The sequence below is a fragment of the Rhinolophus hipposideros genome, assembly GCF_964194185.1.
Source record: "Rhinolophus hipposideros genome assembly, chromosome: 21".
NCBI classification, from domain to species: Eukaryota; Metazoa; Chordata; class Mammalia; order Chiroptera; family Rhinolophidae; genus Rhinolophus; species Rhinolophus hipposideros.
Window position 1 is genome coordinate 41,239,777 of NC_138067.1, and position 64,458 is coordinate 41,304,234.

The 64,458-nt window shown below is 51.7% G+C and overlaps 3 protein-coding genes across 4 annotated transcripts in view; 1 reads left to right on the forward strand and 2 right to left on the reverse strand.

Moving 5' to 3' along the window:
- The window catches only part of EXOC3L2 (exocyst complex component 3 like 2), a gene marked incomplete at its 5' end in the record, with an annotated part of 16,795 nt that extends 6,002 nt beyond the window's left edge, over positions 1–10,793 (reverse strand). The window contains 7 exons of the mRNA XM_081031269.1: positions 1,302–1,437; positions 2,922–3,032; positions 3,244–3,344; positions 3,446–3,547; positions 4,491–4,602; positions 6,371–7,004; positions 10,271–10,793. Of these exons, the coding sequence (XP_080887395.1) occupies positions 1,302–1,437; positions 2,922–3,032; positions 3,244–3,344; positions 3,446–3,547; positions 4,491–4,602; positions 6,371–7,004; positions 10,271–10,793 (1,719 nt within the window). The remainder of the gene's footprint in view (positions 1–1,301; positions 1,438–2,921; positions 3,033–3,243; positions 3,345–3,445; positions 3,548–4,490; positions 4,603–6,370; positions 7,005–10,270) is intronic.
- An 8,022-nt stretch (positions 10,794–18,815) lies between these two features.
- On the forward strand, positions 18,816–48,186 carry MARK4 (microtubule affinity regulating kinase 4). 2 transcript variants are annotated; one of them, XM_081032577.1, is made up of 18 exons: positions 18,816–19,001; positions 23,279–23,479; positions 25,471–25,524; positions 25,618–25,666; positions 26,343–26,408; positions 26,489–26,559; positions 27,664–27,720; positions 30,201–30,437; positions 33,419–33,538; positions 33,982–34,081; positions 35,434–35,543; positions 35,649–35,808; positions 38,648–38,865; positions 41,575–41,678; positions 43,561–43,839; positions 44,001–44,080; positions 45,044–45,088; positions 46,902–48,186. In XM_081032577.1, exons 1-18 carry the CDS (start codon positions 18,951–18,953, stop codon positions 46,964–46,966), a joined length of 2,067 nt encoding a protein of 688 aa, XP_080888703.1. In that variant the 5' UTR covers positions 18,816–18,950; the 3' UTR covers positions 46,967–48,186. The 2 variants fall into 2 exon arrangements, with proteins under 2 accessions (XP_080888703.1, XP_080888702.1); XM_081032576.1 differs by lacking the exon at positions 44,001–44,080.
- CKM (creatine kinase, M-type) lies at positions 48,160–60,383 on the reverse strand. Its single transcript, XM_081032578.1, has 8 exons — positions 60,128–60,383; positions 57,903–58,113; positions 56,840–56,994; positions 56,113–56,245; positions 53,601–53,772; positions 52,441–52,564; positions 51,857–52,046; positions 48,160–51,336 (listed from the first exon to the last, which is right to left on the reverse strand). The coding sequence occupies exons 2-8, from the start codon at positions 58,093–58,095 to the stop codon at positions 51,158–51,160; spliced, it is 1,146 nt and encodes a 381-aa protein (XP_080888704.1). The 5' UTR covers positions 58,096–58,113; positions 60,128–60,383; the 3' UTR covers positions 48,160–51,157.
- Positions 60,384–64,458: the final 4,075 nt, after the last annotated feature.

Sequence of the window (64,458 nt, forward strand, 5' to 3'; positions counted from 1 at the left end):
GGACTCTGAATGCCAAGGTGATATTTGATGACATTAGGGAATTTTTGTTCCGTGCGTCAGGTATGAAAATGGCATTGTCGTCATGTTTGTTTAAAAAGGATTCCTGAGCTTTTTAGAGATACGGGCTGACGGTGTTAGGATGTGAAGGACCTGCTTTAAAAGAATCCAGTGCGCAGGAGAAATGGAGGGAGAGATGAGACAAGATCAGCGCGGAGCTGATAGTTGCTGGACATGGATGATGGGTCCCCACGTGGTCGTTCTGTCATTCTGTCTACTTTTGTATATGTTTGAAATTTTCCATAGAAGCCACTATTTTAGAAACTTTCCAACAAATCCTTGCCCTTTGGGAGCTAACATTCCAGTGGAAGAAGACAAACAAAGCAAAGGATATATATATAACATGGCAGGTGACAGTAAGTGCTTTGGTGACAAATAGAGCAGGGAGTGAGGAAGGGAGTCTCGGGACGTCTATTCTATTTATTTATTTTCTCTGTTTTTCTTTTGTGTGCTTCAGGGTGTCTATTTTAAATAGAGCAATCAGGAGAGGTCCCACTGAGAAGGTGACATCTGACTCAAGACTTCAGGGGTGAGAGAGGGAGTTATGTGGCTCCTGGAGGGAAGAGTGGTCCAGGTGGAGGCAAGAGCAGGTGTAAAGGTCCTGAGGCTGGAATGTGTCTGTCATGTTTAGGAGCAGAAGGGGGGGCGCTGTGGCTGGAGTGGAGTGAAGTGAGGGGGAAAGTGGAAGATGAGGTCAGAGAGGGAAGAGAAGGACTGTGCAGGACCTTGGAGGCCATGGCAAGGACTTTGGCTTTCGCCCGGACTGAGCTGGGAGCCATGGAGGGTTCTGAGCAGAAGCGAGACACGAGCCGATGTACATGCATTAAACCCACTCAACTGCACAGCTCTCATCTCTTTCTCCATTCCCCCCGACCCTGCCCACACTCTCATCCACGTCTGAACCCAGCCCCGTCCAGGCATGCACAAGAGCCCAAAGAAGGACGAATGGGGCCCTAGGGTCTCAGAGGGGCTGGGCAGGGATTTGGGGGACCTCAGTGGGGAGGGACTCTACCCAATCCCTACGGCCCCTCCTGCTGATGGCTCTCTGTCCTCCCCTGGACCATATCCTCCCACCTCTTCCTTCCTGTATCCCTCTCTGCCGCCCCAAATGGCCCAGACATGGCCATCACCCCCTACCCCCGCCTGCTTCCCAAACACTGAGTCATGGGCTGAAAGGAACTGAAGGATGCGGGGGTACACTCCTCTGTCCGGCACAGGCCCCACCAGCCCCCTGCCTCACTTACCTGCAGCTCCTGGAACAGGAGGTCGGCCAGGACACGGTGGCAGAGCCGGGTCACACGGTCCAGAGCACCGGCTGCTGCTTCCCGAGCCGGCTCACTTTCAGGGGGCCCCACTCGGGCCAGGCGCTCTGCCAGAGCCCTGTGGGGATTAGTGGAGTCAAAAGTCAAGGAGCCCCAACATTCAGCCCAACTGCCTGGACCTGCCTTGGATGGACGCTGTTTTATGGGACACAGAGATGACAGGTCAGATGGGGTGCTGGGAAAAGTCAGGGGCTCTGGGGAGGTTCTGGAGGCTGAGAAATATCAGGAGATATCTGGGAGACTGCAGAATTGGGGGTCTCTGGGGAATGTCTGGGAGCCTACAGGGTGTTGTGGGATGAAAGGGTTCTCTCTGGGTCTGTTCCTCTGGGTGAGAGTGGGGAGATCTCCATTCTCAAAGTCTGTGATTCTAAATGTCTATACAGTGGTACCTCGGTTTTCGAAAGTAATCCGTTCCGGAAGACCGTTCGAGTTCTGAAATGTTCGAAAACAGCCGACAGCTAGGCCTCAGGATCTTACACTCAGCGGAAGCCACGTGACATATTCGACTTCCGAGGAGCGTTCAAAACCGAAGCATTTACTTCCAGGTTTACGGTGTCGTAAACCGAAATGTTCATCAACGAAGACGTTCGAAAACCAAGGTACTACTAGAATTCTAAAATTCTACCCTTCTTGTTTTCTGTCATTGTAACAGTCGATGACCCTCCATCACTGAAAGGAGGGCCAAGGGCAATTTGGCATTTTCTGTCCAAATCCCAGCAGGCCCCCCTTCTGGGAATGTATCCCTGAGTCCCTGTGTTTATAGGAGTTGACAGATGTGCCAGGTTTTTCTCTGCAAAAGAGTGGAGCCAACTATCCATCCCATGGGGACAAAAGAAATAAACGATGGTACATCCAACCAGTGGAACACAGTTCAGATATGAAAAAGGAATGTGGGAATTCTTCGTGGGTTAAAAGAAAGATCTCCAAGCTGTTAAAGGGGCAAAGTGTGTGCCGTATTCTACCATTTGTATTTTTTTAAACAAGGAAAAGGAGCAATACGTATACATATATTTAAATGTATTTACTTATATATGCATTAAATATATGTATTATGTGTATAAGATATGCGTATATCTGCATATGCATGAAGTGGGCACAGTATATATGCATATATACACTTATTATGTATACATATTTACTGGTGAGTGTTTCAAATATCCCTGCAAAGGAATGGGAGACACTAACAATAACCGGCTGCCTCTAAGTGGGGGTAGGGGGAGGAATGTGGTGGAAGTGAGACTTTTCACTGTTTTAAGTGAATGAAAAAGAAAAGTAAGATTAAAAGGTAAATGAAAAAGTGTAATTCTTAGAGCATGTGTCTGGCTTCCAGGTTGCTGAAATTCTAACACCCTAGTGTTCTGATGAGTCCATCCTTCCATGCTGTGGCTCTTTCTAAAAGTCCCAGGGTTTAGGCTTCTAAGGTCCCCTGTACCTACCTGCCTTTGGGGGCAGCTCTGTGATCCCCACCCAGGATCCAGGCACCTCAGTTCAGCCCGTCCCCTGGGACTGGCCCTCTCCCCCATGCACTGTGGGTGCTCTCACCTCAGGGGGGGGCCGCAATTGACCAGGGTGATGGTCCTGCTGACATAGGTGTCGGATAGCAGCTCCCGGACTCCTGTGTTCTCATGGAATCGCTCCACACGCTGCTGGAAGCTAGTGGGAGGAGGAGGGGGAGGGCGGCACAAAGGTCCCTTGCTGGGCACTTAGCCCTGCAAAGCCTGCGAAACCCCTGAGGCACCCCTGCCCACCCTGCCTTGATTTCTCCTTTCACCTCTCCTCTGTAGGATCCTGGGTCCTGACGCTCACCTCCCCACCGCAGCGCTCCCCTCCCCCCCAATGCCAGACCTGCCCCCAGCCACCATACCTCTGCAGGAACTCCGCCAGCGCCCCCAGGCAGCAGTAAGCCATCCGCTCCCCAAACTCCCGGCTGATGCGCGGTGCTCGCTCGGTGTGCTCTTCCAGCAGCTGCATGGTCCAAGGGGATGAGAAGGGATGAAGAGGGGGTGAGGCCCCACTTTCCCACCTGGCACTGTCCAGCCGATCCTCCTCCACCTTCCCGCTCCTACCTCACACACATCCTGTGCCAGGCTGCTGGGCCAGTCCTCTGTGCTCCCCCAGTGCTCCTCATCCTCCTGCAGCACCCGGAGCAGGGCTGCCCGAGTCTGAGCCTGGAGTGGGTAGGTGCAGGGAGAAGCAGGAGCTGGGGTCACCTGGGAGCCTCTGCCTCTCTTTCTCTCCATGATCCCCACACCTTAGCCCCAAGCAGGTCTGGAGTCTACCAGTGAGCTCGTCAAGTTTACACTGGGGAGGAAGGCTAGACCAGAAAACGTCCCGAGCCTTTTCCATTGCTAAGTCTGTGATTTGGAGCTTGATATTAAGTGTCTGTGGTCTGAAGCTTCCTCATTCTACTACCCAGAAGGTTTAAGGGTCAATGCTCATTATTTAATGGCCCTAAGACTCGGCTCTCAGGTTCTACAAAACAACTCATTCAAGATTGTCAGATTCCAGGATTCAAAAATTCCCAGGGTCTGGGATTCTAAGGTTAACACATCTCTGATTTTCTGGCCCGAGGTTGTCTTCAACTCAGTGAGTCTGAGAATCTAGATATGTTGAAGTCTAAGATTCTAGGCTCTCAAGTTGCAAAGATGCTGATTTCTATGGCTGGAGCTGGACCTACATTCAGGCAGGAAACCCCGGTGACCAGGCTAGGTGCTTAGGGTTGGGCCATTCTGCTGAGTGGTGCCAGTCATTAAATATGTTAATGATCAGCCCTGCTTATATGCAAGGCTGCTTCCATGCCTCCTTCTCTGAGTGTTTGGGTCTGTGAGCTGAGCTTCTGTGACAACTTTCTCTTGCTCTGAGTTTTGAATGTTCAAATGGACTGAACCTTTACTGAGTGTCTCTATGCCCAGCTGGGTGCTTTACAGCACTGAATGACTAAATGTAAGAGAAGTGATCAGTATGGGTTTACACATCTATGTCTTTTGGACAGAACTCAGAAGTCCACAACGGGAAAGGGAGATGGAAATAGCGAAAGGTGGAGGGGAGGGGCCCCCATGCCCAGTGTCTGCAGAGTGCCTTCCCAAATCCCCAAGGCCAAGTCTCAGGTACCTTGACGTCTGTGACACATTCATCCTCCAAGCCCCGCACAGTGCCAGGTGACAGAAGGGACCCCAGCTCCCCGTTCTCCAGGGCGACCACATTCACCAACCCTAGGACCTCTCTGGGGGTGGAAGGTAAGACAGGGAGGTCTGTAAGAGGTGGGGTTGGACAACTAAACTCGTGCCCATGTCCAGCCCTTCGCACCAGTGTGTGACCCTGGGCTACTCCCTTCCTCTCTTGGGGCCAGCTTTGCTCATCCCTCAAAGGAAGTCTCTGAAATTGTGGCTCCCCTGGCCCCAGCTCTCTGAGTCAGCTCCCTGATGGATGGTGTCCGGGCAGGACTTGTAAGGGCTCAAGTCCAGGCTTGATGATCTGTGCACAGGCAAGGTCTCACCCACGATTGATTTCACCAGACAGAAACTCCCTTCCACCTCCTCTCCTAGTCGCTACTGCCTCACCTGGCCCTGCAGGCTTCTCCAGTCCAGCCCTCACTCCCCGCTTTGATACACCTGCATGCCCCGGCCTGCGCAAGTCTCTCGGTCTCTCTCTGTGTCTTTCTTTCTCTTTCTCTCTGTTTTTTTTTCTCTCTCTCTCTCTGTCTCTCTCTCTTTCTCTCTCTCTCTGTATTTCTGTCTCTCTGTGTCTGTCTCTGTCTCTGTCTGTCTCTCTGTGTCTCTCTGTCTCTGTCTCTGTCACACACACACACACACACACACACACACACACACACCAGACTTTTGCTCATGACATCTTCTCAGCCATAAGAACACCCTCTCTATGAATTGGACTTAACTCACGTCCCACCATTCCAGGAAGCTTTCCAGATTCCCTTTCCTGCTGCCATCTCCCAGGGATGATGGTGTGAAAGTGTCCTTAACATATATTTCCAAGTAGGACCTCAGGGGTCACTGTTGGTAGCTGTAGCTTTCCCATTCTTCTAGGGACAGCGTCCTGATTTTGTTTGAGGAACCACCCAGCCCCTTCACTCTCCAATGTGCAGTTTGGGTGCGGCCAACTCCCTTTTCCCTGGAGTGCGTAGGTCACAGTCATGGCTAATCACCGTATTCCATCCCCCAGCCACAAGAAGAGGTATGTTTTAGGATTCAAAAGCTTGATGATTATCAGATTCCAGGACTGGGAACGGCAATGGGGCTGAGGTTCTGGATGCTAAGATTACAGAATCCAAGGGGCCGACAACCCTGGATGGATGAGTGCTGTCAAGGTTGTACGACCCAAAGAGGGGAGGGGCTGAGGTTCAGGGTCTGAAGGCTCCCTGTGCTAAGATTCTGGTTTTGGAAGCATCATCCATCCTGAAGTTCTAAGATTGGAAGAGTCAACAATGCTAATGCCCTAGGATGTAAAGAAAGAGCAGTGTCAGGGTTCTAGAATTCTAGGGGTGGACAGTGCCAAGATTTTAAGACGAGAAGGGTGAGCAGTGAGCGCTAAGATTGTAGGATTGGAAGGGTCAGTGGTGGATGTTGCTAAACTTCTAGGTGTGTCGCTGTCCACCACGTGAAGACCCTAGGATTGGAAGGGTGGACAGTGTGAACGTTGTGGGACTAGAAGGACGGATGATGCTAAGCTTCAAGGAGTGTCGGTGGCCGTGAGGCAAAGGTTCTAGGGTTGGAAAATTCAGCGGAGCTAAGATTCTAAGACTGGCAGGTGCTAAGGTTTCAGCACTGGAAGGACGGATGTGCACGAAGGGTGGACAGCGCTATGATTCTCGTATTGTAAATGGCACCGGGGGCCGTCTGTGTTCAAGTTCTGGAATTCCAGGTCGGCTGTTCCAAGGTCCTTGGGATGTGGAGGCCCTGGCTGGGGGAGGGGGCCGGGGAAGGGCTCCACGCGACCTTGGGCATCCGCGTGCGCTGAGCGGCGGCCCCTCTCACCTGGGGTACACCTGGTTGTGCCAGTACAGCAGCGCGTAGCGGTCGGCCAGCGGCAGCCTCCGGCGGGCGGCGGCCCCCAGCCACTCGGCCAGCGCGCCGTGGTAGCCGCGCAGGTAGACGCCGAAGGCGCCCAGGCCGGCCGGGTAGGCGGGTGCCAGGCGGCCCCGCACCACGCCCATATCCTCCAGCAGCCGCGCCCGCAGCGCCTCCAGCTGCCCCGCCAGGCCGCCGGGCGCTCCGGGGGCCGCGGCCTCCAGACGCTCCCGCGCAGCGCGCGCCACCGCCTCCGCCCAGTGCGCGCGCAGCCTGCGGGCGGCCCCGGGGCCCCGGCGCCCGTCGGCAGCCTCCTCCTGCAGCAGCACCTGGCCCAGCTGCGCCACGGCGCCCGCCCCAGCGCCGGCGCCCGGCCCGGGGCCCGCCAGCGTCTCGCGCACCAGCGCCCACAGCTCGCGCTGCAGGGCCTCGTACAGCAGCGCCACGTCCCGCGCCCGGCGGCCCCCGCCTGCGCCCTCAACCTGGGGCGGCCCAGGCGCGCCGCCCCCCGACGACGCCAGCTCCTCGGCCTCCAGCTCCAAGATGTGTTCGTCTGCTCGCGCGAGCTCACGCTGCTGGATCAAACTCAGGATTTCCAGCACTGTGGGTGCAAAGCGGGAGTCAGGGGGGGGGCAACACAGGCGGGGGGGGGGGCGGGGGCAGGGAAGTAGGGGGACGGGAGAGAGGAGGGGAGGGGGAAAGGTGTGCTGCAGACGAGGAGTCGGGGGCGGTTCCGGAGAAGCGGAAAAAGAGAAGGGTGTCGGAGGTGTGGGGGCCAGGGGGAGGGAGGAGATGGGGAGAGGAAGTTTAGGGCTGGTGGGGGGGCAGAAGTAGAGCAGGAGGTCAAGGGAGGGGGGAAGGGGAGAAGTGAAAGGGGGGCAAGGGGTCAGGGTTTGGGGAGGAGAGGATGGGGGCGAGGGGCTGGAGGAGAGGGCAAGGGAAAGGGCCAGCACCACGGGGCGGAGACGTTAGGGAAGGGAAGAGAGGGCTTGGCCATGGCAGCCAGCGTCTGGATGTGGGAAGTAGGTTAAAGGACTAGATAGAGGGTGTCACATTAGTAAGAGGATTGGAGGGGGGAAGTCAGAGGAAGTGCGGGACAAGGGGTGAGGAAGACCGGAGAAGGTTAGGGAATGGGGTAAGGGGTCAGGGCAAGAGAGAAGGCATCAAGGAGTGGATTAAGGGTTGGGGACATCAGAGGAGTTAGGATAGAAAAAAGTGTATCTGGGCCAGAGAAAGGGGTCAGAGAAGGGGGGACGGACTGTAGAAATGGAGAGGATAGAGAAGTGGGAGGGCTGAGGGAGAACAGTCCCAGGCAGGTAAGGAGAGAGAGGGATGGAGAGAGCCAGTGGATCAGTGGGCAGGGCGGAAGCTTGGACAAGGGGAGAGGATAGCAAGACAGAGATGGGTCTTTGGTGGGTGGGGACAGCTATTGGGAGTGATGAGTTCAGACTCCCCAGAGAGAGGGGAGCCTTGGGCTGAGAGGCCTCTGAGTGAAGGAGGGGGGGTGCCAGTGGCCCAGGGTTACCCCCGACATCTCCACCCCGCTCCACTTCCTCCCTGGCAGAGAAACTATTTCCTGGCCAGGGCTATTTCTGCCCATCCGTTTCCAGAAGGCGGGGGCTCCAGTCACCCCCTTCTCACCTCCCTGCAGTGCCCTCCCAGTCCCCAGGGAGCAGGGGCTGAAATAGCCTCTGGTCAGGATGTGGAGGGCATCAGAGGACGCACAAACGGCTCTCCTGAGGTCCCCAGCACGGGGACAGCATGGGCTGTCCATGGGGGGAGGGCTAGGAGCTGGGATGGGGACTCGGGATGGGATTGAATGAAGGTGGGGACTGGGACAGGATTGGGGATTCAGATGGAGATGAGGATGAGGTGCAGGTAGGAGTTGGGATGAGGGAGGTTCCGGTTAGGGTGAGGTTGGGGTTGAAATCTGTAGGGGGGTGGGAAAGGAATTGAGAATGACATCGGGGTTTGGGGTAGGAATGGGGTTAGAGATATAGATGGAGGTGAGTTTAGGTGAGAGTTGAGGATAGGTAGAGAGAGAGGGTTATGAGTTTGAAGACGAAGTTTGGATGTGAGCTGGGGTTATGACTGTGGATGGAGTTGAAGATGGAGGTTTAAAATGGGGGTTAGGATTGGGACTCGGGATGGGAGTGGAGATGGGATTCAGAATGAAGGAGGGGCGGCCGGATGTCTCAGTGGTGAGAGCTCGAGCTCTGAACAACAGGGTTGTCGGTTCAATTCCCACATGGGATGGTGGGCTGTGCCCCCTGCAACTAAGATTGAAAACAGCAACTGGACTTGGAGCTGAGCGGCGCCCTCCACAACTAGACTGAAGGACAACGACTTGGGGCTGATGGGCCCGGGAGAAACACACTGTTCCCTAACATTCCCCAATTAAAAAAAATTTAAAGATTTGTACCTGATTTATAAAAAAAAAAGAATGGAGGAGGAGGTTGAGTTCAAGGTTGGGTTTGAAATTGGGGGCTGGAGAGGAGCATGTAAAGACTAGCATTAAATGAGGAAGCGGGGAGGGGGTTTGAAGAGTAGAAAAATGGGCCATGCAAGAGGGCTGGATCGATTGGGGTTGTCATGGTGTTGGGCAGAGTGAAGAGGTTAAAAATGGGCTTTGGAGAAAGGAATAGGTTGAGGACAAGAATATGATGGGTCTCAAGGTGGAGGTTGCTGCTGGGGTTGGAATAAGTATGGGGTAGAAACCAAAAAGTAATTGAGGAAGGCACTGGGGTTTGGGGTAGGATTGGGGTTGAGGATACAGATGGCGGTGTTATGAGTTAAATTGTCCCCCCCATCCAAGATAATAGACAAGTGAAGTCCTAATTCCAGGACCTCAGAATATGGGACCTTATTTGGAAACAGAGGTAATCAAGTTAAAAGGAGGCGGTAAGGTGAGCCCTACTCCACTATGACTGCTGTCCTTATAACGAGGGGAAATTTGGACACCAAGACAGACATGCACAGAGGAAGGTGGTATGAAGAGTCACAGAGGGAAGGCCATCTGAAGACAGAGGACCAGAGTGACGCAGCCACAAGCCCAGGGACACCAGATGGCCAGCAAAGCAGCAGAAGCTGGAAGAGGCCAGGAAGGATTCCCCTACAGGTCTCCGAGGGGGCACCTTGATTTCGGACTTTTAGCCTCCAGACTGAGAGAATACATTTCTGTAGTTTTAAGCCCCCTAGTTTGTGGTACTTTATTACTACGGCCCCAGGAAACTAACACAGAGGGTGGTAGATTTGGGGTGAGAGAGCCAAGAGATGAAGGTAGATGTTGGGCACGGAGCTGAGTTTGAAGATGCAGCTTGGACATGGGCTGAGTGGGGAATGAAGTTAAAGGTGGAAACTGAGGCTGAGGGTTTAGGAGTGGGATGGAAGTGGAGAGGGGACTGAGGGTGAAGGAGGAGGTTGACGTGGGGCCGGGGTTGGGGCTGGGGATGGGATCCAGTGGAGCATGGAGGTTAGGGAGAGGCATAAGGTCAAGGTCAAATGTGAATACTTTGAAAGGAGACAAGATTGCGGTTGAATTTGAGAATAGGGAGGGAAAGAGGGTTGAATTGGGGGATAGGGCGGGGATTGGAGGAGGTGGGACCAAAGTTGGTGGTTCACTTGTCACTGGACATGGGGTAAGGTTAAAGATGGAAGGTGGAGAGAAACAGACTGGGGGTGGGCATGGGGAGCAGGACAGACTGCAAGGGGACCGACCAGCTGGCGTTGTCCCTGAAGACAGGCAGATACAAGTTGGAGATGGGGTCACAGGGGAGGCTGGGGAGGGTTTAGTGTGAAGCTTGGGGACGGGCAGGGACAGGGGTGGAATGGGCACTGTGATTCTCCCAGGCCTGGGCCTGGACTCACCTGACAATGGTTCCTTCATCTTTGGGGGCTCTGGGACCCTGGGTGGGGGCTCAGGAGCCGCCTCGCCTGCAGGTACCACTCTCTCGGCCAGTGACACTCGCCGGGGCTTGGGCCCGCGCCCCAGTCTCAGGAAGGCCAGTCTCCGGGCAGCCTCCCCAGTTCCGTCCTCATCGCCCTGGCCTCGGGTCCCCTGAAGCCTGCCCAGGAGGCCAAAATCTGCTGAGCTCCTGCGTATCCCTGGTGTCAGCACACGGCCCAGGAAAGAGCGGGGCTGCCCATCACTGGGGCTGCCTGCTCGCCGGCCAGGGGTCCAGCCCAGCCGGAAGGAGGCCAGGCCTGCCAGCTTCTCCAGAGTGGCACGTCGGCGATAAGATGTTCCATTGGGCAGGGTCCCTAGCTCCCCGGCCTCTTCTTCTTCCAGCCCTGGAATTTCCTCAAAGGGGTTCCTAGAGGACATCCGGGGCAGGGTCCCTGCCCGGGACACCTTAGAGTCTGCCACGCCTAGACTCTTTAGGATGGGCATTCTGACAGGCAGGGGACCTGGGGAAAAAATAATGGACCATCAATGGTGTGAAGAGAATGGTAGTGTCGATGACAATGCCTGTGTGTTCCCAGCACTTCAGGGCATGTGTGCCAGGCACAGGGCTGGGCACTCACAATCCCAGGAGGTGATTATGCCCATTTTGCAGATGGGGAAACAGCCTCAGAAGGCCAACGTGGCTTGCCTAACATCCCAATGATTTGGGGACAAAGGCAGGCTTCTCACCCAGACCTGTCTGATTTCAAAGCCTGGGCTCTCCCCTGAGCATCACAATTCAGACCCTCCTCTACCGTACTCCTGCCCTGGAGTATGTTATCTTAGTTGACCCTCCTCCATGAAGAAGCAGGCTCAGAGAGGGGAAGCGTCTCTGTCAAGGTGGCATAGCTGGCAAAGGGCAGAGACTACTTGGGACCCAAGTCCCACCGTCACCCAGACATTCGGATCACACAGCTGGCACCTGTCATCTCCCCTGTCCAGTCAGTACTCCTGCCATCTCTGCCCATTCATTCCTTCAGCCAAACCTCACTGGGAAATACCCACAATAGGCAAATCTACAGAGAGAGAGAGATCAGTGGTTGCCAGCGACCATTTAATGGACACAATTTCCTTGTAGGGTGATGACAATGTTCTGGAACTAGGTAGACGTGACGATTGACAACATTCTGAATATACTAGATGCTGCTGAATTGTATACTTTAAACTAGTTAATATGGTGAATTTTGTTATGTGCATTTTACCACAATAAGAAAAAAAACTTCTAGGGCAGCTGGTTGGTTCCGTGGTTAGAGCACTGTGCTCATAACACCAAGGTCGCCGGTTCAATTCCCACATAGGCCAGTGAGCTGCACCCTCCACAACTAGATTGAGAAAAAAAATGACTTGACTTGGAGCTGATGGGTCCTGGAAAAACACACTGTTCCCCAGTATTCCCTGATTTAAAAAAAGAAAAAAAGAGAAAAGAAAAAAAACCTTCCAAGGTATTTATTTACCCTGGGCCTGACCCTGTGCAGGCACTGGGGACACAGTGGAGGCCAAGGCAGATCTAGTCCCTGCCCTCAAGGGGCTTGAAGCTTCCTGCCCATTCCATCTCCTAAGTCCTTCGTCTCCCTCCCTCTCCATGGCCCCTGCCCCAGACCAAGTCCCTTCCCACTTGCCTGCCGTAGCCTCCTCCCTGGTCTCCGGTCTTGGTCCCTCCAGTTAACCTTTGAGGATCTGCTAAAGCACAAACCTGCCCTTCCCTTTCTCCTAACTTTCCATGGCTCTCCAGTGCCCTCAGGACAAAATTCAGGCCCCTCACTTGCCAGCTGTGTACCTTGCCAGCGCTGTCCCACATTCTCTTCCTTACCCCAGATTCCTCTACATGTCAGCATCTGTCGATCCTTCTACATGGAAACCTGTTCTTCACGTTCCATTCATTCTTTAGGACCCAACTCCAATGCCCCCTCCTCCAGGAAGCCCTCCCTGATGCCCAGGCTGGGTCAGGTGCCCCACTCAGAACTTCCCCTACTGTAGCCCTGCCCACTCTGAGTTATCACTGTCTGGGAATGAGTCTCTGTCCCCCACTGAACTTCGAGCCCCCAGAGGGCAGGGTCAGGGCTGTCTCTGTCACCACTGTGTCTCCAGCTTCCAGGCCGGGCATTTAAGGAACAAATGGGTGATAAACAGGAAATGAAGGAAGGAGGTAAGGACTTCATTCCTTGTGGGGAAGAGGAATGATGAGTCAAGCTGGGAAGGTCAATAAGGAGCAGGCCACACAGGGCCTGAAGGCCGTGATGAGGGATTCCGGCTTTCTTCTGAAGGCGCTGGGGAGCCATGGGAGCGTGCTTTTCAAAATCACGAAATCATCCAAACATTCAGAAAAGTATAGAGAACAAACTCAATGAACAGTCCTGTGCCTACAATCCTAGCTGCATCTAACGCAAACTTTGGCTCTATTCAGGTTTTCTTAACAATCAAGCATTACAAAGGCACTGAAGCCCCCAACGCCCCTCCCTGTCCCCGCTCGCCCCAGCACTCTCCCAAGAAAAGCAGCATCCAGAATGTCCAAGCCGATCTACCCTATGCCCACGCAGACTTGTATTCAAAAACAGTATCTTGTTTTGCATGGTTTCAAACTTTCTATAAATGCTATCATTCTATGTGAGTCCAGAAACTTCCTTGTTTTGGCTCTCTTATCCATGCCTCGCTCTGTGGCTCTAGTTGATTTATTTTAAGTGCTGCATACTATTCCATCGTGTAACTATGACAAAACCGTGTCGTGTCAGATGTTCACATATTCTACTATTGCTGGAAGCATACAGGGTCAGGTTTTGAACTGGGACGGATTCTGAGCAGGCGAAGGACAGGGTTAGGACTGTGCATGTGGGGCTGCAGGGGAAGTCTGGGGGCAGGTTGATGCTGAAGGTGCCCTGAGTTCGTGGAGATACGGCCTTTTCCTGGTGGGGAGCTCCCTTCTTTCCTTCCCAACTTCAGCCTCTTGAAGTTGTTTTCAGCCTCTCAGCTGTTGTTTTCAAGTCTCCGGTTCCTAGAAACACCCTCCCAGACTCTCTCCAGTCCTTAAAGTCCCCTACCCCCCAGAGAGGCTGTCACCATGGCAACCTCTTGCCTGGAGCCCGTATGGCTGAACACAATCGATACCACCCCTTGGACACACACACTCTTCATACACTGATTTTTCCATCTTTCATTTTCCAAGTGGGTTTCAATGTACCCCATCCCCAAAATGGCTCCACCATCTCCCCAGAACTGGCTCCAACATCCCTCCTCCAACTGTACCTCCCCCTCAAAATGGAAGGCTCCAATTTCCCTCCAATTGAAGTGAACACTGCCCAAGATAGACTTGACATTCCCCCACTGGCTCCCACATCCACGCGCAAACTGGATCCAATACCCCTAAACCAACATCCTCAGACCTGGCTGCAACATTTCCCCAAAACTAGCTCCAACGTCTTTCCCCTTCCTGGCTCCAACAACCCCCTCTGCAAACTGGCTCCAACATCCTGCCCCCTCCAGTTCCCTCTCTGCCGCCCCAGTGCCAGGCCCCTGACTCACTTCCGAGGCATCCCCAAGCCCCCAGCCCCCCAGCTCCCACAGGATGTCTTGGCCACCAGAGCGTCCCTCTTTGGGCTCCTCCTCTTCCTCATTGCCAGCTTTTCCCCAAAGGCCCAAACCCTCCGCTGGCTGCCTGACCTGTTGGCAGAAGTCTTCCCCTCCAGTCCCCGGCGCCTGTATGGGAGAACTTCTTACAAACTGGGCATCCAAGGCCGACCCCAGCCAATCCAGCCCAACCCAGCCTTGCCCCCAAACAACACGTCACCAGTACAGCCTGTTTCAAGTTCATCCACATCTTCACTCCCAACCCGGTTCCCATCCCCGTCCCCTGCTCCATCTCCATCCCAGCACTTGTCCCCTCTCCCATCTCCAAGACTCCATCTCTTGGGGATGGAGCAAAGCACTCAGCCCTCCCTGGCCTCAGTCTTCCTACCTGAAGTTGGAAGACGTCAGCCCCAACCAAACACATCTCATCTCTCTTCTCCCTTGGGGTTCCAAGCTCTCCACTCCTTGCAGCTTCTCTGGGTCTCCAGAGTGCCCCCTGCACCCTCCTCCATCTCTCCTTGCTCTCTTGCGGGCACCCTCCCAAGGTAAGGCCTCAGATTGTCTCTTTGCCCCCAGCCTCTCCTGGCTTCAGGGCACATGTTCTCTCCCAACTCTGAGCAGTGCTGCTTTCCCCGCCCCAGTACACTCACCTCTGTTGCCAGTGTCTTCTCCCTCTGTCCCTGCTGCTGTCCTGTCCTGAGGCTACTTTGGCCAGGACTGCTGAGAGCTTGGATCTGAGGAGGGGGGGTTAGAGGAGGTCAATTTCCTGTCAGGAAACCCCTCCCTCTCTGGGGCCAGCAGCGGGAAGGACTCGTTATCTGTCTGCCCTTTTAGGCCAGGCTGTGGTTGGGCTGGGAGGACGAGTCCGGCCCCCACCCTGACCCCCCACCCAGCCGGAATCAGACCCCCCCTGCCTGCTTTTCACGCCTCCCAAGGTGACAACACCATCCTGGGCGCCTGGGGAGACACCCCCTGCTGGACACAGGCCCAAAGCTCTCTCTTGGTTCCCTGATATAGGTGAAGACATCAAGGAAGGTTCTGCTGGGTTCAGAGGCCAGGATTGGAGGCCTAAGGGGGTGGCACTGGGCATGGCTTTAGCATTGTTGTTCTCTTTGCCTAGAAGCCCCTGTCCCAGGTCTCTGCGTGGCCCCCTAATTTGTTGTCATCTTGATCTCAGCTCCAGCATCCCTTCCTCAAAGGAGACATTATCCCAACCAGCAAAAGCGCTTCTGCTCCTCTGCAGTCTCTCTCCCCTAGGTCAGGGACATTGCTCTGATTTGTCAATTCCTTCATAGCACCTTCCACAGTCTGAAATGATCAGACTCCTCTGTCTCCCGTGTAGATTTTCTACTGCTCCCATTCAATGGTAAATTTGAAGCAGATGGTGCTTATCTTGTTCATCTTTATATCCCTAGATCAGTGCCTAGCACAGAGTAGGTGCTCAGTAAAGGTTTATTAACCGAATGCACAAATGGGGATAGGTCAGGGAGGAAGTTGAGGCTGGAGGTGGCAGGTGCAGTTGGGGTTGGGAATGAGTGGGGTGTTGGGTGGGGTGAGATGCAGGATTCAGGTAACTTTTAAGGTTGGGGTTTAGGTATAGGCGCCTTTCAGGGGCTTGGGTTGGGACGAGTGATCATTTGCCTAGGCAAAGTTGGGGTTGGGGTTAGCATTAGGGTCAGGGGCTTGGCTCGGGGGTCACTGCTCCTACCTCAGCCCCAGCAGTAAGGGCTCTTTAGACAAGTAGATTTGGAGAAGTGGTTCAGGGGTTAAAGGGGAGGAGGGACAGGCTTTGTCTTTCCCAGATCAGTGTGGTAATCAGCGGGTGGCCCATGGGTGGCAGCTTAGCTCAGTTGGTTAGAGCGCCTTGCTACTAACACCAAAGTTGCTGGTTTGAGGGCCGGCCAGGTGGCTCAGGCAGTTGGAGCTCCGTGCTCCTAATTCCGAAGGCTGCCGGTTCGATTTCCATATTGGCCAGTGGGCTCTCAACCACAATGTTGCCGTTTGGATTCCTCAACTCCTGGAAGGGATGGTGGGCTGCGCCCCCTGCAACTAACAATGGCAACTGGACCTGGAGCTGAGCTGCGCCCTCCACAGCCAAGATTAAAAGGACAACAATTTGACTTGGAAAAAGTCCTGGAAGTACACACTGTTCCCGAATAAAGTCCTATTTCCATTCCCCCCCCAAAAAGTTGCTGGTTTGATCCAATCCCCGCATGGGCCACTTTGAGCTGCGCCCTCTTTTAAAAAAAGGAAAAAAGAAGGTTGGGACAAGTGGTTTGTTAGGGGCCATGATTGCTGTTGGATCTCTTTTTTTTTAATTAATTTTTGTTTTATTGAGATACAATTCACATGCCATAAAATTCACTTTTAAAGTATACAATTCACTGTTTTTCAGTATATTCACAGCAATCACCACGATCTAATTCCAGAACATTTTCATCACCCCAAAGAGAAACCCCTGTAGCCCGTAACAGTCACTCCCCATTCCCCTCTCCTCCCAGCACCATGGATTTAATTGCTCTGGCATATAAATGGAATCATACAGTTGAGCTTCCTTCGCTAGGCATACTGTTTTTATTCATATTGTAGCCTCCCCTTCTTTAAGCCTCAGTCCCCTCATCTGGGAAACGGACTGGGAGCAGTACTGGGAACGGAGAACCAGGGTGCTTGTGTACCTTACGTGTGTAGGAAGGAGATCTTCTGCCCTCGTGTGGTGCTTTGGAGAACTGCAGCTCTCTGTGCCAAGGCTGGGAAGGAATTGGGGATGACTCAGCCACCCCAACGCACCCCCAAGACCCCGCTTCTCACCCCTCAGAGCACTGGGGATCTCAAAGCTTCTCTAACACCATTTTGAACTCTTCCGTCTCCGCTTCCCACCATGTCTAAGACTTCTTGAGCCCCATTTGCTGAATAGTAATAGTAATGTCACCACTTATGAAGTTCTAATCTGTTCCCACGTGAAGCACTTATAAAGTCTCATTAATTTATTGCAGACTGAGGTTGCTACTATTATTATTCAGGGACAGGAAACCATAGCGAACAGGAACCCAAGTTCTGACGTTCAGAGGCACTTGGGTTCAAATCCCAGCCCTGCCTCTGACCACCTATGTGATGAACATGTGATTTTTCTCCTTTGGGCCTCTGTTTCCTCATCTGTAAATGGGGTTCATAATGATGCTTCAACCTCACGGGGTGACAGAAAGGATAAAGAGTTCAGAATCTGGCAAGGAGGAAGCCTTTCTGAGTGTAGTAGCCGATGTATCCACCAGGAATATGCTGGTAAATGTTTAACAACCAGCACTCTGGCGGGTAGGGATGTGGAGACTCAAGCACTTGCCAGTTTCCATCATGTGAATGTTCCCACCATGGCTGATTTCAAGCTGACAGCACTGAAAGCGTGTTCTTTGGACGGGGGTAAGAAACGCTCAGTACCCCATTAAACAGCAGTTTCACTATGCAGATACAACAGATGTAAAAAGCCTCAGGATCATAGATAACAGTAAAATAATTAGGATAGGATGAGTATTTATTAGTTTTGTTTTAAATATAATTGAATTGTATGTTTGCATAATTTAATTTTTAATAATGGCTGTTTAACAACCAGTTCCAAAATTCCTGAGACTTTAACAATCAGCTGGCTTGAGCCACATCCAACACACTGCTGTTATCATAACTCCCATTCTTTAGAAAGGGAAACTGGGGATCAAGAAGATGGTCAGACAAGGGCAGGTCATGGACCCATCCAAGGGCTGTGTGATTCTGGGGCGAGGACCACGCAATGACCCTATTTCCTTCATCCCGTTCTTGTCTAGAGGTCATGGGTGGCCCTCACAGCACAGGGTGACCTCAGCGAAGCCCTTGCTCTCTCTAGTCTGTTCGCGCAACCGGTAGCAGCAGAGCCCCGTCAGGGAGGCAACGTAGGAACCCTCCCCCTCACTTTATAGTCTGGAAACTGAGGCCTGGAAAGGGCAAATGTCAGCCCTGAGTGACAGAGCTGGACAGAGAGTCCTCAGGCCCTGGCTGGGGTACAGAAGAGAAGAGACTGCAGCCCACAAGCCTGCGGCCTGGAGTTTTCTGGGAGGTGGGAGGCAGCATTGCTAGAGAGATTGGTCACTCCTCTGCAGTGGCTCCGCCCAGAATACCATCCCCCACCGCCATTAGCACAATGTCCCCAAGAGCGTCCTGGGCTCCCTGAATGGGTACAGGGTGGGCTGGGAAGGAGAAAGTGGACAGCGCCATCTGCCTGATTCTTGCCTCTGGGGTTCCTCTGCCTCTTCTCTTTTTCTCCATTCTCTTCACGGGTCTTTGCGTCTCTGTGTATATCTATGTGTCTCTTTCTGTCTCTTCCTCTTGTCTCCGTTTGTGGATCTCTCAGTCTTTGTCACTCTTTGTGTCTCTATTCTCTGTATCTCTTGTCTTTTTGTGTGTGTGTCTCTTCCTCTCTGTTTCTCCCTCTTTCTGTCTCTCTCTTTTGGTGTCTCCCTGTCTCTGCGTTTCTCAATGTCCTTCTCTGCGTCTCTGGCGCTCGGCCTTAGCGTTTCTCTCCCCATCTCTTCCGGTGAGTCTCTACTCTCCTGTGAGAACATGCTACGGATCGACGCGCTCAGACCTGCCTCCGCCTCCAGAGCCGCCCGCCAGCCCGCCCAGGCCTGCGCCTTTAAGGGCCGGAGGCAGGGGGCGGGGTCTCTGCGGCCCCGCCCTGCCCGCCCCTCCCCCTGACGTCCCTTCCTTCCCGACCCCTCCACCACCTCCCTCCGCCGCCGCCCCGACCGGCTCCGCGCCCCCTCCCCGGCCCCCGCCCGCCAGCCCGTCTGCCCGTCGCCCCTATGGCGCCCGGGGCCCCCACTGCGCGGGGCCACTAGGACCGTCGGCGTCCCTTTCCTTCCCCCTTCTTGCCCCCCTCTCCCGCGGCCGAACCCGGGTGTCCACGGCGCCCAGCTTTTGAGCTCGCGTCCTCAGGCCGGCGGGGGGGGAGGGGAAAAGGGGACCCCGGCACCCCTGCCCCCCCCACCCGGCCGCCCAGTCCCCCGGGACCCGGAGAAAATGTCTTCGCGGACTGCGCTGGCCCCGGGCAACGATCGGAACGCGGACACGGTGAGTGGGGCCCGGCCCCTGGGGGAGCCCCGGCCGGATCTAGCCACCGAACCCCTCGCCCTGCAGTGCCACTCGCTGCGCAAGCCCCTACCCTCATTTCCTGGGTCCTGCCCGGCTCACCACCTCCCGACGCCCGCCCGGACTTCCAGGCCTTTCGACCCTCCCCCACTCCTCAGCCCAGCCCGACCCCTGAGGGCGCCCCTCTCTCGGGACCCCGCTCTGGTCCTTCTGCGGACCGCTTCCGCCTGGGTCTCTTCCCTCCAGGAAGCCCCCTCCCCTGCCTTCCAGGAGCCCCTCCCTTCTCCGGTGTGTTCTTCAGCCCCTTCCCCTTCAGGCTGCCGGCATCCGACCACTCGCCCTCTGCCGGATTTGCAGGGCTCCTGACCCCAAGGCCCAGCCCTGGTCCTCTTATAGGAAGGCCTGCACCACTCCTACCTCTAGCTCCGGCCTTCCCCGCTGGATCTGAGCCCCCCAGGAGTCCCCCTCCTCTCATTCCCAGCGCTCTGCCCCTCCTGGCTCCTGTGAGCACCCCCTCACAGGAAGCCGGTTTCCACCTTTTCTGGGCCCAGGGCCCTTTCTAGCTTGTTCAAGGTCTCTCCACTCCCAGGCCTGGGCTCCCTCTTCCAAGCAGCCTTGTCCCTGGATTCCCAGCACCCTGGGTCCCCCCAGACGCTTCCGGACCCTCTCTGGTCTCTTCCTCTCCCTGGAAGCCTTGGCCTCCAAATTCCAGGCCCCTAGCCCAGTCCCGCATTTCTAGGCCCTAGACCAGTGTGACTGCAGGCCTCAACTTCCCTGTGTCAACTGCTCAGCTTCAGGCAAGCCCCCTCCCCAAGCCCCCAACCCCTGGATCCTCTCCTTGTCCAGGCCCTTCCTGCAGGACACCATCTCTTCCCCTAGATCTCCAAGCTTTCATCCGTTCACCTGCCCCAGGGCCTCCCTCTTCCTGGTTGGGGTCTGGCCTCCCAGGAAAGCCCCCTCCTCAGAAGTCTTCCCCAGAGAACAGATACAGAGAACCACCTGACCTCAGATCCTCCTTCCAGAAGACTCCTAGTCTTGCCCTGCCTCTCAGCCCTCTTCTCTTGAGGTCTGTCTTCTGGAAGCATTCTTTACAAGTTTCTAGGCCCCTTGACCCCAAGGTTCAGTCTTTATTCCTCTGGACTGCCCCTTTCCCAGGGACAGGCCCTGGATCTTTCTCTGGTTCCAAGGGCTGCTCCTATAAAACCCCTTCTTTGACTTCTAGGCGTTTCCTCAGGTCCCTGGTCCAGGAATCTTTGGCCCCTGACTTCCACTGCCCCATGGCTTGGATCCTTTTTACTATCCCCAGGCCCCCTGTCCCTACACCACAGGCCAGAACAATCCTGATTGCTCTCAGCACTTTTAAAGACCCTCCCACCAACCAATGCCAGACTCGTCCACAGCTAGGGTCTGTGTCCCTTTCCACAGGCCTTCTACCGGGTCCCTGCTCCCCCAAGCACCCCTCACCCCAAATCTCCACCAGAGAGGTATATCTCTGCCCCTTCATCTTGTAGGATCCTCCCTCCCAGATACCACCACCTCCACCTATCATACAATAGGCCAGACTCTGATTTGGAGTCTCCAGTGAGAATATGCACCCCTAGTCACTACAGGAAGTGCCAAGGAGCCCACAGGCCTGGGTTTAAATGCTGGCTCTGCCAGCTGGTTTGCACTGTGTCCTCGAACTAAGCCTTCTCCCTTTCAGAGACTCAGTTTCTTGCTTTGAAAAGTGGGGACAACCACTCAAGTCCCATGGAGGATTATTTGGGATGATACCGGTGAAGCCTGGCACACAGGATGCGCTCCGCACATGTTCATGCTATTGTGACTGGATATGAGTCAGACGGCTGTGGATTCTCAGCCCAGGACTGTCACAGTTGTTGAATGAGCTTACAGATCCACTCCCTGCTCAGAGACTCAGTTTCTTTATCTCTGTATGGGGTTGATCATGGTACCTCCCTGTTAGGGATGTTTTAAGGACCCAGGGAGATTATGTGAGTAAAATGCACAGGGCCAGGCTCACTGTAGCTGCTATTATTCATTATTATTGTTACTATTACTACTGCTGCTACTACTTTGATTATTCAGATAAGCATGGGTTCAAATCTAGTTTCTGTCCCTCGCTAGCTGTATGACCTCAAGCAAGTGACCTCCCCTCTCAGAACCTTGGTTTCCTCATCTGTAAAATGGGGCTCATATGAGCACTTTGTCCTTTCGTTTTTCAGATTTGTGCATATGGGGTGGGGGGAATGGGGAGGTCTAATCCCCTTCTCTTCTCCCAACTCTAGTGTGTAAGACCTGCTTGTCAGTCCTGGTAGGGGTCACCTCTCTCCCTCTGGAATCTGAAGTTGCACCCCCCCCCCTTTCTAGCTCATTACCAGTCATGATGACAGCCATGTAGGGTCATGCTCCCCCACCCCAAGTTCCAGACCCCCCCACCCTCCAACCTCTCTGGAGGTTCCCTAGCAACAGGCCCAGTGTTGGGGCACCAGCCGGGCTGGGAGGGAGCGGGGCCAGCTGGTGGTGCCAATTTTAGCTCCCGCCCCCTCCCCCTGGGGGCTTTGTCACCCACTGCCCCAGCTGCCCCTTGCAGGGGTCCCTCACCCACGCTGCCTTCAGTGGGGTGCCAACCCACCCCCACTTGGCTCCCCTGGTGCCACCTGATGGGGATTCTTCTCCAAGCCGGTATCTCAGTGGGGATCTTATCGACTGGATCTCCACTTCCCTTCCCACCCTCCCCTGGAGGAGGCCCAGTGGGATGTGGGAAAGAGCTCAGCACTCAGGAGTCAGCAGGCCCGGGTCTGAACCCCTGCTGCTCTGTTCCACCTGCCCTGTGACCTTGGACAAGGTATTTACCCTGCCTCATTCTTGGGGTCTCTGTCTGGAGAGTGCAGATCATAATTGGACCCACATCGGAGGCCACGTGAGGGCATGGTGGGCGAAGGGCAGTGGTTAGGGCTTCAGCAGGGGTGGTTTTTTCTGCCCCATGCGGGGAACATTGTGTTTCTGCCCTTTGTGAATGAACTGTGTGACCTTGACAAGGCAGCTCCTCTCTCCAAGCCTCAGTTTCTCCCCTGGAATGTGAGGATGCAGATGCTGCCCTCACGGGCTCTGGGAATTAAATGTAGATGACATACTTATTAGTCCAGGACTTGGCCCTAGTAAAGGCTGCTTAATAAAAATGATGTGGGCGTGTGAGGCATATGATAGGGTGATGGTGAAGACCCTCAACTCTGGGGGAAGCTCTGTGGGTTACGATCCCAGCTCTGGGCCTCAGTTTCCCTACCTATAAAATGGGGATGGTGACGTATTGATGGCCAGTGCTCTTTAAATATTGGTCATCATGACTGTTAAGTGGCCTGGCAGTTTTTTTCCAAGAGGCAGCCCTGGGCCCTCATCTCGTTGCCTACCTGGCTTTCTCTCTTCCTCAGTTCCCTTTGCAGGGCTGAGCAGAGCTTTCCGGCTGGGGCCTGTGGCTCTCTCTGTCGCCAGCACCCTGGGCCTCAGGCCTGAAAGGGAGGCATAGTCTCTGGGGCTCACAATCAGGACAGGGCAGCCTGAAGCAAGCAGGTGACCTGCGGGGGTGAGAGAGACAGGACAGCAGGAACAGAACATCGGGGACAGATAGGAGTAATAGCGGGGGAGACAGCGGTCAGGGCGCTGATGGAGCAGCAGTGTTTGGCGGGGGGCGGGGCGAGCGAGGAGCAAGGTAACAGTGGGGCTAGAATGACATCAGGGCAAAATGAAAGACTGTTGGTCACTGTGTTTGGTGTTGAATTTGGGATCGGAAGAAAATGTTAAGGGCACTAAACTGGGAACAAAATACGGTATTAACATTTGGGTTTGGAGTAGAATTTGTGGGCCGGAGTGGGGGTCGTGGTGGAGAAAACAGGATGTTGGGGACTGTGAGGGGCGGGGTGGAGCGTTGGGACCAGTCAATGTTGACTGGGGTTGAGGGTTGCAGCATTTAGAATAAAATATTACGGAGCTGATGGAGGTTCCAGTTGTTAGAAAACAAAGTTGGGGGTAGATGAAATGCAGGGAGGGCTGAAGAAGAGGCCTAATGTTTGGGGCACTGGAGTTGGGGGGCCCCAGTGTTTTTTTTCTTAGAGGCGTCTTTTTGTAGAAAAAGGCAGGGTACTCAAAGGCATCTTGCTTTTTTCCTGGCCTGGGCTAGAGTTAACCTCCCCAGCGCTGGGTTCCACTGAAGGCAGCATCGGACGGGCACTGCCCACCACTCACAGTCCATCTCCCCCACCCAGCATGGCACCTTGGGCAGTGGCCGCTCCTCGGACAAGGGACCATCCTGGTCCAGCCGCTCCCTGGGTGCCCGCTGCCGGAACTCCATTGCCTCCTGTCCCGAGGAGCAGCCCCACGTGGGCAACTATCGCCTCCTGAGGACCATTGGGAAGGGCAACTTTGCCAAAGTCAAGCTGGCCCGGCACATCCTCACCGGCCGGGAGGTGAGTGAGGGCACGGGGTGGGGCTCGGGGGTTGAATCCTGCGGCACCAGTGCTTTGTGGGAGGTGGGGTGCGGTCGGGCTTGGCCCTCACTGTGCTTTGTGACCTCAGGTAAGTCCCTGCCTCTCTCTCAGACAGATTGGAACATCTCAGATTTTTCCAGAACAATCTAAGGTAGCAGAAAAGAGCTAATTTAGGGCATCCCTGAAATTGTCAGGAAATCTCAAATCACAGTCAGAGCCATGTATTGTATTTTTAAGAATTCATGTGGCTTTTGTGTCTGAACCTGGACTGCCTCCGTTTTATGATGATGAGAACACAAGAAGTTCATTTGTGTTCTCTGTTACACGCTCTCCCCACCTTCCCTTCCAGAGCGGGCATAAGTCCCAAGCATGGCAACATTGTAGAAAGGGCCCATCCACGCAGACCTTGGGACCTAAATATGATGCCTCTAACTCACACTTGATGAGGAAAAACAGATGGTGGGTGGGTTCATGACTCCTCTGCACCCCATTCAATTTTAGAGCAAGTGACTGGAGTGGTTTCTTCTACCTTGGGTGAACCCTCTTCTGCCCTCACACTGTCTACGCCATACACACAAAAGACACCAGGCCCCAGTGGTTTTATGGGCAAATTCTACCAAACATTCCAATTTTATGACAGTACTTCCAGAGACTAAAGAGGCTGCACTGCCCAACTGATTTTAAGTGCTACTTCGATGATAACCACAAAAGCAGATAAATGAAATTATGGGCTAGGCTCACATATGAACGTAGATATCAAAATCAAAGAAAGTCGTGTGATGACAAAGCTGGGTTTATCCCAGGAATGCACAATTCTTTTCAGATTCACAATTTATTCATGTATTTTGCCACATTTACAGATTCAAGGAGAGAAACCATAGGATTGTCTCAATACTGGCATACAAAGTGCTTGACAAAAATTAAAAACCCATTTGTGAGAATACGAGCAAAGCCAAAGGACCCTCTCCTCCACAAAGAACACATCGTTCCCCTTATGTTGGTCTTGAACATGATTCCAAGGGTTTCTGAGAGGACCGGCTTCTAAGGGCCTCCCAGGGGAAGAATTCTGTAATCCAGTGGAGCTGAGGTGGTTGGGGGTGGCCCCAAAAGCCTTTGGGAAAACTACAGACCTAGAGCTGTATTAAGACTTTTAAAGGCCCCTCACTATGGAAAAGCTTAGGTGCTCTAGCCCAAATGTAATTCAAAATTAAAACTAAAGTGTAAAATAAGTATGAAGAAAAAAAAAAATAAGTATGAAGAGAATTCAGTAACATTCTGATGTTCCCTCCATGATGATTACCTCAAAGCTCTTTTAAAATTATATATATATTTATATATTTATATATATATTTATATATATATATTTTTTAAGTGTTTAAGAAGTAGACTTATCAGGCTGAATAAGGTCAGATTCCAGCCCACAATACTAGCCACATAACCTTGGCTGAGTTTCCCCATTTGTAAAACGGGGATAATTCTAGCACTCATAAGATTGTAATGAGGATTAAAAGAGTTCTCATTTGTAAAGCACATAGACCAGCCCCTGGCACATGTGACTGTTCGGTAAATGTAAGCTACGGTTATTACTCATTGTTCCACAGTTCGTACATTCAAAACAAAGATGTGATGGATGAATGATCTAAGATGCCCTCACAAAGGGCTCCCTCAAGGTCTTGGTCACCCTCACACAGGCCCCTGGAGCAGCCCCATCCAGGCTTCACTGTGAAATAGGGGATATTTCCTTATAGAAATAAGGGTAGCACTGAACATGGTGGGAACAGCATGTGCAAAGGTCCTGAGGCCCAGATCCCCCATCCAACTAGGAATGGCCCAGGTTGAGGGCTTTCTGTGAGGGGGCAAAGGAAGGGCATCCCACGGTGATCTGAGTTAGGGGACCTTCCCCAGCCAAGGGCCTGTGGTACTTTGACCTCCTCCCTTCCCCCGCCCTGCCTTCCTTCTTCCACTTCCAGGTTGCCATCAAGATCATCGACAAAACCCAGCTGAACCCCAGCAGCCTGCAGAAGGTGAGGCCCAGGGAGAGGAAGCAGGGTGGGGGCAAAGTTGGGGAGAGGGTCCTTGGAACCACCCACTCTTATGTTTCTCTTTCTTCCTTCTAGCTGTTCCGAGAAGTCCGCATCATGAAGGGCCTAAACCACCCCAACATTGGTGAGAAGGGGAAGGGAGTGGGCTCAGAGGCTACCCACCAGGGCACTTGGGAAAGGAGTCGGGGACAGACCTGTTTTCTCATAGCAATATTGCTGCTCACTGGCTCTGTGACCTTGGCCAAGTCACTTAACCTCTCTGAGCATCAGTTTCTTCCTCTGGAGTGGGATTGATAAAAGGGCTCACATCAAGGTCATTGTGAGGATTGGATAAGATAATGCGTGCAAAGCACTTAGTTCAGAACTAAGCTGTGGGAGCTATTGTCATCAATAGCAATCGTCGTCATTGTCATTATCACTAGGCAGAGGGGAGAGAGAGGACTTTTTAGAGAGAGTAGTGGGATTTCGCCTCGCCTGGATTTGGCTGCAGCATTTATCCATCCATTTATTCGTTTACTCGGTAAATGTTTGTTGAGTGGCTGCTGCATGCCAGATGCTAGGGACCGAGTGGTGGAGAAAATAGACACACATTCCTGGCCTCATGGAGCTGACATTATTGAGAGAAAGTAGAAAACGTTGTGACGTGGGGCTGAGGAGTTGGGAGAATCTTGCCATCAGTAGGGAGCCATAGAGTGTTCTTGAGTAAGGGGTGTTAAGGTCAGCGTATCCACACAATTAGCGTGCGGGTCAGGTGTGGGCGATCGCTTCCTGCATAACCCCCCTACCATCTGCTGTTGCAGTGAAGCTCTTTGAGGTGATTGAGACTGAGAAGACGCTGTACTTGGTGATGGAATATGCAAGTGCTGGTGAGGCCCCTCCCTCCCTCCCCTGCCGCCTGCGGTGACCGGAGAGGGTCCCCCTGACCCCCTTGGCTTCTACCCTGCAGGAGAAGTGTTCGACTACCTCGTGTCACACGGCCGCATGAAGGAGAAGGAAGCTCGAGCCAAGTTCCGACAGGTTGTGGTCATGGCTGGGGCTGGGGCTGGGAGGGGTGCCTGGGTCCCTGGGGATGAGTCTGGGGGCGTGGCTTAGGGCTTCATACGGGTAACGGTGGAGAGTTGGGTATTCATGCGTGTGCAGATGCCCAGGTGTGAGGATATCCAGATGTAGGTGTGCAGGTGTCTGGTGTGTGGGTGTGTGTAGTGTGTAGGAGTGTGGCTAAGAGAACCTGGAGGTGCCGGGGTGCCGAGGCACGTGAGTGTAGGAGTGTGGATGAGAAGACGTGTGGGAAGTAGCTATGTTGGTGCCCAGGTGCTATGGACGAGTGTAGATGTGTGGCTGAAAGTGTGCATGGCAGCCTGAGTGTAGGAGTGAGGGGAGCCCAGTTTGGGTGTGTAAGTTTGTGGGTAAGAGGACATGCAGGTCGTGGGTGTCCAGGTGGCTGGGTTAAAGGGCACGTGGTTTCAGTTGTGTGGCAATGTGGATACCCAGGTGTGTGAGACGGTATGAGGGGTCCCGGGTATGGGTATACAGGTTGGTGGACAAGAGAGCGTATGGTGTAAGGATGTCCAGGTGGATGAGGTGTGTGGGTGTCCAGGTATGTGGCAGTGAGGTGCCCAGATATGTAAGAGGGCACGCAGGTGTGAGGGTGCCCAGGTGTGTTGGTAAGAGGGAATACAGATGTGAGGGTTTGGTGGGTGAAGGGATCTGAGCGAGGGTGTCAGTCCAACTGTCCAGTGGCTCTGACACAGTTGTACGGGGTGTGGGGAGCTTAAGCCTTGGTGTGTTGGGGTCATGCATCTATCCACAGGTATGCGACATTCTCATGCACGTTTCCAGAAGTGAAAGTCAGGAGGGGGCTAGTCCTCATGTCTTGGTTCCAATGTCCCTGTCAGGAGGGCATTCTAATCTCTGGGTGACAGAGTGTTTGCCTGTGCAGGACCCTTAGCATTTCCCACTGTGACTGCCTCGGGGGGTGAGGCCCAAGCATGTCAGCCTGTGCTTAGGGGAGGCCTGAGGTCCAGGGGCTGGGTTGTGAGTGGGCTCACAGGGTCTCTGAGGGAGGCTGAAAGGTTTGGGGGCCACAAGGAACTGACCTTCTCTCCCCTGCCCTCCCCACAGATTGTATCGGCTGTGCACTACTGTCACCAGAAAAACATTGTACACAGGGACTTGAAGGTGAGCCCCCCCCCACTGTGAGCTCCCAGCTCAGCCCCCAGCACCCCCACTTGTCCCCAGCCCCACCTCCAGTCCCCTGGGGTTCCCCTGAACCCTCCACCACATTACCCTGTTTTCTCCACCTTCTCCTCTCTGAGCATTCAGGGCCCCTCGACTTTTTCCCAAGCCTTTTGTGACAAAAGCAAGGCCAGCAGAAGGGGTACTGGGTCGGGAGTGGGGCAGGAGGAGGGAACAAAGGGGAAAGAAACAAAGTGTCCTGGAATGGCCCGGACGGTTACATGTGTACTGGACAAAGTCAGTGGGACGCGATAGAGTTTGTCACTTTCAGAACCTCCAGAGTCTTAGAATCTCTCAGACTTTAGAACATTCAGGAATCTTTGAGAATTGAGATTATAGAGCCTCATTCTCCAGGGTCTGAGACTCCCAGGCATCTTAGAACTTGAGAAGGACCGTTGACAGAGAGCCCTGGAGCTAGCACCCAGCAGGGAAGGGACTCAGTAGGCCTGGATTCTGCTGCGTGGTCAAACTGAACAGGGGCAGCCCCCTCGAGAAGCTTCATGTTCCAGGGTCCCCACTCCACACCTCCCACCCAGAGAGAACCTCATCTCTCAAGACTTCTCGTCCTAAACCAGAGAGATAAATGTTTGGGTGGCTCAGTCAAGTCTTGGCTGTGATTTCTTGAGAACCTACTATGTGTCGGGCAGGACCCCGCGCTTTAAGGAAGTCCTTCTTAAGGTAGTGCTTCTTGAGTGAAGGACCTGGTTTGTTTTAGTGTTTTCAGTTCCCAACCCATTGTGGACAGGTACTTTGGTAAAGTACAATAAAATGAAATGAAAAAACCATGTACAAAATGCAAGCCCAATTTTTAAAATTAGTTAAATTCAAAAAACATAAAATTCCATTGTCAAGTTGCTGTAGAAGTTTCTAAACACCCTCTCTCTGTATTGCCCTGACATCCCCATGTGGCCTTCTGAGGAAGCACCCTTAAGGTGCTGGGTAAGGGTGCCACGATTGGGAGGGTGGAGACCTGGAGGAGGCATGCCCCCTGGTGGAAGATCCTGGAAGTGGCTAAAAGGGATTTTGGGATCTGGTTAGTGCACCAGGGGAACCAACCTAGACCTGAGGATGGAGCTGGCCTGTGGCACCTCAAATGCCACAAAGGGAAATGTCACCTGCGAGGTAGACTGAGATGCCATCAGATTGAGGTTTGGGCAAGAACTCTCTGAAGTGTGTGTCTGTGGGTTCTATCCCTTTGTTGGGGCAGAGGTGGGGAAAAGCGATACTGAAAAACAGCAGGAGGTGGGGAGACTGTGAAAAAGCCAGAGACGCTGGTGGCCTGGGCTAAGGAAGAGCTATGGTTGGGATGGGACACACGTGGGCAACTTTTTTTCCCCCAAAACTTTTATTTATTTAAGTGTGGTTTCCCAGGACCCTTTAGCTCCAATTCAAGTAGTTGTTTCAGTCTAATTGTGGAGGGCGCAGCTCACAGTGGCCCATGTGGGGATCGAACCGGCCACCTTGTTGTTAAGAAGAGCACTGAGCTCTAACCAACTGGACTAACCGGCCACCTCCGTGGGCAACATTTTGAAGGGTGGATGTTGTGGTCAAGCTGGGAGAGGCAGGGTGCTGGAGGCTCCTTCCTCATTCAGGCCATAGGGGAGCTGGGCCTCTTGGATTCCAGCCTTGCTGCTTTCTTGCTGTGGACCTAGGTAACCTCCCTGAGCCTCAGTTTCCTCACCTATGAAATGGCAATTATAAGAACACATGCAACCAAAAAAAACCCAAACCTTATAACAATACAAAGCATTTACTGAGTGCTGGCTACACCCCACGTGCTGTGCTTGGTGCTTTATGCTTAACCTCAGCTTACACATAGGGAAACGGAGGCACAGGGCAATCTGGTAACCCACCCAAAGTCACACAGTGAGTGAGTGGTGGAGCTGTGATTTGAAGCTGGGATTCTTCCAGAATCTGTACTCTTAACCCTACTTTCTGCTGCCACTCTTATAAAATAAATGACAGTACATGAAGCCCAGTGCATTATAGGTATGCAGTAAGTGTTGCACAAAATGACTGTTTTCATTTTTATGGGTCTTGAGCAGTCAGTCCTCTTTTTTTTTTCCCTGCTGGTTAAACTAAAGCTCAGAGAGGGACAGGAGGTGGCCTGAGGACCCACAGCTCTGCAGACCATGTGGACAATAATAATAGCTAACCTTATATAGTGCTTGCTGGGTATAGAATATTGTTCTAGGTCTTTTACACAGATTAACTCACTTAATTCTCAAACGTCCCTGTGAGGTAGGGACTGTCATTACCCCCATTCTGTGGATGAGGAAACTGAGGCCCAAAGAGATAAAGTTACTGCTTGGGGTCACACAGGGAATAAGGGCCTGGGCCACAGGCTGTCAGGTGGACCAGCTCCAGAGCCTGTGCTCCTATCCTCCACACACATCCACCTCTGCCCTCTTTTTCCCTCCCAGGCTGAGAACCTTTTGCTGGACGCAGAGGCCAACATCAAGATAGCTGACTTTGGCTTTAGCAACGAGTTCACGCTAGGATCGAAGCTGGACACATTCTGCGGGAGCCCCCCGTACGCTGCCCCAGAGCTGTTCCAGGGCAAGAAGTACGACGGGCCGGAGGTGGACATTTGGAGCCTGGGTGTCATCCTGTACACCCTTGTCAGCGGCTCCCTGCCCTTTGATGGGCACAACCTCAAGGTGCTGGGAGGGGCTGGCACGGGGGTCTTACTCTCCTGGGGAGGGTCTCTTTAGGCCTCATCCCGGACACTTTTTCTGCGGAGGTGGGGGGCCGGCCTGAGGTCACATGGTAAAACGGAGGTCAGGCAGGACCCAGGTCCCCACAGCTGCATGGCCAGCCCAAGTGGACCGCTGTTGGGGTTCGGGGCATGGGCTTTGCAGCTCGTGGGCTGGGGTTCAAATCACAACTCCCTCAGTACATTTTTGTTGCCCACCATCGATGGTTCAGGCTGTTTTAGGTTTTGCAGATACTGTGTGAACAAGCAGGCAGAAACCCCTGCCTTCCCACAGCTGCGCTCTGGGTGATCCTTGAAAACACGCTAAGTAGGAAAAGCCAATCACAAAAGGCCACGCATTGTGTGGTTCCACTTCTATGAAATCTCCAGAAGAGGCAAATCCAAAGAGACAGGAAGCAGATTAGTGGTTGCCTAAGTCTAGGGGAGGATGGGGAAGTTGGAGAATAGGGTTTCTTTTGGGGTGATGAAATGGTCTAAAATTGTGGTGAGGATTGCACAACTCAGAGAATATACTAAAAACCATTGAATTGTGCACTGAAAACTGAAAAATTCCTGCCCTCATGGACCGACATTCCAGCAGCTGAGCCAGGCAGAAAACCAAATAAATAAGCAAAATATATTATTTCAGATGCTGGCCAGTGCTACAGGGGAAAAAAACATAAAAGAGGTGGAAAGTTTTTTTTTCTTTGAACTTTTTATTCTGAAACATTGCCAGTCTATAGAAAAGCGGTAAGGCTAGAACAAAGTACGCGTGGTACCTTTCAGGAGATGCGCCAGTCGCCAGCATTTGGCTGCTTTTGTCACATCTATTTGTATATGCTCATGGTGTCGCTGTGGTCATTGTTACTGATGGAACATTTGGGAGTTAGTTGCAGACACACTGTTTTTTTTTTAAAAGCAACATATAGCAGGTATCTGCTGAGACCCGGGCATTTTCCCGTCCACTGTCACACTCAGGAAATCCAGCATTGACGCAGTCCTGGCCTCTAACCCATGGTTCACACTCAGATAACGTCCCGAGGACATCCTTGGTAGCTCTTTTTCCTCCTGCTCCAGCATCTACTCGGGCTCCTTATGTGGCATTCAGTGTTGAGGACAGGCCATCAGAGCAGAGACTGGGTGAGGAGGAGGAGGGAGCCCCTTGTTCACAGTGGCCTTGGCCAAGCAGCCCGCCCCTCTGAGACTCAGACTCCCGCTGTGTTCAGTGAAGACCATAAGGTACTAGCCTTGTAGCAGCAATCCAAGGACTCACTTTGATGAGGCAGGAAAGTGCTCACTATCACAGAAGAATCTTTCTGAGCTCCAAGCATAAAGCCAAGAGACCTTTTCATGGGTCTAGGCCAGTGACTCACCTGCCCCAGGCCCTTGTCACCTCTTGCTGTCCTGGTTTCCCTTCCAGTCACCTCAGGTCTTGTTGGGCAAAGGAGACACAGCTGGGGCAGGTCCCAGCTCTGTCATTTCCTTACTGAGTGACCTTGGACACGTCCCTTTCTGAACCTCAGTTTCCCCTCATGTAGGTGGGGACATTAAGAGTATCCACTTATAGCCAGACTGGGTGTCTAAAGCCCTTCGCTGGGATCTGGCATTTAACGAGGTGACATGCTTGGGGGCAGCTCTGGTGGTGGTGACAGTGGCCTGATGGCACATCCATGTGACAGAGGCAGTGTGGTGCAGTAGTGACTCGGCACGGGCTCTGGAGCCCGACTGCCTGGGTTTGAACCCAGACCCTGTCAGTTTCTGGCTGTACAATCCCAGGACTAGTGACTTAACCTCTCTAGGCCTCAGTTCCTTTTCTGGAAAATGGGCCTTATGACATGCTTCACAGCATTGTTCCGAACACAGATGGAATATGTGTAAAGCAGTTAGAATACCGCCGGCGCGGGGCGAGTGCTCTGAAAGCGATACTCATTATTATGAAATATTCACGACCCTTCAGGCTGTAAGGATCTGCAGGCCCAGGGGGCTCCCCAGCCCATGTAGGAGAAGGCCCTGGAACAGAACCCCTAGCCCAGTCTCCGGCAAAGGCTTCACCCCACGAGACCCCCTTCCCTCATTCACCCTCTCCTCCATTTTCTCTCTCCGTACATTTTCTTCTTTTTTTTTCCAGGTTATTAGGGTGATATTAGTTAATAAGATATATTTCAAGTATACAGTTCTATAATATCTTTTCTGTATTTCGCATTGTGTGTTCACCACCCAGAGTCAAGTCTCCTTCCATCACCATGTATTTGACCCCCTTTACCCTCTTCTCCCTCCCCCCAACCTCTTCCCTTCTGGTAACCACTCTATTCAGGATGGAAGGGGCCCTCCCTGGTCCTCCAGGCCACAGGGCATGGAATTTACAGCCTTAGCAAGGACCCTCTTAAAAAGCTCATAGTTCTTTGGAAAGACAGGCGTGTCTAGTGGGGAAGGTACAGCGGGGAAAGGGAGGCGGGCAGGGTCCTCTTCCCTCCTCCCCTCTTGGAATCCTAATTAAATAGCCTTGCTCTGGTCCCAGTGTGTGCTAGACATTTACTTCTATAAATTCACTCACACTCTAGTCCGTGAAATGGGTGCTGGGATTTGTTTACAGATACGGAGACTGCGACCCCACTGATTAGCTCACCTGCCCACCTCTCCCCTTGCCTGCCTTATAGAATTCACTTTCTCTGTAAGCTTTCCTCTGAATGAAAAATTATATAGCTTTAAAAATAGTATATTTTTTTGGAAAGTTGCTGCATCTAATGTTCCCATTTTACAGGTGTGGAACTGAGGTCTATAGAGAGTGGTAGGGTTTTGCCCACCTCGTTGGGGCTGGGACTCAGAGCTTCTGTTGCTTCTGTCCAAGATTGAGACAAAGATGAGTGTGTGTGTGTGTGTGTGTGTGTGTGTATAATGCGTGGACAAGAAGGGTGGACCTCTCCCCCAGTAACCCTGTCCCCCCAGGAGCTGCGGGAGCGAGTCCTCAGAGGGAAGTACCGGGTCCCTTTCTACATGTCAACAGACTGTGAGAGCATCCTGAGGAGATTTTTGGTGCTGAACCCAGCTAAACGCTGTACTCTCGAGGTGAGCCCTCAGCCCCACAACCCTCCCCTTGCAGCCTCCGTGCCCTGCACCTTTCCTCTACCGTTCCAACCTGCCTAAGATCCGCTGCTGGAAGGTGGGAGCCCGGCAGCCCGGGAAAAGGCTCCTGGGCCTGTCCTGACACTGCTGCGCCCACTCCCTGCCATGCCAGTAATTAGCTAATGAGCTCCTGGGATGATTACAGGGTGCTGGGGACCGAGATGATGTGGGGGCGGAAGGGTGGCGTCAGGAGGCTTCAGCGGGGGGGGGGGGCAGGGGGTGCTGGCTGTCAGGAAGCCTTCTATCCTGGGGTGTTAAGTCTTGAGGTCGGGGAGCAGGACAGGTAGCCCCACCTGGGGGCCTGCCTAGGGGGTGCGCAGCTGTCCTTTTCCTGGTTTCTTCTGACGTCTGTCTTCCCCTTCCCTGTCCTGCTCTGATTCCTGCAGCAAATCATGAAAGACAAATGGATCAACATCGGCTATGAGGGTGAGGAGCTGAAGCCATACACAGAGCCAGAGGAGGACTTTGGGGACACCAAGCGAATCGGTGAGAGTCGGAGAACGCAGGTGCCCCAGCTCCTCAGGCCCCCAGGCCACCAAACCAGGGGTAGGAGCTTCCCAGCACCAACCCTTTTGGTCAGTGCATCAGAGAAGGTTGCAAGGCAGTTGGGGAGAGTGGAGAAGTCTGGGCTCCAACCCCTGTGCAGCTGCTTTCTAGCTGTGTGACCCTGGGCAAGTGTCTTCCCTTCTCTGTGCTTTTATTTCCTCGTCTGTAAAATGGCATAATCATAGAACCTATCTTCTAGGGTTGTTATGAATATTAAATGAGTTAATCTACATAAAGCACTGTATATTAGGCATGTAATAAGTGCTGATGTGTGTTAGCTTTGACTATTAAGACACAAAAAGAAGTCACAGGTCACTTCCAGAAAAGTTTGGTCACACATCATCAGTAATCCGCATGTTTGGGGAAATCCCCACCTTGGCATGTGCCTCGGCCTCCGCTCCTTTGGTTCTGATCCCTCCAGCCTGGAACCTTCGAACACTTGACCCCTAAAGCATTAGCCCTGGAAGAGCCGCTTAGGAACCATCCAGTAACCCTCTATTTTACAGCTGAGGAAACAGGCCACCATCAGAGCTGGCTGCGTTAGTCAAGACTTTTCGTGGTTGCAAGTAACAGAAAACCCAAGCCATTTTGGCTTAAACCAGATAATAATAATAGGTTGAACCATAGGAAATTGCCACTTTTACAGCAATTTAATATGGTTTAACCTAATAGTGATAAGTTAATTCATCCACATAACTAAAAAGGCTAGGGTATGTCTGCCTACAGACACAGCTGGATCCAGGTGTTCCGAGAGTTGTTGGGAATCTTCTATGTGGTGGCGGCTTCTTTCCTAGGCAGCTCCCCAGAGCCCCACACCACACCCCCACCCCCACTTCCCCAGGAGCAAGCTGGCAACAATGTATCCTAGTGGCCCTGGATACTCCCTCGGAAGAGAAGCCACTTCCTCCTGATGAACTACTAAAGCCTTAGGCTGGTGATTATTGGCTACCCCTGAACCAATCAGTTTGGCCTTGGAATGGAATGCTGTAATTGGCCAGGTTGGGGTTATATGCTTGCCCTGAACCAATCAGTCACTCTGGCCTTATGGATGGGACATTCTGATTAGCCAGAGCTGGGTCCTATGCCTGCCCTTGGTACTTGGAACAGGCAGGAGTCAACCAGGTGATCTGAGCTGGGAAGGAATATTCTTTCAAGGAAAATCAGGGTCCTCCTGGCAAAAGGGGGAATGGGTACTAGACAGGCCAAAGAGCAGGCATTGCTAATGTGATACAGAAACAAGTGGAAGGGAAGGGTCCTAGGACTGAACTGCCTCTCCATCCCCCCTCTCCCAGAGGTGATGGTGGGTATGGGCTACACGCGGGAAGAAATCAAAGAGGCCTTGACCAACCAGAAGTACAACGAAGTGACCGCCACCTACCTCCTGCTGGGCAGGAAGACTGAGGTCAGAAGGTGCCAGGGGCATTTGGGTTTTGCAGTGCCCAGGGTGGAGGGACTTCTGGGACAGAGGGAACATGGAGCTGAGGCTCCTTGTGTGTCATCCTTGCAGGAGGGTGGGGACCGGGGTGCCCCAGCACTGGCCCTGGCACGGGTGCGGGCGCCCAGCGACACCACCAATGGAACAAGCTCCAGCAAAGGCACCAGCCACAGCAAAGGGCAGCGGAGCTCCTCTTCCACCTACCACCGCCAGCGCAGGCATAGTGACTTCTGTGAGTATGGCTCCACACCCTCACATGCCGTCCCTTGCCCCAAAGCCTCCACCCTGTGTTACGTCAGGGTTCTCTGGCAGGCAAGCAACAGAAACCCACTCAAGCCAATTACAGCGAAGGGAAGACTTTCTTAGAAAGATGCAGGGACATTTCATGGAACTTGGAGGCAGGCATGTACAGCCAGGCCCTGGGAGGAATCAGAAATTGGAAAAGCAGCCATACCCAGAGCAGAAACTCTCTGTGTCTTGCTATGTCTCTGCTCACCTGGTTTTTCCTTTCTTTCTCACTACCGTACCTTATCTTTTCCTAATGTCTCAGCTCCTTACATCTCGTTTTATTTTTTTATTTTTTTTTTAAGCATGATCTTTTATTTATTTCTTTATTTATTTTTTTGTGGTTGTTGAGAGCCCACTGGCCCATGTGGGAATCGAACCGGCAGCCTTCAGAGTTAAGAGCATGGAGCTCTAACTGCCTGAGCCACCGGGCCGGCCCTACATCTCGTTTTAGAGACCAGCCCAAATGGTAGCTGGAATCTCTCTGATCCACTTGTCAGGGAGAGAGCTCTGATACCAGGGTCCACTTGGGAATAATCTACTGTGATTGAGACACAGGAGGATACATTGTACAAAGTGGCTGCTGAGAGCCTGCCCTCTGGACTTTCCTCCACGCTGAAATGTGGGGAGCCCCTTTCTTAGTAATGGAAAGGGGCTGGACAGACACCTAATTGTACCCCACATTCTATAACTGAAGGTATCTCATCCCCTTCAGAAAATATATAGGCCCCACCACCACCATCACAGATTTAGGCATAGAAAAACTCCCAAGAGGTCTCTTACTTACATTCTCATCAAACGTTAATCATCTTCACTATTTTTTAACAGCTTTATTGAGATATCATTCACATACCATTCAAAGTGTACAATTTAGTGGTGTTAGTATATTAACAGAAGTGTGTATCACCACAATCAATTTTAGAACATTTTAATTACCCGAAAAAACTCCACACCCTTAGCCATCCACTTCCAATCCCCCTTCCACTCCACTCCCCAAACCCCTGACAACTACTAATCGATTATCTGTCTGTACAGATTTGCCTATTCTGAACATGTCATGTAAATGGAATTATACAATATGTGCCCTTTTGTATCCGGCTTCTTTCATTTAGGGTAACATGTTTTAGGATAATCCATGTTTTAGTATAGATTAGTACTTTATTCCTTTTAATTGCTGGATAATATTCCATTGCATGGATAGACCACTTTTTCTTTATCCTTTATCAGTTGATGGACATGTGGGCTGTTTCCACCTTTTGGCTATTGTAAATGGTGCTGCTGTGAACATTTGTGTACAAGTTTTTATGTGGATATATGTTTTCATTGCCCTTGGGAAATACCTAGGAGTGGAATTGGTGGGTCATACGGTAACCCTATGTTTAACAGTTTAAGGGATGGCCAGGGTGGTCTCCAACTCTCTTGTTATTTTGCAGCCCTTCTTATCTCCACGGTGAAGCTCTTTACTCTGGGAGAGGCACTAGTATAGAGAGAGGGGTGTCAGGAAACTCAGCATCAGCCCTAAACAGGAAGTAAGGGTTTATGGATGGTCAAGCTGTTCCCCTCCCCTGGGTCTCCTTTTCCCCACCCATAAAATAGCAAGACTGGCCCAGAAAATCCTCAGAAGCTTGTGACTCCAATGTCCTATGGTTAGAACATGTACCTTTTAAAAGCCCCCACATGGAGACCTTCTGGGTTCCAGGGGTTCTCGGAGTGAAGGATTGGTGACAGGTGCCCCTTACCCATCACTGCAGAACTTTTATTATGGTTCTGGGACTTTTAACTACTAAGATTCATGAGGATTTAACATGCCGAAGTTCTGATTGTCTGAAGTTCTAGAACATGTTTCTAAACCTGTAAATACCTAAGATGTACTAAGGGGCCAGATTGTGGTGTTGTTTTTTTAATTAAAGTTTATTGGGGTGACAATTGTTAGTAAAGTTACATAGATTTCAGGTGTATAATTCTGTATTACATCATCTATCAGATTGATTTTTGAAATTAAAACATGCTTCAAATTTAATAGTACAGAAAGGGTAGGCAATAAAAATGTTTTCATGTGACATATTTCTCCCAGCCACCCCATCCCCACCCCATTCTCCTTGGAGGCAACCACTGTTACTGGTTTTATATAAATTCTTTTGAAGGGTTTCATTTATAAATATATAAAGAAGTAGTTATGAACAGAAAGAGGAAGATAGAAAGAAAAGAGACATATAAAGATATGTAGATACTATGTGAACATATTAATATACTATAAAGATAATATTCTCTCCTTTTAACACAAACGATAGCCTTTTGGAGATGCTCAGATGTAAACAAGGAGATACAGATATGCACTTTCCTCTTTTTTTATACAAATGGTAGTACACTGTAGACCTCATGCCTTGCCTTTTCTTTGTAGGCTGTCTTGAAGATTGCTTTATTGTTACATAAAGAGCTGTCTTTTTCTTTTTATAGCTGTATAGTATTCCATAATCTTGGAATACTATACAGAACTATCTTGGCTTATTTAGCAATTCCCCTATTAAAGGGCATTTAGGCTGTTCCCAATCTTTGTGCCTTTAAAAACAGAGTGATGCAATGCATACCCCTCTACATGCATCGTGTCATTTATGTAGAGTTTCTGGGTCAGTATATGTGCGTGTGTCATTTTGGCAGATATTGTCAAAGTGACCTATGCAGAGATTGCAGCTGATGCAAGGAATTCTAGGCTCCCAAGGATCACCCAGAGTAGGTTCTGGCTTTTCCAGGTGACGCCAGCCCTAACTGTCCCCTCCTTCCACCAGGCGGCCCATCCCCCGCACCCCTGCACCCTAAGCGCAGCCCGACCAGCACAGGGGAGACGGAGCTGAAAGAGGAGCGCCTGCCTGGCCGGAAGGCAAGCTGCAGTGCCGCGGGCAGCGGGAGCCGAGGGCTGCCCCCCTCCAGCCCCATGGTCAGCAGCGCCCACAACCCCAACAAGGCTGAGATCCCAGAGCGGCGGAAGGATAGCACGAGCACCCCTGTGAGTGACCAGGGATGGGGAGCAGGGTCAGGGGTGCAACCACCTGTATGTAGATGCCACCAGATTCACATCTTTTAGACCCTGCCATTTCCCATCCTGTTCCCCAGACCACCACACAGGACTCCTTATGACTTCCATTCATTCATTCATTCATGTTCGACAGACATTTATTGAGTGTTCTCTCTTTGCCTGAGCTCGTGCCTGATACCATGTGCAAATTAGCAGTCTGTGTCAGAAAGAAGAACTACCCATTTTGGGCAGGAAGGATTTAATACAGGAATTAGGTGTGGTGCTTACAAAATTGTAGGAAATGCTGGAGGAGAAGGCAAAAGACTAGACCTACAGGAATGACACCTCACGACAGCAGACCTGACCCACCAAGGGACCTGCCACCACTGGGGCCACCTCTCATGTTGAATTCAAGAACACACGATCATGGCTACAGGATAAGACTCAAAAACTTCTTCCTTCACCAGAAGAGCCTCTTGCAACCGAGAGGTCTGGAGAATGGGCACTGGAGCCCTGCTAAAGCAAAGACCCGCATCTCATGACCTTGCCTGTGTGAGCAGAAGTCAAACGGGGCAGGAAGGTGACTGCCACCCTATTTCCACCTTCCATATCTTTATGAGAGCAAAGATTGGCAGGACCCGTTCCTATCCAGAACCCGAGCTGCAGAGCACTCTAGGGAATGTAGTGTTTGGCTTTTCCTGCTTCTGCAGCTCCCTAGAATGTTATGGTGCAAGCTGAGGGAACCAAAATATCCTCAACATAGGGAGACAAGGGTGGAGGCAGATTATAGGAAACTGGTCAGGACTCTGAAGCCACATAGACCAGAGTTTGAATGACATTGATGAGCTATGTGACCTTGAGCAAGTGCCTTCACGTCTCTGAGCTTCAGTATTCCACCTGGTGAAATCAGCTTAATATAGAACTTGGGTTGTCGTGAGAATAAAGTACTTCACACAGCAGCTGGCTCAGTAGCACTCAGTAAGAGCTGGGTTGTTAAAATAAAACCTACACTTTAAGAAACTAGAAAAGGAACAGCAAATTAGCCCCCCAAAAAGTAAAAGGAAGGCAATAATAAGAAAAGTCAGTAAAGGAGAAAACACATACAATAGAGAAAATCATCAAAGCTGAAAGCTAGTTCTTGAAAAGAGTAATAAAAGTGGACCCCTAGCAAGACTGATTAAGAAAAAAAAGATAGCAAACACAAATTACCAATATCAGAATGAAAAAGATAACTATGGGTTTGTTTGTTTGTTTGTTTGTTTTAATTGGGGAACAGTGTTTTTCCAGGACCCATCAGCTCCAAGTCATCTCCAATCTAGTTGTGGAGGGCGCAGCCCACTGGCCCATGTGGGGATCGAACAGGCGACCTTGGTGCTGTGAGCTCTGCGCTCTAACCACTGAACCAACCCAAGATAACTATGTTTTAACATAAGATGGTAAGAAGGTAGTAGGAGCTACTCTAAGCCAATAAATTTGACAACTTAGATGAAATGGATAAATATCTTTAAAAACACAGTGAACCAAAACTAGAACGAATAGAAAACCTGAATAGTTAAAGAAATTGAATCCATAATTTAAACCTTTCCCATAAAGAAAATTCCAGATCCAAATGGTTCTAAACTGGTGGAATTCTTCCAAACATCGCAAGAAGAAGTAATGCCAATTTTTTTAAAAAAAGATTTATTGAGGAATATTGGGAAACTGTGTTTCTCCAGGGCCCATCAGCTCTAAGTCATTGTCCTTCAATCTAGTCGAGGAGGGCACATCTCAGCTCCAAGTCCAGTTGACGTTTTCAGTCTTTAGTTGCAGGGGGCGCAGCCCACCATCCCATGTGGGAATTGAGCCAGCAACCTTGTTGTTGAGAGCTCGCGCTCTAACCAACTGAGCCATCCGGACGCCCCTTCAGCAGCTCAGCGGCAGCTCCTTGTCTTCAATCTAGTTGTGGAGGGCGCAGCTCACTGGCCCATGGGGGAATCGAACTGGCGATCCTGTTCAGACCTCGCTCACGCTCTAACCAACTGAGCCATCCAGCCGCCTGAAATAATGCCAATCTTAGACAAACTTCCCGAGGTTAGAAAAAGAAGGATCACTTCCCAAATATATTTTATGAGGCGACATAATCCTGATATGGTGTTTCTTATCCTCAGAGAGCTCACTGTCCAGTGCTGGGTAGGGACATATATGTGAACAGATGTTGACGGTACAAGGTGATCCAGGCTGCACTGGGGAAGCAAAAGGAGGCACCCGACTTAACCTGGGGCCGGGGGTGGGAGTAGATTATGAAGTGACATCTGAAATGTACATAGGAGTGAGTCAGGGGGAAGGTAGGAGGAATATCCAGGTAGCAGATGAGACAGCCTCAGCAAAGGCAAAGAGAGAGACACTGTGGCATGAATATGTTAAAAAAAACTTTGATGAACTGTACTGGGAGGGTAGAGTGGGGAAAGAGGTGCACAAGGCTGCCCCTGGAACCTTCTCTGACCCTCTCTCAGCTCCAATGGCCTCCCTTGACTCTTAGCCTAGATTACTGGAATGAGCCATTAGCCTTGTGTCTTTGGGTCCTTTAGCCCAGAGTAAACCATCAGTTTACACATAGGCCCCTACCTCGTTCATAATGAGGGAGGCCAGGGAGGGTAAAAGCAGGGAGTTAAGGGGTGCCCTTTTACCCCCTCATCCCCCTCCTGGCCATGTCTCCCACAGAACAACCTCCCTCCCAGCATGATGACCCGCAGAAACACCTACGTTTGCACAGAACGACCAGGAGCTGAGCGCCCATCCCTTTTGCCAAATGGCAAAGAAAACAGGTAAGGAGGGGGTGGCAGTGAGGAGAAGGGAGTGGGATGAGGTGAGCAGGGCCCCCCTTGATCTAAGATGATAGATGTTGGGGGAGGGGTGCCACTGGGACTGGGGAGTGTATGTCTCTGCCCTTCCCTTGGCAGACTCTACCCCTGTCCTCCCCCTCCCGGACCCCCCTGAAAATCCTCCCCCCCCTTAATTAATCAGTCATCAGCACAGGGAAGTGTCTGCCCTGTTCTCTGCCTACGAGCCTTGGGAATCTAAGTTGATTTTTATTTTATTTTTTTTAATGATCCATTTTTAGTACTTAGAAGCCCCAGAATGTCACAGCTTCCATGTCCTCTGGTTGGCTGGTTTTCAAACTTATTTTGCCTGAGTCTGTTCAGTCTCTTTCAGCTGGCAAGTGAGGGGAACCAGTGCAGACTGGCTGGAGCATAAAAAGGGAATGAATTTGTTCACATCCGACTTCAAGTCCAAGAGTGGGGTGGGCTTCAGGACAATGACTCTCCTGCCCATCAGGACTGTAGGGATATAAAAATAATAGTGGCCAACATTCATCAAGCAGTAACCATGTGCCAGGCATCCGTACCTTAGGTGGTTGAATGTCCCTAACAATTCTGTGAGATAGATCCTAGTATCACCATTTTACAGCTGAGGAAATGAGGCACAGATAGGTTAAGCAGCTTGTCCAAGGCCACACAGCTGATAAGTCAAGGAGCAAAGATTCCAGAATCTGTATTTGTAACCACTATAATGCATGGCCTTTCATCTCTAGTCAAGTGACGGTGTATAGTTAGATTACAGACTCAGCTGCTGAAACAAAGAGACCCTAGGTATAGTGGTTTAGTCCTCTGTGACAACAATCCAGAGGTAGTCAGGAAAGGTCCTTCAAGGAACCAGGTTGATTCTGTCAATCTCAACATGAGGCTCCAGCTCTGGGTCTGAGGCCACTGCATCAGTTGCCACCATTTTCCAACCAGCAAGAAGGGTGAAAAGAAGGTGGAGTGAAAGCAGCATTCTTTTTATAGAGCCGTGACCCAGAAATGGTACCAAGTACTTCTGCTTATATCCCATTAGCCAGAGCATAGTCATATGACCACCCCTAGCTGCAAGGGAGGCTGGGAAATGTAGTCTGGCTGGGTGGCCATGTACAGCACTCATACTCTTAATTAAAAGTTTGGTTACTATAGAAAAACAAGGAGGATGAATTCTGGGGGAGAGGTAGTGGCATCTGCCACAGTCAGGGTTCTCTCTTTGAAATCCAGGCTGGTTGCTGGGGTCCCTGGAAGGATAGAGATTGGAGGTCTGACCTCTGCTATCAGGACTGGGAGAGTCAAAGGGGGCTGGAGGAGGGTCCTGGTACAGTGGGACCACCACTGCCCACACAGCATCCTGAGAGTTAGGAAGATGGTCCCTTCCTCCTTATTTTCCCCTGTTGAAAAATTATCATAATTAATATAGGTACTCTTAACATACACATCTGTTCCTTTCCCAAGTTTGGATAATGAAAGTTCAGATAGCAAAGTATTTACAAAGTTGATTTGGTTCCTGAGGTTTGGATGGCAAATAGCAAGAAATTCATCCAAAAAGGTATCTGAATCTATTCAGTGACTGAGTTTGGAGAAAGGAAAGGTGAGTGAGGGGACAGTTTGGAGGGGGTAGTTTGAAGAAGGGACAGTTTGAAAGAGGGATGACTTAGGGGTGTTGGGAATTGGTAATATAATACTAATTGTACATACACAGCTTGTACTACTGTACATGGCAGCCCTGTCGCTGAACTCCAGGTTAGGAGGAGTTTATGATCTCGGGACAGGACAGTGAAGAATCAGAGGGACTGGGGACTTGGCCTGCCTTGAGGTGTTGCCCTGACTTGTCCTTCTCTGCCCACAGCTCGGGTACCCCACGGGTGCCCCCCGCCTCCCCCTCCAGTCATAGCCTGGCTCCACCATCGGGAGAGCGGAGCCGCCTGGCACGGGGTTCCACCATCCGAAGCACCTTCCATGGTGGCCAGGTCCGAGACCGGCGGGCAGGGGGCGGGGGAGGCGGGGGCGTGCAGAATGGGCCCCCTGCCTCTCCCACACTGGCCCATGAGGCCACACCCCTGCCCACTGGGCGGCCCCGCCCCACCACCAACCTCTTCACCAAGCTGACCTCCAAACTGACCCGAAGGTAAGCCCCACGGGACATGGGGGGCGGGGGGCAGGGTAGGGGGCTGATGGGGCCTAACCTGTCTTCTACTCTGCTCTGCCTTCTGTACCCCGACATCATCTCCTCTTCCTCCTCTTCTTCCTCCTCCTGCGTCACCCTTCACCTCCCTCCTCACACTACAGGGTTACCCTCGATCCCTCTAAACGACAGAATTCTAACCGCTGCGTTTCGGGCACCTCTTTGCCCCAGGGATCCAAGATCAGTAAGTCCTGTCCACCCTCCTCTTTCATTGGCTTTGCCTCCCTATCTGCATGTCTGACCTGTGTGTGCGGGCATGGAGGGAGGGGGGCTCTGTCAGTCGGGGAGGGGTCTGTACCTGGGGTCATTTACTCATTTAATAAACAATAGTCTTGCCTCTGGAGCCAGACTCTCGGGGTTCAGACCCCAGCTCTGCTGAGTGACCTTGAGCAAGTCATTCAATCTCTCTGGGACTCACTTTGCTCTTCTGAAAAATGGGTATAGTAATAACAGTACCTTCCTCATAGGGTTGCTTTGTGGATTAAATGAGGTGATATATGTATAGACTGAGTTTATAATGTTGCCTTGGAAAATGTTTTATAAATGTTTTCCATTATTCACTGAGTACCTACTATGTGCCTGGAACCACCCTGGGTCCTGGAGTAGAGAGAATAAAATGTACTTTGTCAAGCCCTGCCCAGGTAGAGCTGACATTCTAAAAGGGGACCCAGAGAGTAAACAATAAATAAGCAATATATATAGACTATCACGTAATAACAAGTATAAGGAGAAAAATAGGGCAGGGAAGAGGGCTCGGGTATGGGGAAGATCAGGTGCAGTTTTAAATGGGGCAGGCCTCACTAAGGAGATGTCATTTGAGCAAAGCCTGAAGGAGGGATGTGTTTTTGTGTGTGTCTGTTGCCCCTTCTATATATAGGTGTGTCTTTGCCCACCTCCTCTGTCTTTTGTCTTCCAAATTCTTTAGTATCTTTCCTGTGACTTACACTAACCATTTCAGAATGGGCTCCCCTTCTGGGCATGGAAAGGGAAATCAGATCCTGATTGTAGGCCTTCCCCAGCCCAGCTCCAGCCAGGGGGGAGGAACCCGGGCCAAGGCAGGAGCTGCCCAGAGTCCTAGAGGTGGTAGGTTGGGGGAGGGGGCTCCCTATGTCCAGATTAGACACTCTGCCCCCCTCTCCTCCCTTAGGGTCACAGACGAACCTGAGAGAATCGGGGGACCTGAGGTCACAAGGTGAGTTTGTGTGCCTACCCCTGACTGCTACACCAGCCCCTCCCCCTTGGCCTGTCTCAGACCCCCCTTGTCTCAGCACCTCCCCCCACTTCCCCTGGTCCTTAGATAGAACCTGAGCCTCACCATCCAAGGCCAGCTCCCTGAAATGCCCCTGTGACATCCCTTCTCTACCAGCTCCTCTTCCTCCCCCTCACCAAATGATTTCCCCTCATTTCCACCCCATCCCTGAGCACTTTCTCTTGACCATCTTTAACTTCAGCCTCTTCCATCTATAACCAGCTCCTCCCCCTGTTGACACCATGCCCCCTTTCCCCTCTTATCCAATGAGGCAGAATGGTGGCCAGCTGGTGGCAAATATTATCTACCGTGTTTCCCTGAAAATAAGACCTAACCGGAAAATAAGCCATAGCATGATTTTTCGGGATGCTCGTAATATAAAATAAGCCCTAATGCATCTTTTGGAGCAAAAATTAATGTAAGACCTGGTCTTGTTTTCGGGGAAATACGGTATATCGCCCCAGGTGGAAAATTGTTAGACTTTGAGGGCCAAGAGAGTCTCTATCATGTCTATTCAGCTCTGCTGTTGTAGCTCAAACACAGCCCCATTCAATACAAACACAAATGGGTGTGGCTGTGTTTCAATACAACTTGTTTACAAAGTACAGCTGTACTTTGCCAAACCCTGCTGTAGTTTGACACAACACCAGTTTGGAGACCCCAGTGGAAGTAAAGAGCTGCCCCAGCAGTTCCAACGGAAGACTGATTCTTCCTGACTGGGGTTGGGACACATGTTCATCCCTAAAGGAATGCCTGTGGCCAGAGAGATGGAGTACTCTTGATTGGTTAGACCTGGTCACATGCTCATCCTTGAGGCAATCACAGTGGCCAGGGAGATGGAATGCTCTCATTGGCCAGAACTGAGTCATGTGTTCACCCTTAGCACTGAGAGGCAGAGTCAGCCCAACCTAAACTGGAAAGGCTAGATCTGCAATGTTTTTCAAAAGGATTACTCTTGGTATTATACTCTAGGCAAGATGTTTCTTTGTTGTGCAGGGCCCTCTTGCCAATTGCAGAACATATATTGTCCCCGATTCCCCCCCACACACAACACACACAACTTAATAAATGCCCATGGTGCTCCCATCCCAAGACATTGTGACAAAAAGCTCCCGAAATTTCCAAATACCCCTTTGGGGGACAGTACTGCTTCTAGGTGAAAACTCCTGGTCTAGAGTAGGGAGAGTTGGTCCTCCAAAGGAAAAGTGATTGTTCTTACCAAAAAAAGGATGTATTAGTTAAGAAATGAGTTTAACTGCTAGAGCAAAGAGACCCCAAAATACAGACAGGAATAAACTTTTCTCTCTCACAAGCCATGTGGCCAGGCCAGGCTGGCAGGGCCACTCTGTTCCATGAGGTCATTCAGGTAGCCAGGTTCTTGCATCACCATCCCTTAGAACCTTCTCATCTTCACGAGGCTGGCTTATGCTGCAGTCACGTCCAGCTCACAGGACGTGGAGCACAGGAAGCCAAGGCATGCAATGTCCTTTGGAGGAGGTGATGTGTGTGGAGTTGCAAATGTCCTTTCCACTGACATCCTGGAATTTGGAGACTGAGACCATGTCTGGCTGCAGAGGAGGCTGGGAAATGTAGTCTCCAGCTGGGCAGCTGTATGTCCAGCTGAAACTATGTTATTGGAGTAAAAGGGGATGACAGGTTTAGAGTGGACAGCTAGGAGTCTATCCTGAAGAGTGGGAGCAGTGGGTTACCTTCCTCTCCTCTCCCATCTGTGACCTCGAATATCTTCCCACCCCAGTTGCCATCTACCTTGGGATCAAACGGAAACCGCCCCCAGGCTGCTCCGATTCCCCTGGAGTGTGAAGCTGACCAGCTCGCGCCCGCCCGAGGCCCTGATGGCAGCTCTGCGCCAGGCCACCGCGGCTGCCCGCTGCCGCTGCCGCCAGCCACAGCCATTCCTGCTGGCCTGCCTGCATGGGGGTGCGGGCGGGCCCGAGCCCCTGTCCCACTTCGAAGTGGAGGTCTGCCAGCTGCCCCGGCCTGGACTGCGGGGAGTTCTCTTCCGCCGCGTTGCAGGCACTGCCCTGGCCTTCCGCACCCTCGTCACCCGCATTTCCAATGACCTCGAGCTCTGAGCCACCACAGCCCCGGATCCCCTTCTCTTCCTCTTCTTTGTCCCCTTCACTTCTACAGGAGGGAAAGGGGTCAGGGAGGGGATTCTCCCTTTGTCATCCCCTCAGTTTCCCTGAATTTCATTTGGGGGCAAAGATTGTCCCCTCTGCTGTTCTCCAGGGACGCTCAGCATGAGAAGCATGAGGGGGCTTATCAGGGGAGCTGGCACCTTCCTGGAGCCTCCAGCCAGTCCTGTCCCCCCTCACTATGCCATGGGGCACCTGAGGAGACTTTGGGGGAAGGGCAAGGGCAGAAAGGGAAACTGAGGACACTTCCATTCCTCCCAACAGTGCAAGAATTAGGCCTTGGGCAGGGGGTAGGAAGAGTTACTGAGCCTAAAGACTGGAGAATTGGGGGGGGCTGGGAGTGGGGGTCAGAGAGGCAGATTCTTCCCCGTCCCCTGCTCCTCATGCTCGAACTCCCCCTTCCTGCCCCTGGCTGGTGTGGGGCACTTTGTACAAATCCTTGTAAATACCTCCATGCCCTCCCCTCTGCAGAGATCTCTCAAGGAGCTGCCACTGTCACCTCCGGTTTTTAAGTTATTACACCCCACCCTCCTGTCAGTACCCTCACCTGCAGCCTGTTGCCCAATAAACTTAGGAGAGTCCCCCCTACCCCACCCTGACCCTGGGGTTTTCCTTTCCCTGCCTTCACCTACAAGTGAGATAAAGAGGAGGGGTGTGACTTTGGGCCAGTGGTTTCTCCTTTCTGAGCCTTGGTTTCCTCATCTGCAGAATGGGAGTAGGGGTGTGAGGGTCAAGGATGATTGTGGAAGAGGGCAGGACAGAACTCGGCCTTATCCTTGAGGCCCCCAGTTCCTATATGGGACCCCCATTCATCCACTCATGCCCACCCACGTTATACCAGACTCTAAGCCACTTCTTACTCCAGTAGTACATTTATTCAATAAATAGTCATTGACTGGTGCCTACTCCGTGCCAGGCCCAGTACTGGACATGGAGATACAAGGAGCCCCTGTCTATGGAGGACGTGGGTTCTGACACAACCAATAGAGAAACCATTGCTTGGGAGCCCAGAAGAGAGAGGAGGTTGGGGAAGTCACTCCAGAGGAATAGATGCCAGAGTTGGGCTTTGAAGGATGAGTAGGAGTTGACCAGGTATTGGGTATGCCCTGGGCAAAAGCCTGGAAGTGGAGGTGCATGGTATATCTTCAAAGAGCTGTGGGTAATTTCAGTGTGGCTGCTATGTTGGGGGTGAGTGGAGAACTAATGAGAAATGCTGTATTAGGACTAATAATCCATCTACACTTAAGCAAAAGGCTACTTGTTTGCTTATTTAATAATAGTCCAGGGGTTCCTGACTTCAGGTATGGCTGGGTCCAGGCAGCAGGCCATCTCATCTGCTTTTTCTCAGTGAGTTTCATTCTAGTAGTTTCATCCAGTAGATACTCCCTGATGGCAAAGATGACCCCAGCAGTCCCAACTTTTATCCTTCCAGCTTAGTTTCTGCAGCAGAAAGTTCCTTATTGCCAACTTCCAGCAAAAGTCCCAAGACAGACTCTCATTGGTCCACAAAAATCGTGTGATCATCCCTGAACCAATCGCTGGTGACTCAAGTGGCCAGGCCTATACCTAGAGCTAAATTTAGAGGGGGTTCCCAATGGGAAATCAAGATGTGAGCAGGAGAAGGGAAATGGAAGCCTGATTGACTTAAGCCGTTGAGGACTGTCTAGTACATGAGGGCAGGGCTTGTTCACCCAGGACCTTGTGGACCAAAGTGAGCAAGTTGGGCTTTCATCTGAGGGCACTAGGGAGCCATGGAGGGTTGTATTCAGAGAAGAGGCTTAACTGTGCCTCAGTTGCCTATTGGGTCATGGTAGGAATATTTTGTGTTCCTCATGGGGCTAATAGGAAAGTTACTTGAGAAAATGAAGGGTAGTTAAGATTAAGAGTGATCAGTGTTGAAAAATTCAGGGTCTTGGGCAGAACTGCTTTTCTGTCTTATGTGTGAGGCTGAAAGGTTTTTATAGTTGGGAGGGCAGGAAAATGGGAGTGTCAAGGGAACCAGCCCTGTGTTGGGGACACAGTGGTGACCAAGACAGCCCCAGCCCTGCCCTCGGGGCTCAAAGTCCAGTGGAGGAGGCAGCTGTGTCCTCAGTGATGATCCAGAGAGGGCAGGGCTGGTATGGGAGTCCAAAGAGAGTGCCTGCCCCAGCTGGGGAGGCCTTCTGAAGGAGCAGCTATCTGGACACTGCAGGATGGGGATGGGGAGGTGTGTGCGTTCCAGGTAGAGGGACTACGGTGTACAGTTGAATGGCTGGAAAGCAAGAGAGAATACAAGTCCTTCAGCAAATGGTATCTGATTCAGCGTGAGTATAGAGTCGCAGAGAGAGATGGCTGGAGATGTTGGCAGGGCCTTCAAAGGGCACTGGGGATCCATGATGAGGTGAGCAAGGGAGAGATGGACAGGTCTGTGCTGTGACGGGAGGGAAGGAGACAGATCAGAAGAGTAAGGAGGAGGTCAGGTGGGCAGAAGCTGGGGAGAGGGGGTGGGTTTAACGCTTAGGAGACAAAATGGTCAGGGTGGCCATGGTAGCTGACGCCTGGACTGAGGATTTGGCTGCTCAGCCTGGCTAGGCTGTAATGTTTGTGGTCTGTGGCCTCTGAGGGATGGGGGTGGGGAATTGGAGCTGGGATTAGTGATGGTGTCTTTAATTGGGGATAATATTGTAAATGACATCCTGGCATCTGACAGGCCCTGCATGTCTTGAACCTTTGGGGTCTCCTATCCGTCCTATTTCAGTAATCTCTGGGGATTCTTGGGGGGAATCCCTGGGCTTCAGTTTTCCCTTCCTGGGACCAAGTTCTGCGAAAGACCAATCCTTAAATACATAACGGGGATGCTCTGACCCAAGCCCCAGTATGGAGGAGAACATGGCATGAGCAAAGACAGTAAGGTGGAAATTGCAGGGTGTAAGGAGGTAAATTATATAGAGGAATAGTGGGGAAAGGGCTGGAAAGACGAGCCTTCAGCAAATGGTACACATTTCGGTTTGACCATGAAAAGTTGCAAATAATAGGAGGGTGTTTGAGGAGATGTGGGAGTTAATGGCAGGTTCTTGAGCAAAGTAAGGGACATTGAGAAGACTGGTAGCAACTATAAGATGGATGAAGTCACCTCACAGAAGGAGGCCAGTGAAAAGTATAATGAGGTACCTGCAATGAGATGCATGGGAGGTCTCCAACTGGAGGCTCATGGGCCAAATTCGAGACTCAGACATTTTGTTAGGTTTCTCCCTTACATGGATTCCGAGTTTGAGATCTGAGCATTTGTGATCAGGAGCCAAGGTTGGGAAGGGCCCAAGCTTGGCTATGTGACACTAGGCCACACCGCTCTGGGTTTTAGATTCCCCATAGAGCCTTACAATTTTTGAATTGCACTACCCTAATTTTTCCTCATTTTAGAGATGGGATGAAATGTGCCTAGTGCATGCCTAGAGAGGGCAAACCACTTCGAGATCACACAGCTGACAATTACCAAAGTCCCTCCTCCCTCAATAACCATCGCATACAAAGCTAAGGCCACCATTGCTTTTATTTGTTGCTTTCGAGTAAAAGCATGAGCTCCAGATGTGCAGGGCGCTCTCCATTAGCTCCTACTGGTAAGCAGAGCTCTGGAAAAAGAGGTGAGTGGGAGGGAGGTTTCTCATTGGCCAGAACCCAGAGGATGGAGCCCATTGGTTGGAACTCGGGTCGCAATTGGAACTCCAACAAGGTTGGATAGAGCCTTGTGTTGAGCCAACCGTTATAGGCGGGCCTCCAGGGGAAAGGGGCGGGGCAAGGGATGAAGGGGCGGGCCTCCTTGGGCCGGGTCCTCCCTTTGGCTGGGGCTCCAGCAGTCGGCGGCGGGCAGGCTGGGCGCCTATTTCTGGGCGGGGATCATGTCGTCGATGGACTGGCCCTTTTCCAGCTTCTTCTCCATCTCCACCATGAGCTTCACACCATCCACCACCAGCTGCACCTGTTCTACCTCGGACGAGCCCAGCCGATCGGCGTTGGACACGTCGAACACTGAGCCCACGGCAGCTGTGTCCACGCCACCTGTGGAAGCAGGAGGCAGGAGCGTGAAGAGGGAGCAGAGGTACAGGAGTGGAGCCCCGAACGCTGTCCCCGTGCCAAACGCTACAGACACATGTATTGAATGCCTACTATGTGTAAACAAGTTACGCGCACGCAGAGCCTCCTAAACGCTGTCTATTCACGGGCCCAGGTCTCCAGCTTTAGGAACCTCACCTCTCTATCATCCAACAAAAAAATATACATGGTGGGTAAGAGAGTGAGCCCCGGAGCCGGGCTGCCTGGGTTCCAATCCTAACATCTCCCCTTTATAGGTGGGACACTGAGGCCGATAGTGGGCCAGGGACATACACAATGTATGTTATATAATCATGATGATATCATATTGACTCCTATGAGATAAAGCCCATTTAAAGAGGAAGAAACAGGCTCACAGAGGGGCAGCCCATGCCGACCCTCAGGACTCGTGGGAATGCCCCACCTGCCCTTTCCCCGCCTCAAATGGCCCGCCCCCGACGCCGCGGTGCAGGAGGCGGGGCCGCACCTGTGCCCCGCTTCTGCAGGCGCAGACGGCCAAGGATCTCCTCGAACTTGGGATGCTTGCTCAGCTGCGCTAGCTTCACGTGCACGCCTCCACGCAGCCCAGTGCCCAGATTGGATGGGCAGGTGAGCACATAGCCCAGGTGCTCATTCCACATGAAGGGGTGGCCGGCTTTCTTGAAGATCTCCTCAATCTGAGGTAGGGGGAGACAACCACGGGTCAGCACCAGCGGACACCCCAAATACACCTGCAACCCGGACGGTGTTCGGTGGGACCGCGGGAGGATGTGGGTGGGAGCGGGTTCTGCGGGGTCGCGGCGGGGATGAGGGATGAGGTTCTGAGAGGAGGCTCCCGACCACACGGACTACCGCAGGATTCTGAGCGGGATGGACTTGAAGACGCTTTGGAGGCGGGTCTTGAGTCTGGGGATGGAGCGGGGAGGCAGGGCCTTGGAAAGCGAATCAGGCGTGTCTGAAGGGCGGGGCTAGTGTGTGGGGAGGAGCCGGATTCCGAAGAACTGGGCCTTGGGAAGGGCATGGGGCGTTCAAAGTAGAGTCAGAAGTCAACCCGCAGGGTCAGGCACCCACCTTCTGCAGCCCCACGCAAAACCGGCGGAAAACCTCCTTCATGTTGCCCCCCTTCTCCATGGAGATGACTCGGAGGTGGTCCTCCTCGTTGACCCACACCAGGAAGCTCTTGTTGTCATTGTGCCTAGGGTGGGGCGCAGCAAGAAGCCAGGAATCAGCTCCGTGGGAACCCCATTCCCCGCCCCCTCTCAAACATACCCACCGCCGTGGGGCAGCGGGCTGAAGAGCGTTAGGTGGTGGCATCTGCTTCCTCAGAATTACAGAAGCTCGCATCCGTAGACTATCACAGGGTCTGTAAAATCTCTAATTTGGAGATCAAGGGCTTTTAGGGACTTAGGTCGTTGAACAGCATTAAATTATAGACTCTTAGAATCAGAAGCTTGGAATCGTCATTGATAAATCTTGGAAATCCTATATCTGGTCTCAGGACCCAAGAATCTTCCTATCACATTGTGACATCCCAGAAACATAGTCTTGGAACCATGAAACTTTAGGACCTGGAAATGTTTGAAACCATGGAATCACAGAATCTAAAATTAGTGGAATCTTAGAACATAAAAATATTTAAAATCTTAAAATCATCCCATCTGTAAATCTTAGAACCTATACTCTCCAAATCGTTTGAAACCAGTTTCTCAAAATCTTTTTAAATCTTTGACTATTAGAATCAGGGATTCAAAGATTCATTAAAAGCCTAATTAGCAACAATAGCAATAAAGATCATACTAATAGCCACGATGTACTGAGCACTTACTAGATAGCAGGTTCTGCTTTAAATTCTTTACGTAAATTAACTCATTAATCCTCACAAGAACCCCAACAGCTATGAATTATTGTGATCTGCATTTTATAGATGGGGAAACCCGGGCAAAAAAGCTTTAAATAATGTGCCCAATGTCACACAGCTAGTAAGTGGCAAGACGGATTTTAACCCACAGAATCTCGGTCAAGTCTAAGTCCTAACTGCCACTTCTCTGGTCCAGGTTTCCCAAAATGTGACACAGAGACCACAGGGTAGGCCGGCGTAGAGGGCATGATCATTTTCTGGTTGGAAATATAATTACTTTTATGGTCTTAATTTTGGTGGAGGAAAGAAGAGGGTTGTGCGGGGACTGGAGGAGGCTGTGGGGGAGGGGAGACGTTGGAGCAGGGGTTCTCACCAGATGCCCCGGGCGTCGGGCCAGTCTCGGGCCATGCCTGAGGCCAGCAGCAGTGGGGACACGGGCTTGTCAAACAGGAAGTGGTCGTCGATAAGCTGCTGCTGCTCCTGCTCTGTCATGCTCTTCAGAGGGTAGTATTTCCCCTTGAACTCACCAGTCAGGCTGTTGAGGGCTAAGAGGCCACAAGAAGGAAACAGCAGTTGCAGCCTGCCCCCCATGAAGCAGGGTGTGGAGGCCCCAGGGACCCCACGCTGCTGCCTGTAATGGGCCTGGACCTTTTGGATGTCCTAAAGGTGCCTGAATACTGTGTCTAAACCCAAATTCATGAGCCCCCAAATGTGCTCCTCTCCTGTCGGCCCAGCCCCCCCAAACTCTCCCCCAACAGCCACACCATGTGCTTAAGCCAGAAAACAGGATTCTCCCCTTTCCTCGAGCCTCCCATCCAATCCACCTGCAAGCAATAGTGTGCTGGTGCCCGCATCTACTGGTTGGCAGCACAGATAGTCAAAGTCTCAGGAATTTGGAAAGTCACCAGTAAAAATTATTATAATAGTATATTTGGTATTTGTATATATTCATATGTGTAATAAATATATAATGTGTATAATAAGTATATTTGTATATATGTATAATATTTATATAACACATATACAGAGGGTGCCAAAAATGTACACACATTTTAAGAAAGGAAAACAACTGTATTAAAATGGTAATACTCAACGTATACCAATAACAAAAGATAAACACAAGTCACGTGTGACTTCTGCAATTACAAGAGGTGCTCAAAGTGGTTACGATCGGCGTCCAGAACTTCTGATTACGGTGAACTACTGCTTGAGCGTCGCTGACCAAAGTGTCCACTTGTATCGCTGCACGTTTCAATCTCTTCACACAGTACCATGCGTCTCAAACTTATCACAAATGCATGCAATTGTTAGGCGTGTTGGAGGTTCTGTTGCAATTGTCATTGTACTTCCACAACATTCTCGAATTTCAGATACCACTTCAAAATGGTTTGCGCTCCTCGAACGACAACTGTGCTTCCACCATTTTCTTTGACTGTCCTGCTTGTCCCATGGTGACGCTAGCATTCATTTGATTAACGCCATCTTTTGAGTGAACATCATACTACACATTGCTACCATAATTCAATTCAACTTCGAAAATGTAGCGAATGCATTGATATCATCTCTTAAAATGTGTATACATTTTTTTGGCACCCCTGTATTTATTTATATACATTTTATACATTATATAATATTCTATATAATGTTGTATCTCATATACTGTACACATATACTATATTATTAAAATAAATTAGATAAACTTACAAATTAAATTATATTAAACAAAAGTAATAAATACCCAAAACTATCATTTCCTAATTATTTTACTACATTTCCTATCATCTATGTTCTTGAAGTTCGCTTCATCGAGCGTATCTGTGTGGTGGAAATACTATATGATGACATGCTACCATGCATCTCTTCCCATCTCCGTATGATGTCACATCAATAGCTTAAAATTGGCCATGGTAGGAGAATTTACACGGCAGAAACTGGCCATTGCTGTAAATCAGGGCTATTTTTTTCGAGAGCCAGTTGCTAAACATTTATCAGAACAACACAAGCCCTAATGATTCTACCTCCAAAACATTTTTCTCCTCATCCCGTTGCTATCCCTCACCCTTCACCTGGACCATTGTAACCCCCTCACTGTCTCGCTGCTCCTTCGCCCACAGTCTGTTCCTTACTCAGCAGCCAGAGGGCTCCATGTAAGTCTGAACCTGTCCTTCCTCTGCTCACTACCCTCCCATGGCTTCCACCTCTCTCAGAGTCAAAGCCAAAGCCCTCTGGACAACCCACAAGGCTCTGCCCAACCTGGCCACCTACACGCCTCTGACCTCATCTCCTCCACCCCTCAGCCCCAGCCACAGTGGTCTCCTTGCTATTCCTTCCCACCTCAGGGCCTTTGCACTTGCTGTTCCACCTGCTGGAATTCTTCCCATGGTAGGCTCCTTTTTTGTCAATCAGGTCTCACCTCCTTCCTAAGGAAGTACCCCGGTCATTTTCTGCCACACCCCTTATTTCTTGGCTTCATGGCATTTTGGAATTATCTTGTTATTTTGTTGGTTTCTGTGTTTCCTTTCATTTCCCCACCAGGCTGACAGCTCTGTGAGAGCAGCAACACTGTCCATTGTATTCATCATGAAAGCCCTACATCCCCACACAGAGCCAGATCAACCGTAAATGTTTGCTGGCTGACTGGATGTCAGGACCCTGGTGCAACTAGGTGTCTGCATGGATCTGCTCAGGGTGCCTCAAGTCTTGACAGAACCCCCAGACTTCCATGACGGGGAATGCTGCCAGCTGTCACTCACCAAGCACCCATGATATACCAAGCACTTTCATGTTTTGGGAAATGGGGGACCAAAGGGGACGAGGGACCTGCCTGTGGAGGAGCAGAGCCAGAGCTGGGTGAACTTAGCCGTGGGTGGGGTGGGGGCTCTCACCTTCCACTGAGAGTTTCTCCACGGCCCGGCGCTCACCACGAGAGCAGTGGGGGGGCAGCGTGTAGCCCTTGATGCTTCGGCCTGTGCGGACGCGGCTGCTGAGCACGTAGTTGGGGTCCAGGTCATCTCCACCCTGGAGGGCAGGTGGGTGTCACATCCAGTTCCCTGTGGCTCTCTGCTGCTTCCTTTGGCTCCTCCTTCCCCACTGCCCTCCCTGCCTCTGTCTCTCCTGCCTCTGTCTCTCCCTTCTTTCTCCATCTGTCTCTCTCCGATCTCCTCATCTATCTCATTTTTTTTCTCCATACCTTTCTTTCCCCAGTTTGTCTCCCCATTTCTGTTTCTCTTCATCTCTGTCTCTTACTCTCCCTGTCTCTCTGACTCAGTCTGTGTCTCTCTCTCTGTGTCTCTTCTCCCATCGCTGACTCTCTCCATCCTCTCTGTATCTCTGTTTCTCCCTTTCCTGTGTCTACTTTGTGACTGCCTTTCCCTCTCTCTCTCCCCCCTTTTTCTCTTCCCCCTTTCCCTCTCTTCTTGTCTGTCTTCCTTCTGTCCCATTTCCTGTGTCTCTCTCCATCTCTGTTCATCTCTGTATCTCTGTCTCCCTGAGTGCCCCGCCCAACTCAGCCCTTCTCTGTCTCTCTCTGCCTCTGTCCTTCTCCCTCTCTCCTCCTACCCCCTCTGCCCTGTCTTCCCCACGTCTTGCCTCCACCCCCCGGGGGCAGCCAACCTTGAGGTTCTCATGGTTGAGGTCAGTCTTGTGCTTGTCGGTGGGTTTGTAGCCCCCATGCCGATCCTGGATGATGGGGTCAAAGAGGTCCTTGAAAACCACATAGGACTCCTCGTCTCCAGCCACACAGCCCACGGTCATGATGAAGGGGTGACCTGGGGGGGTTGGGATGAGGTCAGAGGTGCTTTTCTCCAGCAAGGACGGCCTGGGCTCCTGGGTACAGGATATGTGTCTGTGTGTGCGTGTGCATGTGTTTGGGTCAGTGGGGGTTTATTCAATACCTCTGGAACTGAGAAGGCTGAGGGTTGGTAAAAATGGGGAGGGCAGGCTAGGAGAGGTCACGGTGGCAACTGGGGTGAGGAAAAAACTGCTGGGAGCAGGGCAAAGGAGAAAGGAGAGACTCAGGGGGCCAATTATAAGGTACTAAAAATATCACCACTTCAGAATTCCCAGATCATGGTATCTTCACCTAAAAATTTTCAGAACCTTAGACTATCAGTTCCCATTGATAATAAGAGACTCACAAGATCCTCTTACTTCCCGGATGGGGAAACAGTGGCCGGAAGAGACGGGGGGCCTCTCTCCTCGGTCACATGATCAGTTGGAGGCTAAGACTAGAACCGGGTCTCCTACCACCCGGTTCACTCCCCCTTGCAGGGTGTCCTTGGAAAAAGAACCACGGCATCTGTTACATCCCCTGTCACATTCTGAGTGTTCACTTTGTGACAAGTGCTACTCCAGCACTGTGTGCGTATGGGCTCCTATAGTGTCACAACCTGGGTACCCATTTTCTAAGAGAGGAAAGTGAGGTTAAATGACCTTCTGGGGGAAGTCTCTCATTAGACTCGTGCACTTTTATTGAGTAGTTCACTATATGCCAGGTCCTGTTCCAAGCCGTCCCCACATAAGAACTCATTCGTTTCTCACAACAGTTCCGTGAGTATGGTCCCCACCTTACAGATGGGAAAACTGAGGCCTGGAGAGGTAGGATCGAGGTCTGGCCGGCAGCCTCCAGAGCACCCCCCTCTTCTTGTCCCTGTAATGTTCCCACCAAGGAGCTTACCTGGGTTGTCCACACCTGTCTGGATGACATCGTCCAGAGTGAAGCCAGATGGGGTCTCCTTGTCCCGCAGCTTCTTGTAGAGGTCAGGGGTCAACACCTTGGCCATGTGATTGTTGTGCTTGCTGAGGTCCGGGTACTCCTCCTCCGGCTTGTAGTTCAGCTTGAACTTGTTGTGGGTGTTACCGAATGGCATGGTGGCGGCGTGGGGGGCCTGGTGGGAAGAAGAGGTGGGGAACATTAGCTTGTATCCAGCAGAGACCACAAGGGAACAGAGCGAGGCTTTGGGGTCAGGCAGGCCTGAGGGCCAGTCCTGATTCCTGTGCTGTGTGACTTGGAGCAAGAGGGGTCCCTTCTCTGAGCCCTGCCTTTTGACAGGCTGCATCAGGAGTCTTGGGTTAGGATACCAGTTTTGCCATATGTTAGCAGGTGACCTTGGACTAGTAATCTTGCTAGAGACTCAGTTTCTCCAGCTGGAAAAAGGAAGGGGAAATCTTTGGGTTGGAGTAGTAATTGAGGCATGGATAAGAATGTAGTTTCTAGAATCAAACAGCCTGGGTATGAATCCCAGCTCTGCCACTTACAACAAGCTCTGTGACCATGGGTAAGTTGCTTAACCTCTCTGTGCCTCATCTGTAGAATTGGAATCATAATCACCTCATGGAGATGCTGGGAGGATTGCAGAAGTTAATGTATGTAAAGTACTTGGAATAATGCCTTGCACACAATAAGTATTATTTTGCTCATGATAAGCACACAATAAGCTGTTGTTGTTGTTTTTAAGGTCTATGTGAGGAGCTGGTGAGAAGGTAAAAGGTGTTCCTGGGGATGAGTGTGTGAGCAGAAAAGGAACAGTCTCTCCGAGGAGCAGGGTGGAAGGGAGGGGGCTGGGTGGCTGGCCCACCTCTGTGTGCTGACAACTCTCCCACAGAGCTCAGTCGGGAAGAAAAGCTCAGCCTGGAGGTGGGGGGTCTACAGAGCTGGTTCAAATCCCACCAATGCCATTTCCCTGCTTGTGACCCCAGACCAGTTGCTCAGCCTCTATGAGCCTCTGTATCCTGTGAACTGAGCCTTCTCCATGAAGTTGCCAGGAGGATTCTTCAAGCTAGGACCTTTGGCTGGCGGAGTACAAGCCCTGGCATGGAGTTGGGGCCCAGTACCTAGGGGTACTGGGTTATTCTTACTTTTTATTCACAAGACCCAGAAAGGAGGAGGGACCCTTCAGTGTTGGAGACGGGGGTGGGATACTCACTCCCAGCTCCAGGGATCCAAGCAAATAGGATGGTGGGAAGACTGGGACCAGGGTGAGCTGAAGAAGGCTGAGGCATGGGGCCAGGGGGGATGGGAACCCACGAAAGATCTTTGGAGCTGCTGTCCAGGGTTGGGGATTATTTTTAGAGCCTGGCAGACTCCTCCTCCCCCCCATCCAGCTGCCACACCCCACCCCACCCCCACATTCCAGGGGCTCGCCTTGCACCAAGTCAGCAGGCTGGAGACAGGTGGGTCAGGGTGGCCGGGGACACGCATCCAGGCCTCCGCGGGGCTCAAGGGCTTTAAGGCCAGAAACCTCCCTTCAGAGGGTACCCCTACCCCCATCCCTACTAGGGACATGTCAGGAGAGGACACTGAGGCAAGATGGGTGCGTCCAAGAGACATGAGCAGAAATAGCCCCAGAGCCACACACACACATCACTATGGACCCCCAGATCACACCATCAACAGAGTTACATGCACACACCTCCAAGCTCAGAGTCATACCCAAGATACAGGCACCCATGCAGGAGCCACAGAAAGGCAGACACAAGGTCACACTGCTTTGGGACACAACAGGGACCTGCACGGTCCCAAACGCAAAGACTCCACTGAGCCTGCTCTTGTAGACCCTGACAAGTGACATACAGACTCCTCCCATGGCTTGTGGAGCCCCGTTCTGGTGACAAACCATCATGAGCACAGACAGGTCAGGCCCGCAGCCCCTTGCAGCTGGCAGCTGTCAAGATTCCTCTTATCTCCAGGATCCCTCCCCAGGACTCTGCTACAGAGATCACAAGTCACAGCAGGGGTTGGGGGCTCACAGGTGGAGGGGACTCCCAGGCATGAGGTCAACTTCCCACATGCTGACCCGCCTGTGTGCAGGAGGATGTGGAAACAGACATGCAAGACCACTACAAGACCACCGGCCTCTGGCACCCGTGGGGCTGCCACCCTGATTCCCACCCCAGCAGTACCTGTCTGGGCTGTGTTGAAAGGGGCTGTCTGTGTCCTGGAGGCAACACTGACCCAAAGGAAGAACCTGCAGCCCTGGCTTTATATATAGGGCGCCCTGCCCCCCAGGTTGTGCTATTGGCTGCGAGGGGCTGTCCCCAGGGAAGGGGGTTGCAGGGCAGCTGAGCCTCTCACCTCACTGCCCGGGCATTGTGCCCACGCTGAACCCAGGCATGCCTTGAGCCCAGCCCCATGGCCTTGTATGGGCCGCCCTCGGGCAGCCCCACCACGCTGATCCTCTGACCAAGTGCTGAGTCGCGCTGGCAGGGACAGCTGGCCCCCTGCCGGGGACACTGGATAGTCGCAGAAACCGTCCTGGGCACGTAGATGCCGCCCTCCACAAAGCTGCCAGCCCCCTCCTGTACCCAGCCCTCTCCTCAGCCCCCAGGAGGCTGCTGGGGCTTGACTCCAGCAAACGGCAACTCCTGCGCCTTGGCCCTGGGGAAACCTTGCAATGGCAGCCGGAGCGCCAGGTATCTGTTTTCCAGAAGAGGAAACAGAGGTCCAGAGAGGCTGTGTGACTTGCCCGGTGTCACCTAACTACGGTATAGGGAGAATATGACCAAAGCTGAGGTTGGAACTCAGGGCTGCTGCCCACAGAAGCCTGTGCTTACATGCACTTTCCTCCTTGGGAGTGTGTGTAGGGGCGGGGGGGGGGGGGCAGGTTGGAAACTGAGGCTCCGCTGAGTTGAGATTCAAACTCAAGGCCGGGGTAGTCCAACCCTCCCCACTCCACCAGCCCAGTGACGGTGACGCTATGAGATTTCCGCTGTGGAGGGGACAGGGAAGGACTCGCCCAGGATGGGGGTTTATTTTTAGAACACACTTCGCTGTCTCCTCTGCGAAAGCCGAGAACCCGGGGCGCTCCGGATGGGGGGGCACGGGGCAGGTGTTGGGGGGTGGGGTCACCACGTGTCCGGGTTAATTATAACCAGGCCTCTCGGGTGTCCCGGGCCTTGCCTCCTTACAAGGGCAGCCAGGGCCCCAGGAGGCCATCCCCACTCCCAGGGGAAGAAGGCAGGGCGGCGACTGGCCAGAGCGCGGGCGCCCTACTCGCACAGATATGGGTGTAGCAGGAGCTCTTGGCACCTCGATGGTGACTGTAGACCTCAAGGACTGAGGAGGGGAGTCTGTGGAAGGGAGGAGGGCACAGAGGAAGCTGCTTCCTCCTCCTGGAAGGCACCAATATTGCAGGTCAGGGGGGCGGGGGTGTGAGTGAAGGGAGAGCCCAGGATTGCAAGAAGAGAACGTTCCCTACCCTCTGGGGTTCTTCCCTCCTCCTGGCTCTCCCCCATTTCTTCCTAGGCAGATGGGGACAGATCTAAGGAAAAGGTGCCCTTTCTGTTTCACCCCTGATGGGGACAGGGTTGCTTAGAAAACTTTTCCTTGAGGTCCAAACCCTCTCCACCCACCTATCCCTTCCCAGCAAGGCCAGAATGGCAAAGGTCTCTAGGGAAACTGAGGCCCTGAGGGCTTAAAGGAACTGGCCTGGAATCGTCATGCATTTATCTTTTTTTTTTTTTTTTTTTTTTTTTGTTGAGAGCCCACTGGCCCATGTGGGAATCGAACCGGCAGCCTTCAGAGTTAGGAGCATGGAGCTCTAACCACCTGCGCCACCGGGCCGGCCCAGCATTTATCATTTTAACAATTATTTATTGAGCACTTATTGGGGACACAGCAGAAAACAGCCAAAACCCCTGCCCTCATGGAGGAGACATTTGAGTGAGTGAACCAGTAAATAAATATATGCGGTCAAGTTGGGGCAATAGGGCTTTGAAGGAAATTGAAAGAGAGTAAGGGATACGTGATGGCACAGCAGGGGAGGTGAGGTCAGGCCTGTCTGGGGAGGTGACATCTGGGCAGAGACTTGAGGGAGAGGAGGGAGCCAACCATGTGGGGAATCCGGAAGGGGAACAGCAGGTGCAAAGGCCCCGAGGTGGGAGTGGCTTGAACATCTGAGACAAGGGAGGAAGCTTCAGGACTGGAGCAGGTGGGGTAGAGGGGAGAGAGGAAGGAAGGACGTGAGGCTGAGGAGGGGCCAGGAGCAGGTCCTGCAGGCCCTAGAGGCTGTGGAGGAGTTTCCATATCACTTTGAGTGGGATGGAAGCCACTGAGGGTTGTGAGCAGGGGAGAGACAGCATCCCGTGTACGTCATATTACCCTTAATGCCTGCACCTCATCAAAATGTCTTCCTTTCAATATTTCCTTGATCTTCGGGTAAAGAAAGAAGTCATTAGGGGGCAGATCAGGTGAGTAGGGAGGGTGTTCTAGTAGTTATTTGCTTATAGGCTAAAAACTCCCTCACAGACAGTGTCGTGTGAGCTGCTGCGTGGTCGTGATGCAAGAGCTATGAATTGTTGGCAAAAAGTTCAGGTCGTTTTCATCTAACTTTTTCACGCAGCCTTTTCAGCACTTCCAAATAGTAAACTTGGTTAACTGTTTGTCCGGTTGGTACAAATTCATAATGAATAATCCCTCTGATGTCAAAAAAGGTTAGCAATATCATTGCAACTAGTTCGCAAACTTTATTGTCTGACCTCATATATACCTATTGCTACAAAAATGCTGTGAAACACACCACCGCAAAATGCAGTAGCTTTGAAACAGATGTGGGTTTGGCTGATTTGAGCTGCGCTCAGCTGGGAAGCTCTGCTCCATACTGTTGAAAACCAGACAACAAGCCCAAAATGGATTTATGCTAAGCCCCATGTCACTTAATGACAGTTTTAGCTCTCCCAGACGTGGAATCTTAAACCTGTCAATCAGGAATTGCCCAATCAGCACTAGTTAGGTAATCTGCCTCATAGACCCCTGCCATCTCCTAAGGGAAAGTGACCTTGCAATCACCAAGCTGCTTTTTTGCCTAGAATAACTTCCTTGTTCCGTTTCCCTTCTGCCTACAAGCCTTTCATTTTGTACAGCTCCTCCGAGCTCCTTTCTATCTGTTCTATTGGATGCTGCCCAATTCAGATTGATTTTTGCTCAAATAAACTCTTAAAAATTTGAATGTGCCTCAGTTTATCTTTCAACAATATGTAGATGTTGTGGGGTGTGGGCTGAATGGCGAGCAGCTATACAGGGGGAGCATTTCTCGGGCCTGTGCCAGGACACAAAAGGAAATGTTCAAAGCCTCTTAAGGCCTAAGCTCCGAAGTGGCTCCACTGTCACTTGTGATCCTCTGCCATTGACCAAAGCAAGTCACGTGACCACACCCAACGTCAAGGCCATTAGTCTACCTCCATGGGTAAGGGTTTTTTTTATTTGTGTTTTTCTTAAATGGACATTGATGCTCATACAGCCACACACAATTCACATCCATGGAATATCTCCGAAGGATATTAGAAACTGGTAATCATGTTTGCTTCTGGGAAAGGTGTCTGAGGATCAAGGGAGACAAAGACCTACTTTTCACTATATAGTCTTGTTCTCTGGGAACATTTTTTTTTCTGACAGTGCATTACTTTGTAAATTAAAAAAGGGGGAGCTTTTAAAAAATTATGGCCAAAGTTGAAAATAGAAAAGTCCCCAACCCATCCACCCATTTTCCTGACATGGCAAACTGAGGCCTTAAGTGATAGGATGGAAATTTTGTTGAGTGACTTCTTGGCTGTGGTCTTGGACAAGAGATTTTTCCTTTGAGAGCCTCAGTTTCCTCCTCTTTAGATGGGGCCAGTCATAGTGCCTGCTTCAGGGTGGCTGTACGGATTCGGACTCTGCTACTCCTTGGCGGTGTGATCGAATGAGTCACTTGACCTCTCTGTGCCTCATCTCCTGTGGAATGGAGATCATCAAAGAATCTACCTCAGCAGGTTGATGTGAGGATTAACAGGGTTAATTTACAAGAAATGGCATAGGGCTCATCCTGGGTAAGAATTCAGACATTCCAGTCCTCATTGGTGTGCAGAAGTGCTTGGCACAAGGCTGGCCTAAAGAAATGATCACCTTAGTTAACATTTTCTTCTTTCAGACTTTGTCTCATTTAATCCTCACCACCATGCTATGTGGTGAGTGTGATCATTCCAGTTTTATAGATGAGGAAATAGGTGCTCAGAAAATCATTGCTTGCCCCAGGTTACATGGAAAGGAAATGGCAAGAGCAGGATTTGAACTCAGATCCACTTGACTCCAATTCCCTCCCTTGGCACACACCCACATTAATAGTGTTTACCATGAGCTACTCTGAGCTAAGCCTTTTACAAGGATTATTCATTAATACCCACCACAGCCTCATAAAGTAGGTTACCCTTGTGAGTCCCATGCTACAGACCAGGAACCTGAGGCTCAGAGAGGTTAG

Excerpts from the sequence above, each read along its gene's own strand:
- CKM (XM_081032578.1), bottom strand. The coding sequence starts at position 58,095 with ATGCCATTCGGTAACACCCACAACAAGTTCAAGCTGAACTACAAGCCG. Across the intron at positions 56,246-56,839 it reads TCAACCATGAGAACCTCAAG|GGTGGAGATGACCTGGACCC; the intron begins GTTGGCTGCCCC and ends CCTGCCCTCCAG. Across the intron at positions 53,773-56,112 it reads GGAGAAACTCTCAGTGGAAG|CCCTCAACAGCCTGACTGGT; the intron begins GTGAGAGCCCCC and ends GTGGCCTCTTAG.
- MARK4 (XM_081032576.1), top strand. The coding sequence starts at position 18,951 with ATGTCTTCGCGGACTGCGCTGGCCCCGGGCAACGATCGGAACGCGGAC. Across the intron at positions 35,544-35,648 it reads TGCTGGGCAGGAAGACTGAG|GAGGGTGGGGACCGGGGTGC; the intron begins GTCAGAAGGTGC and ends TCATCCTTGCAG. Across the intron at positions 38,866-41,574 it reads AGGATAGCACGAGCACCCCT|AACAACCTCCCTCCCAGCAT; the intron begins GTGAGTGACCAG and ends TGTCTCCCACAG.